At 44.4% G+C, this 72,089-nt stretch overlaps 1 protein-coding gene and 1 non-coding gene across 7 annotated transcripts; both read right to left on the bottom strand.

The window, feature by feature from the left end:
- Positions 1-12,373: 12,373 nt before the first annotated feature.
- On the bottom strand, positions 12,374-67,111 carry LOC121547456 (myocardin-related transcription factor A-like). 6 transcript variants are annotated; one of them, XM_041858762.2, is made up of 18 exons: positions 67,012-67,111; positions 65,110-65,177; positions 49,084-49,269; positions 28,295-28,360; positions 26,552-26,607; positions 26,241-26,316; positions 25,830-25,997; positions 24,801-24,958; positions 24,507-24,635; positions 24,093-24,340; positions 23,727-23,895; positions 20,693-22,084; positions 20,145-20,357; positions 14,889-15,005; positions 14,568-14,723; positions 14,317-14,406; positions 13,999-14,059; positions 12,374-13,856 (listed from the first exon to the last, which is right to left on the bottom strand). In XM_041858762.2, exons 3-18 carry the CDS (start codon positions 49,205-49,207, stop codon positions 13,336-13,338), a joined length of 3,744 nt encoding a protein of 1,247 aa, XP_041714696.2. In that variant the 5' UTR covers positions 49,208-49,269; positions 65,110-65,177; positions 67,012-67,111; the 3' UTR covers positions 12,374-13,335. The 6 variants fall into 6 exon arrangements, with proteins under 6 accessions (XP_041714696.2, XP_045065694.1, XP_045065697.1 ...); XM_045209759.1 differs by lacking the exon at positions 67,012-67,111 and adding an exon at positions 66,544-66,909; XM_045209762.1 differs by lacking the exons at positions 49,084-49,269; positions 65,110-65,177; positions 67,012-67,111 and adding an exon at positions 43,382-43,593.
- A 4,213-nt stretch (positions 67,112-71,324) lies between these two features.
- Positions 71,325-71,406, bottom strand: trnal-uag. The gene has a single exon. It is a non-coding gene; the product is annotated as a tRNA-Leu (tRNA).
- Between the last annotated feature and the right edge of the window lie 683 nt (positions 71,407-72,089).

Genomic DNA, 72,089 nt, shown 5'->3' with positions numbered 1-72,089 from the left:
GTACGAGTGCCGGAATGAGCACTGAGCATTTGAACTCTTTGGCCTTCTCTCTCTCTCTGAGGGAAAGTTAGTTTAATACTAGACAGCCACAGTGAGAGAGAAGGCGAATTCCACTGAGATGGGGATGAAGGGGTAGAGAGAGAGAGAGAAAGGGAGTGAGAGAGAGAGAGACAGACAGAATTAGAGGAGAGGTTGAACCCCTGCCGGAGCAGTAACGAAAGGTGAAACCAGCAGGAGGACCTGGAGAAGAACAGATCTATACTCATTTAAAGAGGAGGGGGAAGAGGAGTAGGAGGAGAAGAGCGAATAGGGGAGTCTGACTTCACTTTGCCCTGTAAGTACAACACAATAAGTGTGCTTTGGGAGTGGAGAGAGGAGCCAAGAAACATCCCAAAACAGTACCAAGAGCATCACCTCAAGCTTCTCCCATCCAACCACCAACCCCCCAACCCCTCAGCCCCCCAGCCCCACCAGAGCTTAACATGCTTTGATAATGAGGACATTAATAACTCTCTCATTAATGAACATTCGCAGCTTTGAAAAAAAAGTCAAAATTTTGGAGCAGTGCAGAGAAGAGACTCAGATTCTGTTTGTCTGTGCTGAAGTGGTGGTGATGGAGTTAGTAGTTGGTAGTGGGGTGTTGGGGATGGGAATTACTGTAACTATAGGGGAAAATACATTTGCACATTCAAGTGTTGGAGATCAATGAATATGACCAGCAAAATGTAAAGACTGCCTCCTGCAGTGTATACCACCATGTGTGGTTTATTGGCAACAGTTCAACCCTACACATTGTTTTACCACAGATTATTTATAATAATCATAATAATAATATGCCATTTAGCAGACGCTTTTATCCAAAGCGACTTACAGTCATGCGTGCATACATTTTTGTGTATGGGTGGTCCCGGGGATCGAACCCACTACCCTGGCGTTACAAGCGCCGTGCTCTACCAGCTGAGCAACAGAGGACCATTTCTCTCCTGGTTCAAGCCCATGGACATCGTTGTGATCCAAATCAATTAATTGTTAGTAATTCCCATAATTGGCTCACAAAATCTTCCCGATTACATCTCCACGTTGTCCCATTGTGTTAGGGTTGGAGTCCAGGACCGTTATGACAAAGACACGAGTCAATTAATTGATATTAAAATCATGACACCTCAACCCAACTCTCACCATGGTCATTCTAAATGAAGGTTCCAAATGATGCATTAATTCTAGGTTAATTACCATAAGAGTGAATTACAATAACGATAATTCACCATAAGGGTGATGCAACAATTTATATTGTCTGTATTGTAGGGATGTGTTTTGAATTGTGACTATGTAATTCGGTAATGAATGGGTAAGGCTTTTTAACCCTCGGCTTCCAGACTTTCTCGTTTGTTCGGAACCCTAACCCTAACTTCATGTCCACACCCCGGTTTAACCCTAACCCTAGTCATGACCCTAACTTTAACTCTAACCCTAGCTTCATGTCCCAGGTGACAGAGCAGCATAGAGATGTATACCAAAAATGTATGTGCAAACAGACAATTAACTGTGCCTGTCTACCCTCTTCATGTCTATACGGTATTGTAGACTACCTAGCTGTCAGTCTACCTGTCGGTCAGCTTACTATAGGTCTCCTATATGCTCATGGATATTCATTACATTTTAGTCATTTAGCAGACACTCTTATCCAGAGCGACTTACAGTTAGTGAGTGCATACATTTTTCATACTGGTCCCCCATGAGAATCGAACCCACAACCCTGGCGTTACAAGCGCTATGCTCTACCAACTGAGCTACAGGAGGGCTAATTCATAGATGTACAATTGTGACTCTACAGTAGCGTAGCTCTGCAGTCATTGTCAGCAGTATGCAACACACCACTCCCCTCTCATTCCATCACAGCAGCCCAGAATTACAATTTTCCTCTGTGCGTATGTATGCGCAAGTGCCTCCCCACCCCCCTCACTCCCTCCCTGCCCACACCCTCTTTTCTTTTCTCTCTCTCTCTCTCTCTCTCTCTCTCTCTCTCTCTCTCTCTCTCTCTCTCTCTCTCTCTCTCTCTCTCTCTCTCTCTCTCTCTCTCTCTCTCTCTCTCTCTCTCTCTCTCTCTCTCTCTCTCTCTCTCTCTCTCTCTCTCTCTCTCTCTCTCTCTCTCTCTCTCTCTCTCTCTCTCTCTCTCTCTCTCTCTCTCTCTCTCTCTCTCTCTCTCTCTCTCTCTCTCTCTCTCTCACACACACAGAGAACAAAATGAAACAAATCTAAAACTGGCTATCATTAGAGCATTGTGTAACTCATACAGTTTAGCTGTCCAGAGGTTACGTTAATAAAGACTTGCTTAAATTGTCAATTGTTGGCAGAGTCAACCCACTAAATCGACGACCGGGTTGGAGTACTTGTTGAACCTTTAGAAACTCTGTTTTTTTGCAACACCATCTAAAAGGCATATTGTTGATCCAAAACATCAGTAAACACACAGTGGAGGTGTTTGATTGATTTTTCCTTTGAGTAAATTGATAATATTTTTGGGGGGCATTACTAATCAATTCAATATGATGACTCTAAAAGTACACCAATGTAGAATGTCCAAAATCCATTGCATTAAATGAATTGTTGTGAATATGCAACTATCATATTGAATGAGATCATGAGCTAAATATCAGAATTGGGCTGCCTGTGGGATAGCCTCTGTCTATCTCCCTTTCTCCCTCACCTTATTGTCAATTTCCAGCACATCCCCAGGACTCAGGTGATTCAGACCAGACTCTGTGAGACTCTATGAGCTAAAAAGCCCCAGGATCAAAACACAGCATCCCCTCCCTCGCCCCCTCCCCTCCTCCCTGGCCCCAACACGCAAATGTCACTCTTCACAACCAGTGGTGTCAGAAGGCATGCCATCACAGCAGGGAAAGACTGGCCAAACCCAGCAGCTTTTGGGCTCAAATCTGGACATTTCGCCAAGAAATTAAGGAGTGCGTGTGTGTGAGTGAAAAGACAGGGGCGCTCATACACACAAACACACATGGACACACATACACAGGCATGCACACTCCCACAAGCCCTCAAACCTTTTCACATTCCACACTTGAACATACTAAATCCACACAATTAAACGTTTTGCCCCCTCCGGTTCACTCTGAGCTGTTTATCCACATGAGCCACAGTCCAAGAGGCAGTGCTGTGTGTGTGCTGTATGATGTCTGTGTTGTATGATCTAAGGCCCCCATACTCAACTGGTGGACCGCGATCCGGATCCCGACCCAGAACAGTCGAGTACCCCTGATCTAAGGCTTAGGACCCAGGCTGGCTGTATAAGAGCCTGTGGAGTGTAGCTGTTAATTATTGGCAGCCAGAACCTGACTTCCCTTCTCTCCAGTCCCTTTGTGTGGAGGGCAGACGCCATCTGCACTCAGGGAGCCGGCATCATGACACACAGTCGCACATGTCTGTATAGAACATGGACACACTTGGACTCATCTGTCTCTGTGAGACTGTGACAGGCTGTCAAGGAGGGAGGGATGGAGGGATTGGAGGGAGGAGGTGATATTAGGGTTGAATTCTCAGCGGGGGACATATAGAAAAGGCTGACGTTGATGTCCCTTTATAAGAACTGTTCAAATCCAGAGATCAGTAATTATTGCCTTTGTCCTGGGTGAGCTCAGAGGGAGAGGTGGTGTGTGTTTTCTGGACTCAAAGCTGTCCCCTGAAACAGGGTTTCCCCAAGAGAGCGGAGAGTGTAAGTATGTGCAGAGGGAGAAATTGGGAGAATGAATTCACTGATGTGGGTAATACAGTATCTGCATGGAGTAGAAGGAGGGTGGGGGAAAATGTGTGTGAGTGTGTTCGTGCGTGTTGGGGAGGTTCAGAAATTGCACAAACATTTCAGGCGCATTCCTATGCTTAGACGTTGCTGACACCTGACAGATCTTACAACGCCTGGATAGGCATTTTAAGTATCAGCTAACCATGTTATAGAAATGTGTCAGTCGATGACACACTACGCAACCATTGGTTGTTGTGACGCCTCGCCTTAGCTGTGGAACCCGCCCTTCATGTTTTAGCTACAGTACCAATTAGATCCAGACCTGCTGATTCTGTTGCAGAGTAAAAGGAGTCTCTGTCTCACATCCTTTAATATTTCTGGTAATTTGTCATGAAAAAATGCACGTACTGAAACAGAGGGGTGATGCAATTTATTAGCAATGTCTGCATCATGCCTGTGTGTGTAGAGAGAGAGGGTCTAGAATGCACACTGAAATCCCATGATAAGGAGAAGAAAAGGGTTAAATGACTAAATGGGATGAGGTGCACCCAAAATGTCTGAAGAGATTAGAGGGAGATGATTTCATTTGAAAAGACTGAAGGTAAGGACATTGGGTGAGACCTGGTTTGCATCTCAAAAGGTACTAGGGTTGAATAGTATCCCGGTATTTTACAAATCCTGAGAAAAAAATCACTTTTCTCCAGGGTAACCCAAAACCAGAAGTGTCATTCAAAAGCATTATAAAGTATATAAATAGGCCTATGTATGGATTTGATTAGAGCCTTGATAGAAAATTCAAACCTGATGCTACCTGAGCCTGATGAGCCATACATTAAATACATTTTGAGCCCTACATTAAAGACATTCATTGAGCCCAAGCCCAAATGATTGTGCCGTTATCTAATACATACAGTTGAAGTCGAAAGTCTATGTACATACACCTCAGCCAAATACACTGCTCAAAAAAATAAAGGGAACACTAAAATAACACATCCTAGATCTGAATGAATGAAATAATTGTATAAAATACTTTTTTCTTTACATAGTTGAATGTGCTGACAACAAAATCACACAAAAATGATCAATGGAAATCAAATGTATCAACCCATGGAGGTCTGGATTTGGAGTCACCCTCAAAATTAAAGTGGAAAACCAAACTACAGGCTGATCCAACTTTGATGTAATGTCCTTAACACAAGTCAAAATGAGGCTCAGTAGTGTGTGTGGCCTCCACGTACCTGTATGACCTCCCTACAACGCCTGGGCATGCTCCTGATGAGGTGGCGGATGGTCTCCTGAGGGATCTCCTCCCAGACCTGGACTAAAGCATCCACCAACTCCTGGACAGTCTGTGGTGCAACGTGGCGTTGGTGGATGGAGCGAGACATGATGTCCCAGATGTGCTCAATTGGATTCAGGTCTGGGGAACAGGCGGGCCAGTCCATAGCATCAATGCCTTCCTCTTGCAGGAACTGCTGACACACTCCAGCCACATGAGGTCTAGCATTGTCTTGCATTAGGAGGAACACAGGGCCAACCGCACCATCATATGGTCTCACAAGGGGTCTGAGGATCTCATCTCGGTACCTAATGGCAGTCAGGCTACCTCTGGCGAGCACATGGAGGGCTGTGCGGCCCCCCAAAGAAATGGCACCCCACACCATGACTGACCCACCACCAAACCAGTCATGCTGGATGATGTTGCAGGCAGCAGAACGTTCTCCACGGCGTCTCCAGACTCTGTCACGTCTGTCACATGTGCTCAGTGTGAACCTGCTTTCATCTGTGAAGAGCACAGGGCGCCAGTGGCGAATTTGCCAAACTTGGTGTTCTCTGGCAAATGCCAAGCGACCTGCACGGTGTTGGGCTGTAAGCACAACCCCCACCTGTGGACGTCGGGCCCTCATACCACCCTCATGGAGTCTGTTTCTGACCGTTTGAGCAGACACATGCACATTTGTGGCCTGCTGGAGGTCATTTTGCAGGGCTCTGGCAGTGCTCCTCCTGCTCCTCCTTGCACAAAGGCGGAGGTAGCAGTCCTGCTGCTGGATTGTTGCCCTCCTACGGCCTCCTCCACGTCTCCTGATGTACTGGCCTGTCTCCTGGTAGCGCCTCCATGCTATGGACACTACGCTGACAGACACAGCAAACCTTCTTGCCACAGCTCGCATTGATGTGCCATCCTGGATGAGCTGCACTACCTGAGACACTTGTGAGGGTTGTAGACTCCGTTTCATGCTACCACTAGAGTGAAAGCACCGCCAGCATTCAAAAGTGACCAAAACATCAGCCAGGAAGCATAGGAACTGAGAAGTGGTCTGTGATCACCACCTGCAAAACAGTCCTTTATTGGGGGTGTCTTGCTAATTGCCTATAATTTCCACCTGTTGTCTATTCCATTTGCACAACAGCATGTGACATTTATTGTCAATCAGTGTTGCTTCCTAAGTGGACAGTTTGATTTCACAGAAGTGTGATTGACTTGGAGTTACATTGTGTTGTTTAAGTGTTCCCTTTATTTTTTGAGCAGTGTACATTTAAACTCAGTTTTTCACAATTCCTGACATTTAATCCTTGTAAGAATTCCCTGTTTTAGGTCAGTTAGGATCACCACTTTATTTTAAGAATGTGAAATGTCTGAATAATGGTAGAGAGAATGATTTATTTCAGAATTAATTTATTTCATCACATTCCCAGTGGGTCAGAAGTTTACATACACTCAATTAGTATTTGGTAGCATTGCCTTTAAAATGTTTAACTTGGGTCAAACGTTTTGGGTAGCCTTCCACAAGCTTCCCACAATAAGTTGGGTGAATTTTGGCCTATTCCTCCTGACAGAGATGGTGTAACTGAGTCAGGTTTGTAGGCCTCCTTGCTCACACACACTTTTTCAGTTCTGCCCACAAATTTTCTATAGGATTGAGGTCAGGGCTTTGTGATGGCCACTCCAATACCTTGACTTGGTTGTCCTTAACATTTTTTTACATTTACATTTTTAGTCATTTAGCAGACGCTCTTATCCAGAGCGACTTACAGTTAGTGAATAATTTTTTTTATATTTTTTATTTTTATACTGGCCCCCCGTGGGAAACGAACCCACAACCCTGGCGTTGCAAACGCCATGCTCTATCAACTAAGCTACATCCCTGCCGGCCATTCCCTCCCCTACCCTGGACGACGCTGGGCCAATTGTGCGCCGCCCATAAGTCTCCCGGTCGCGGACGGCTGCGACAGAGCCTGGATTCGAACCAGGATCTCTAGTGGCACAGTTAGCACTGTGTTGCAGTGCCTTAGACCACTGCGCCACTTAAGCCATTTTGCCACAACTTTGGAAGTATGCTTGGGTTTATTGTCCATTTGGAAGATCCATTTGCGACCAAGCTTTAACTTCCTGACTGATGTCTTGAGATGTTGCTTCAATATATCCACAACATTTTCCTTCCTCATGATGCCATCTATTTTGTGAAGTGCACCAGTCCCTCCTGCAGCAAAGCACCCCCACAGCATGATGCTGCCACCCCTGTGCTTCACGGTTGGGATGGTGTTCTTCGGCTTGCAAGCCTTCCCCCTTTTTCCTCCAAACATAACGATGGTCATTATGGCCAAAGAGTTATATTTCTGTTTCATCAGACCAGAGGACATTTCTCCAAAAAGTACGATCTTCGTCCCCATGTGCAGTTGCAAATCGTAGTCTGGCTTTTTTATGGCGGTTTTGGAGCAGTGGCTTCTTCCTTGCTGAGCGGCCTTTCAGGTTATGTCGATATAGGACTCGTTTTACTGTGGATATAGATACTTTTGTACCTGTTTCCTCCAGCATCTTCACAAGGTCCTTTGCTGTTGTTCTGGGATTGATTTGCACTTTTCGCAGCAAAGTACGTTCATCTCTAGGAGACAGAACGCGTCTCCTTCCTGAGCGGTATGATGGCTGCATGGTCCCATGGTGTTTATACTTGCATACTATTGTTTGTACAGATGAACGTGGTACCTTCAGGCGTTTGGAAATTGCTCCCAAGGATGAACCAGACTTGTGGAGGACTACAATTTTGTTTCTGAGGTCTTTCTTTTGATTTTCCCATGATGTCAAGCAAAGAGGCACTGAGTTTGAAGGTAGGCCTTGAAATACATCCACAGGTACACCTCCAATTGACTCAAATGATGTCAATTAGCCTATCAGAAGCTTCTAAAGCCATGACATCACTTTCTGGAATTTTCCAAGCTGTTTAAAGGCACAGTCAACTTAGTGTATGTCAACTTCTGACCCACTGGAATTGTTGGAAAGATTACTTGTGTCATGCACAAAGTAGATGTCCTAACCGACTTTCCAAAACTATAGTTTGTTAACAAGAAATTTGTGGAGTGGTTGAAAAACTAGTTTTAATGACTCCAACCTCAGTGTATGTAAACTTCTGACTTAAACTGTATACAGTGCAATAGGAAAGTATTCAGACCCCTTCCCTTTTTCCACATTTTGTTACATTACAGCTTTATTCTAAAATGGATTAAATAAATAAAAATCCTCATCAATCTACACACAATATCCCATAATGACAAAGCAAAAACAGGTTTAGAAATATCATATTTACATAATTCAGACCATTTACTCAGTACTTTGTTGAAGCACCTTTGGCAGCATGGTGCCAGGTTTCCTCCAGATGTGACGCTTGGCATTCAGGCCAAAGAGTTCAATCAAACCAAGGCCTTTCTCCCTCGATTGCTCAGTTTGGCCCGACGATCAGCTCTAGGAAGAGTCTTGGTGGTTCCAAACTTCTTCCATTTAAGAATGATGGAGGCCACTGTGTTCTTGGGGACCTTCAATGCTGCAGAAATGTTTTGGTACCCTTTTCCAGATCTGTGCCTCGACACAATCCTGTCTCGGCGCTCTACGGACAATTCCTTCGACCTCATGGGTTAGTTTTTGCTCTGACATGCACTGTCAACTGTGGGACCTTATATAGACAGTTGTGTGCCTTTCCAAATCATGTCCAAATCAATTGAATTTACCACAGGTGGACTCCAGTCAAGTTGTACAACCATCTCCAGGATGATCAATGGAAACAGGATGCACCTGAGCTCAATTTCGAGTCTCATAGCAAATGGTCTGAAAAATAAGGTATGTTTTTAATTTTTAATACATTTGCAAACATTTCTAAAAACCTGTTTGCTCGGTCATTATGGAGTATTGTGTGTAGATTGATGAGGATTTGTATTTATTTAATCCATTTTAGAATTACGCTGTAACGTAACAAAATGTGGAAAAAGGGAAGAAGTCTGAATACTTTCTAAATGCACTGTATAGGGCTATATATCAAACTAGAACAGTATTATCTATTTTTTATGCAATTTTAATGAAGTTGATGGAGAGAGAGAGAAAGGCTGCGAGTGTGCTCGCGTGTTCACTGCTGTAAAGCAACGATATTCGAGTGATAGGCTGTTTTAAAACGTGCAGCTGCAATATACAGTGGGGAGAACAAGTATTTGATACACTGCCGATTTTGCAGGTTTTCCTACTTACAAAGCATGTAGAGGTCTGTAATTGTTATCATAGGTACACTTCAACTGTGAGAGACGGAATCTAAAACAAAAATCCAGAAAATCACATTGTATGATTTTTAAGTAATTAATTTGCATTTTATTGTATGACATAAGTATTTGATACATCAGAAAAGCAGAACTTAATATTTGGTACAGAAACCTTTGTTTGCAATTACAGAGATCATACGTTTCCCTGTAGGTCTTGACCAGGTTTGCACACACTGCAGCAGGGATTTTGGCCCACTCCTCCATACAGACCTTCTCCAGATCCTTCAGGTTTCGGGGCTGTCGCTGGGCAATACGGACTTTCAGCTCCCTCCAAAGATTTTCTATTGGGTTCAGGTCTGGAGACTGGCTAGGCCACTCCAGGACATTGAGATGCTTCTTACGTAGCCACTCCTTAGTTGCCCTGGCTGTGTGTTTCGGGTCGTTGTCATGCTGGAAGACCCAGCCACGACCCATCTTCAATGCTCTTACTGAGGGAAGGAGGTTGTTGGCCAAGATCTCGCGATACATGGCCCCATCCATCCTCCCCTCAAAACGGTGCAGTCGTCCTGTCCCTTTTGCAGAAAAGCATCCCTCAAGACTGATGTTTCTACCTCCATTCTTCATGGTTGGGATGGTGTTCTTGGGGTTGTACTCATCCTTCTTCTTCCTCCAAACACAGCGAGTGGAGTTTAGACCAAAAAGCTCTATTTTTGTCTCATCAGACCACATGACCTTCTCCCATTCCTCCTCTGGATCATCCAGATGGTCATTGGCAAACTTCAGACGGGCCTGGACATGTGCTGGCTTGAGCAGGGGGACCTTGCGTGCGCTGCAGGATTTTAATCCATGATGGCGTAGTGTGTTACTAATGGTTTTCTTTGAGACTGTGGTCCCAGCTCTCTTCAGGTCATTGACCAGGTCCTGCCGTGTAGTTCTGGGCTGATCCCTCACCTTCCTCATGATCATTGATGCCCCCACGAGGTGAGATCTTGCATGGAGCCCCAGACCAAGGGGGATTGACCGTCATCTTGAACTTCTTCCATTTTCTAATAATTGCGCCAACAGTTGTTGCCTTCTCACCAAGCTGCTTGCCTATTGTCCTGTAGCCCATCCCAGCCTTGTGCAGGTCTACAATTTTATCCCTGATGTCCTTACTCAGCTCTCTGGTCTTGGCCATTGTGGAGAGGTTGGAGTCTGTTTGATTGAGTGTGTGGACAGGTGTCTTTTATACAGGTAACGAGTTCAAACAGGTGCAGTTAATACAGGTAATGAGTGGAGAACAGGAGGGCTTCTTAAAGAAAAACTAACAGGTCTGTGAGAGCCGGAATTCTTACTGGTTGGTAGGTGATCAAATACTTATGTCATGCAATAAAATGCAAATTAATTACTTAAAAAATCATACAATGTGATTTTCAGGATTTTTGTTTTAGATTCCGTCTCTCACAGTTGAAGTGTACCTATGATAACAATTACAGACCTCTACATGCTTTGTAAGTAGGAAAACCTGCAAAATCGGCAGTGTATCAAATACTTGTTCTCCCCACTGTATATATTTTTAAAATGTACAATCAAAAGATAAGGTGACCCCCGAAAGCCAGATGGAGATGTGTAAATTAGACGCGCATTCGGTCTTTATATTACTGTAGCATTGGCTATGCTGCAGCAAATGCAGGCCTACCTCTACATGCATTGTGAACTGCGCTCCATACTGAGATGGTCTGTCCCTACCCTGAGCGTTAATGATTAATCATGCAGAGGCCGTAGAGAAGCCAGATTTAGACATTGCATATAATTTAAGTTCCATTTCATGCCATGCTGTTCTTATAATTTATTATAATTTACAGGTTTCTCTCATTTTTTTTTTATCCAGGGAAAAGGGAGTGGTTTTGGGCGGTAAATCCCGGTAACCAGGTTCCCGCCATTCAACGATAAAAGGCACTCTATTCCCTATATAGTGCACTACTTCTGACCTGGGTCTATTGGGCTCTGGACAAAAGTAATGCACTGTATAGTGTTATGGAATAGGTTAGACAGCACACTACCACTTCCACTCAATTCCCCCAGTGGGCAGCAACAACCTTGTCCAAGTGCTGAGCCTGATTGATAAGCACATAAGTGCTGCCAATTAAGGTGATGGTCAGTCAGTGTCCCAGCTGGTAAGCTGTGAGGCTGCTGGGTTTGTTTGGTGGCCATGATTTGCATGCCTGTTGTAGTTTTCCTTTTTGTATATATTTCTTTCTGTCACCATCTGAACATAATAATTAGCTTGGGCTTGCCGACCCAAAGTAATCAAGACAATGCTGGCCCTAAGGTAAGGTTGCCATATCTCTGGGCACATGTGCATCCAAATCAGTCCTCAAACGCTTATTTCTCACAAATGCACACATTAATTTAGGTTAAAAAACAGTTAACTAGGCCCAAGACTTAGCGAGCGCAGCAATATTACATTTTAGTCATTTAGTAGACGCTCTTATCCAGAGCGACTTACAGTTAGTGAGTGCATACATTTTTCATACTGGCCCCCCGTGGGAATCGAACCCACAACCCTGGCATTGCAAGCGCCATGCTCTACCAACTGAGCTACAGGAGTCCTATTAGTAGGCTAGTTAATCGATTTTGTAACAATAGGCAATAGGATGCGATTTGGGATGCAGCCCTGGTCTCCCATCAGACCAGACTGATTTAGGAGCCCTCCACCCCACTCCTGTTCCCCATCGCTACCCTGAACCCATGACTACATTTCTAATGAACCTATTTTAGGATAGAATGAATGTGTCATGAACTGGAACATAGAGCATGGATTTGTGGGGGGGGAGAGAGGGGGATGGAAAGGAGTTAGAGGGTGACTGAATGACTGACATAGCAAAATATAGATGAGTGTGTGAGTGTGAGTGTAAAGTTTCGATAGAATAAAGGGAAAAAAACGAACAAGTGCAGTTGATCTGTTAAGGGAACTCTCAAGCAGTATTTTTTCAATGATAATGTTGCCCTCCAGTGGCTATATCCAGTAATACAAAGACTGTATCAAGGTATAGACGTCACCAAATCAGTGTGCATTTACAAAAGGTTATGGTATAATACAAAAATACAAAGACATTTTCAGGTTTTCATTGACTTTTTATTTTTATATATATTTTTCATATAAAATGACAAGGTCCAAGTTGTTTGGAAACCAAGCCGTGACCCCTTTATTCCCCACCTGCTATTCTAAGCAACCGGGAAGAAAAATATGAACAATCAATAATACACACCCCATATACAGAAATGCATAGTGATCTAGCAAACACCTCTAGTAACTGCCTCCTCCAATGAGATTCATTTCATCAACTGGAGTGCGTTCAATTCAATGCAACGATTGCTACGTTGCGTGGCGGTTTGTAGTGAACGACACGCTTCCCCAAAACAGTGTGTACTGTTCTTCAACAGCCTTTGAGGTACGTTTGCTCCTGTTTGGTGGATGTGGCGAGGTTGATCAATATGGATGTGACCATTTAAAATCTTAAAACTCGTGCAGCACACACCATACACAATCTCCGTCTGGGCCACCATAATCACACCGTTCTTCCACTGGTCGTTCAGTACAGTGCAGTTTCCGTTGAGTTAAACACAATTGTAAACGCTCCCCTGGTTTGCACCAATGAGGTTCGATTCATTAGGTTCCCACCAATGAGGTTTGTTCATTACAGCTTTCCACCAATCAACAGTCTCAGCATAAGTGCAGGCACCACTGACACATCGGGGCTGCCCTCCACGTGTATTACCCTTTGTCACCATAAGGGTGTGTCAGAGCATGACCAAGCTCCACTAATGCAGTATTCTCCTTCACCCACTGCCTCTGATCTAAAGTCAGTTTTGTTCTCTAGCCTGTCCAAACATGAGGCCAGAGTGAACACAGGGCAAGGCACCCCGTCTCAGTGTATGATGCTGGGCCAGTGAACCTCCAGAGTGGTGGACCTGCTTAGCGAGTAAGAGTATGTGCGTGAGAGATAGAGCCTGTACGCAGTATGCGTGAGCGTGTGTCTTTGTGTATGTCTTTACCACTGCTCACTCCGTAGGAGCTACAAACAGGAGTCCCAGTGCAGAGTGAGGTCCGAGCTGTCCAGAAAGTCTGCTGAGAACACACTGGGGGGCGTGTGGGGGCCCAGAGGGGCGAGACTCATCCCCCCTCCACCTCCCATGGAGATGTCCAGCCAGTCCATGCTGTCCAGGGCTGGGTCCTCAAAGTCAAGCCCTGCTGGGTGGGGGGAGAAGCCCAGGTCACTGGTGTCCATGTCCATCGGGGAGGGGGGATGGTCCAGGATGCTGGAGGTGCTCAGCATTTGGCTGTGGAGGTCGTCAATTAAAGTCAGGCCACCGTCAGGCTCCACCCCCAAGAGGGGCGTGCCTGTGGTGCTCTCCAGGAAATCCTCCAGACGACCACTTCCTATGCAGGGCGATGGCGAGGGCTGCTGGGAGGGCAGGGAGTGCTCCGGAGGGGGGGTGGGGGGCGACAGGTGGAGAGGGGACAAGGGAGGGGTGGGGGGGTTGGAGTGGAGGTGGGACAGGGAAGGGTCTGGGTTTGCTCGTAATCCAGAGATTTCTGGATGGGGAAGAGAAAGAAAAAGCATGAATATTAACAATGCTCAAACAAATGGGTTTACGCTCATGTATTGGTAGTAAGACATTATGAAGATATTTATGTGTGAGTGTTATGTTGTGTGTGTACTGCTCTGTTCTCTTACCTCCACTCTTCAAGAGGATGTCAAACAGGTCGTCCATCTGTTGACTGCTCAGGCCGTTCTCCTTGGGGCAGAGAAGACATTTAGTACAGTTTACAGTACTCATGGCTGCTTAACAAAACCGGCAAACATGTTCAGTACTATAAAATCACTACGATACTTTGAGCAAATTTCAGATGAGACAGATGCTAACAGATGGACTGGGAGAAAATGCGAGAAAAGAAAAGATGGAACAGAAAAATTATGGACAGAAGAGAGAGAAGAAAAGAGAAAAGACATGGATGGACATGCAGAGGGACATGGCAGGAGTGAAGGGCATACTCTGAGGCGTTGAGTGGAGGAGAAACAGGTCTGTTTAGGAGAGCGAGGGGTGAACAAAGTGTGCCGGTCAAAAGTCGGACACACTTCTTTCTGAAAGGATGGAAGGAGAGAATAAAGAAAGGATGAAGGGAAAGAAATAGGCTACAAAGAAAGAATGAATGAAAGTAAAAAATGTAGACGCAGATTATTGAAAAGCCAAATATGAGATGATGTTGACATCCAATGAATGATCATTGCAGAATTGGTCTTACCTTGAGGAAGGGGGGAGCGGTGCTTTGGCTTTCAGACGAGTTGGACGCCTCGTCAAAGAAAGGATGGAGATTGGGCGGAGCAGAGACGGACTGACTCGGCTCTGGCACTCCATTGGTCATGCCATTGGTCTCCAGATGTAGACCCGCCTTCTGTTCCTGAACGAGACGGGGGAGAGGAAGAGGAAAAAGGACAGTAATGATTTTAAGAGTATTGCCAGACAGTGACAGCTAAAATTGTGTGTGTGTGTGTGTGTGTGTGTGTGTGTGTGTGTGTGTGAGAGCAGACCTTGTTTTTGTCTTGATTTGTAGTAATTCTCATACCTTTTTGATAGGCTGGTTGACAGGGCCTGGTTGTAACTGTTGTTTTGATTGGGTGTCGGGGCTGAATATCTCAGCTGGCGATTGGCTGGGGAGTTTGCTTGGAGTTGACTGCAATCGCTAGAGGAATAAATGGGAGATTGAATTCACCATTAACCATTGATGGGATTCAATTAAGCTGGCCCGGGTGCACAGAGTTTGCACCGGGTGAAAAGTGAATGCATTTGTTTTGGATCGGGTTGCATCCCTTGCGTGAGCTGGGTGCCCCGCTCTGGCCGACGTTGAAATCGTCTCAAAACAAAAGTGACATAGGTTAAGCATGTGGAGTAATGAAAATTCTAACATATATTTTATGGAAAAGGGATGTTGTATGTTTTTGAACAATGCAGTCATATTGTCTGTCTTGTTGACAATATGACTGGGCGAGTCAAAATCACTTTGAGTCAAAATGCAAGCCGAGATCTACTACTCAGATAAAAATAAATAAAAAATAAATAAAAAATCTGTAACAATGAGGTTTGTGCAGTAGGCTATAGGCCCAATACATTATCACTGCATATTGGCTACGCTTGACCTGCCAATGTCGTTCTTCTCAGACCATATAGAAAATATATAAAAAAATAAAAAAAAAGGTATATGATCACACTGGTAATACAGTTGTGGACAAAAATATTGGCACCCTTGCAATTTTTTCAAATAATGCACAATTTCTTCCAGAAAACGGTAGAAATTAAAAAATATTTAGGAATCCACATATGTATGTCTTTTGGTTTGCAGTTGAACAAAACAAACAAATCAGAATAATTTACTAAGAAATCCTAAAATGGCCTGGATAATATTATTGGCACCTTCTAGAAGTCGTTAGAAATAATTTGATTTCAAGCAGGTGATTCTCCTTTACTTTGGACTTGAACTCACCTCTGGTGAGTTGCAGGTGCCTGCAATATAAAATCCCTAATTCAACCAGTTTGAATAGAGAAAAGGACTCATTCTCCTGTTTTGTGTCACTGTGTGTACCGCAATGAGCATGCAGAAAATAAAGAAAACCAGAGAATTATCTATGGAGGTCAGACACAAGATTGTAGCCAAGCATGGACAATCTCAAGGCTACAAGTCTATCACCAGAGACCTTGATGTTCCTGTTTCCACCGTACGTCATGTTATCAAGAAGAAGGCCCATGCCACTGTAGCCAACCTCCCTGGATATGGCCGCAAGAGAAAACTTCATGGAAAATTGCAGCGAAGGATTGTTCGAATTGTGGAGAAAGCACCTCGATCAACTGCCACACAGATTCAAGCTGACCTTCAGACACAAGGTACGACAGTTTCAACTCGCACCATCCGTTGCCAACTCAATGAAAGGGGGTTATATGGTAGGAGACCCAGCAGGACCCCACTGCTGAGAGAGAGACATAAGAAAGCGTGACTGCAATTTGTCAAAACACATCTGAACATGCCAAAATGCTTCTGGGAGAATGTATTGTGGACCGATGACACCAAATTAGAGCTTTTTGGTAAAGCACACCATCTCTATGTTTACAGAAAACAAAATTAAGCCTTCAAAGAAAATAACACCTTCCCTACAGTCAAACATGGAGGAGGTTCAGTGATGTTTTGGAGTTCCCAGCCTCTGGCACTGGGTGCCTTGAATGTGTGCATGGCATCACAAAATCAGGAGAATACCAAGGCATTTTGGAGCGCAATGTCGGACCCAGTGTCAGAATGCTGGGTCTCCGTCAAAGGTCATGGGTCTTCCAGCAGGACAATGACCCCAACACACTTCAAAAAGCACCCAGGAATGGTTCAAGACAAAACGCTGGACTGTTCCGAGTCCAGATCTAAATGCCATTGAACATTTGTGGAGAGATCTGAAAAAAGCAGTAGGGAGAAAGCAACCTTCAAAACTGGGAGAACTGGAACAGTTTGCACAAGAGAGGGAGAAACTGCCAATACAGAGGTGCAGGAAGCTCTTTGATGGCTATAGGAAGCACTTGATTGCAGTTATTTTGACCAAAGGCTGTGGTACCAAATATTAAGTCTAGTGTGTCAATAATTTTGGCAATACCATTTGTTTATTTTCTGATTTAAATGTATATATTAAGTTCTGAATCAAAAACAAAGGTTCTGTAATATTAACAGTGAAATAAAGAATTGTGGAGACCAAATACCTTGGTCAATTTCAACTTATTTTGGGGGAAAATTGTGAGTTACTTGAAGAAAGTGCAAGGGTGCCAATATTTTTGTATATTATTTACATTTTAGTCATTTAGCAGACGCTCTTATCCAGAGCGACTTACAGTTAGTGAGTGCATACATTTTCATACTGCCCCCCCGTGGGAAACGAACCCACAACCCTGGCGTTGCAAGCGCCATGCTCTACCAACTGAGCTGTTGGCCTGCATCTGATGGTCAGTCTGAGGGGAGGGAGGGAGCAGTGGTGAGGCTGCCTCTCTCCCTCCCTCCGCTGAGAAAAGGGGACACGGTCTTCCAGCTGATGGCGAAACTTAAGTTGCACTGCATTACTTCTGCCTCACGCACCAATTCATGATGTTACTCCTATGACCAGAGAAAGTGAAATGTACCTCTATATATAAAAAAAAAGCCGCAAATAATAACAACGCAAGCTTATCTAAACGCGCGCATTTTATGGCTTACAAAACTGTTGAACAAAGTGTTTACAGTGATGAATAACAACTTAAACATGAACTTACTCAACAAATACAGCAAAGAGCTGCTGTTTATGAGTCTCTCTCTAGTCATTGTTTTAAAAGTTTTGAAATCTCACATTATCAACTTTGCTCTGCGTACACGGCTTCTTTTTCCAGTTTACATTGGCTTCGGAAAGTATTCAGACCCTTAGACTTTTTCCACATTTTGTTACGTTACAGCCTTATTCTAAAATTGATTAAATCGTTTTGTTCCCTCATCAATCTACACACAACACCCTATAATGACAAAGCAAAAACAGGTTTTTAGAAATTCTTGCTAATTAATAATAAATAAATAAAAAGTATTTTAGACCCTTTACTCACTACTTTGTTGAAGCACCTTTGGCATCGACTACAGCCTCGAGTCTTCTTGAGTATGACGCTACAAGCTTGGCACACCTCTATTTGGGGAGTTTGTCCCATTCTTCTCTGCAGATCCTCTCAAGCTCTGTCAGGTTGGATGGGGAGCATTGCTGCGCAGCTATTTTCAGGTCTCTCCAGAGATGTTCGATCGGGTTCAAGCCTGGGCTCTGGCTGGACATCTCAAGGACATTCAGAGACTTGTCCGGAAGCCACTCCTGCGTTGTCTTGGCTGTGTGCTTAGGGTCGTTGTCCTGTTGGAAGGTGAACCTTTGCCCCAGTCTGAGGTCCTGAGCTCTCTGGAGCAGGTTTTCATCAAGGATCTCTCTGTACTTTGCTCCGTTCATCTTTGCCTCAATCCTGACTAGTCTCCCAGTCCCTGCCGCTGAAAAACCTCCCCACAGCATGATGCTGCCACCACCATGCTTTACCGTAGGGATGGTGCCAGGTTTCCTCCAGAAGTGACGCTTGGCATTCAGGCCAAAGAGTTCAATCTTGATTTCATCAGACCAGAGAATCTTGTTTCTCATGGTCTGAGAGTCCTTTAGGTGCTTTTTGGCAAACTCCGAGCGGGCTGTCATGTGCCTTTTACTGAGGAGTGGCTTCTGTTTGGCCACTCTACCATAAAGGCCTGACTGGTGGAGTGCTGCAGAGATTGTTGTCCTTCTGGAAAGTTCTCCCATCTCCACAGAGGAGCTCTAGAGCTCTGTCAGCGTGACCATCGGGTTCTTGGTCACCTCCCTGACCAAGGCCCTTCTCCCCCGATTGTTAAGTTTGTCCAGGCAGCCAGCTCTAGGAACAGTCTTGGTGGTTCCAAACTTCTTCCATTTAAGAATGATGGAGGCCACTGTGTTCTTGGGGACCTTCAATACTGCATAAATGTTTTGATACCTTTCACCAGATCTGTGCCTCGACACAATCCTGTCTCGGAGCTCTACGGACAAATCCCTCGACCTCATGGCTTGGTTTTTGCTGTGACATGCACTGTCAACTGTGGGACCTTTTATAGACAGTTGTGTGCCTTTCCAAATCACATCCAACCAATTGAATTTACCACAGGTGGACTCCAATCAAGTAGAAACATCTCAAGGATGATCAATGGAAACAGGATGCACCTGAGCACAATTTTGAGTCTCATAGCAAAGGGTCTGAATACTTACGTAAATAACGTATTTCTGTTTTCAAATTGTAATATATTTGGTAAAATTTCTAAAAACCTGTTTTCACTTTGTCATTATGGGGTATTGTGTGTAGATTGCTGAGGATTTTAAAAAAATGTAATCCATTTTAGAATAAGGCTCTAACGTAACAAAATTTGAAAAAAGTCAAGGGGTCTGAATACTTTCCGAAGGCACTATATGTCGTGAGGAAACTGCAGACACTGATCTGAGCTATCTGATTTGACAGCACTAGGCCTATATGTGCACTTGATTTGCTCTCTGGGCCTGCAGGGTAGGCTGAGTTCTACCTTCAGACATATGAAATGGTTCAAAATTGGAACACTTTGCCTTCCCGGCGCTAGGGCTGTTGAATCAAGTGCACCTGCCTTCAACAGCGCAAAACACATTTTAAAAAAGAGTAACGCAAGGCTTTATCGTTGTTTTTTTTACAGAAATGTTTGGTGATCGACTAGGAATGTCTAAGAGATCGACCAGTCGATCGGTTGGTGACCACTGTACTAAGCTATATGGAATTGTTTTAAGGTCATACCAAGGATCATTTAGCTATTTGATTTACTGCTATTAGCCCATTCAAACACATTGAATAACAGATTCACTACATGGAACAGGAAGTTTGTTCTGAAGCGTCTGTCCTATATCCGAGAGATACACTATACATACAAAAGTATGTGGACACCCCTTCAAATTAGCGGATTTGTTATTTTAGCCACACTTGGTTGCTGACAGGTGTATAAAATCGATGCGAAAGTGCGATTGGCGGATGCAGGGGATTGAGACACATCCGATGCAAAAAAAACATGTCTCTAGCTTAAACTAACAGATTTTTATGGGGATATTTTTATTATGCTAATTCGATTTCCAAGGGGACGCGGAAATCCACTCGAGGAGGTTAAAATGACAAAACAGCTCAGAGCAAATTTACTGCACTGTCCTACCATCTTACACAATAATTTCACCTCTTAACATAGAGACCTGTAACACTTATTAGCAGATTTCCAGCGTAACTGCACCTGCAGTGTGATGCGTTGTGATACACTGGTTTTGCCCAATGAGGTCACGCCATTCTGGCCCTCTGCATTGTGATTGGTCAGTGCTATCAGGTAGTGGTTGCCGTTGCCGTCGGTGACAAGTGTGGGCGTGGTGCCCGACTTGAGGAGGTCCAATGAAAAGGTCTGGGCGGGGACCTGGGTGCCATTCTGTTGGCCGATGAAGACTGGAGTAACCTGGAGAGAACAGGAGTAGAGCAGAGACATATTCAAACCATCAGCCCAACAGAGAAGGGGAAGAGACAGACTTGGTTCCAAACACGGGTCTCCCGCGTGCCAGACAGTTTGCCCGCTGAGGTAAAGAATCTGTCTTCAGGTTTCAGACAAGTTTATTCCGTTAAATATGTATGTATGGTTTCAGACAAGGTTATTCCGTTAAATATGTATGTATGGTTTCAGACAAGGTTATTCCATATGAAATATGCACCTGATGTGCGGTGACTGTCTGTGGTGTGTATACCTATTCTGTTGATCTATAGACTGTACGATATAGAGCTGTAATGACAATGTACCTGTTGTGTGGTGACAGTCTGACTCAGTTGTTTGTTCTGCTGCTGTCTCTGGGCCTGTCTCTGCTGCTTCCTCTGCTGGGCCTGCAGCTGTTTGTGTTGCAGCTGGAGCTGTTTCTGCTGGGTCTGCTGGATGATCATCTGCTGCAACTGCTGCTGTTGCTGGATTAACAACTGGGCTGATGTCTTCTGCTGCTGCATCTGCTGTGTCTGTTGTTGCTGTTTTTGTTGCTGGAGCTGTTGGGACTGCTGTTGTGTCGGTTGTTGTTGTTGTTGTTGTTGTTGTTGTTGTGTCTGTAGTAGTTGCTGCTGTTTTTGTTGCTGGAGCAGTTGGGACTGCTGTTGTTGTTTCTGCTGTTGTTGTTGTGTCTGAAATAGTTGTTGTGTCTGTTGTTGAACCTGTATCCGGTGGATCTGCTGCAGTTTGAGAAGAGTCTGCTGAGAGCACTGTGTCGGCTGAGGCTGTCCCTTAGGCTGAGTTTCGTCCACTCCTTCCATCTCTTCTTGCGTCTCTACCTCCTTCTTGACCCTCACCATCTCTCCGTGGGTGAGAGAGGGATGGAGGATGGTTGAGGCTTTGATGGGGGTGGTTTTGGTTTGGGCCTCCTGGGCATAACCATTCACCACCACACCCTGTACTCCCTCTATCTCTCCTCTCTCCATCTCTCTCAATCCTGTCTGTTTCCCCTGCTCCAGTTGGGAGCGCAGGGTCTCCACCAGCCTCTGTTTCTGCCTCAGCATGCGTGTCAGCTCCTCGATCTGCTTGTCCTTCTCCTGGAGCAACTGGTTCTTGTCCAAGGGGGAGGCCTCCATGGCTGCCACAGCCAGGGGCTCCTGAGGTGGGGTGGCAGGCTGAGGCGCGGTGGGCGAAAGCCGGGACTGGGAGAGGCTGCAGGTGGGTAAGTGATCCTGGTTCTCCTCTTTGATGGAGGCTGGGGAGTGGTGCAGGCTGAGCTGGGTCAGGGGAGAACTCACCATCTCCCCGAATAAGTCTCCATTACAGCTGGTCTCGTCGGGGCTCATTACCGCCAGTGACCGTTCTGACGGGGTGGGAGACACAGGAGGGGAGGAGTTCGTACTGCCAAACCTCATAACATGGGCCGGAGCAGCACTCTGAGCCAATGAGAAAGTGGGTATCTTCCCGCCTGCCTCTCCTGATTGGTGGGTGAGGGTATTGGTCCCGGTCTGGGGGGGGGCAGGGATGGTGAACCCAGCAGGTTGGGTTGAGGCATGCTGTGGGGTTGGTAGGCTGGGTTTAGAGGTTACAGTCGCAATAACACCAGCTCCACCTCCAACATTCTGTTCCTGGTAGTTCCTCAGCCTCTCGATCAGGTCCATCTTGGTTCCAGACACAGTCAGACCCCGCAGTTTCAGCTCCTGTTTCAGCTCAGCAACCTGGAGGGGAGAAGAAGAGGTAAAAACATAGTTATGATTCTGATCCTTACTCCCTTATGTACACTATACTATATATACAAAGGTATGTGGACACCCATTCAAATTAGTGGATTCGGCTATTTCAGCAACACCCGTTACTGACAGTTGTATAAAATCGAGCACACAGCCATGCAATCTCCATAGACAAACATTGGCAGTAGAATGGCCTTACTGAAGAGCTCAGTGACTTTCAACGTGGCACCGTCATAGGATGCCACCTTTCCAACAAGTCAGTTCGTCAGATTTCTGCCCTGCTAGAGCTGCCCCGGTCAACTGTAAGTGCTGTTATTGTGAAGTGGAAACATCTAGGAGCAACAATGGCTCAGCCGCGAAGTGGTAAGCCACACAAGCTCACAGAACGGGACCACCGAGTGCTGTCCTTGGTTGCAACACTCACTACCGAGTTCCAAACTGCCTTTGGAAGCAACGTCAGCACAAGAACTGTTGGTCGGGAGCTTCATGAAATGGGTTTCCATGGCCGAGCAGCCGCACACAAGCCTAAGATCACCATGTGCAATGCCAAGCGTCCATTGGAGTGGTGTAAAGCTCGCCACCATTGGACTCTGGAGCAGTGGAAACGCGTTCTCTGGAGTGAGGAATCACACTTCACCATCTGGCATCTACTCACTTTGAAGTCATCCAGGTTGGCTGGTAACGTCAAAGGTTTGGCCCCTCCCACAAGGGTTTGACTGACGACTTGGCCCATGCTGACGAATCTGAGTTTGGTGGATGCCAGGAGAACGCTACCTGCCCCAATGCATTATGCCAACTGTACAGTTTGGTGGAGGAGGAATAATGGTCTAGGGCTATTTTTCATGGTTTGGGCTAGGCCCCTTAGTTCCAGTGAAGGGAAATCTTAACGCTACAGCATACAATGACATTCTAACGAATCTGTACTTCCAACTTTGTGGCAACAGTTTGGGGAAGGCCCTTTCCTGTTTCATCATGACAATGCCCCCGTGCACAAAGCGAGGTCCATACAGAAATGGTTTGTCGAGATTGGTGTGGAAGAACTTGACTGGCTTGCACAGCGTCCTGACCTCAACCCCATCGAACACCTTTGGGATGAATTGGAATGCCGACTGCGAGCCAGGCCTAATAGCCTAACATCAGTGCCCGACCTCACTAATGCTCATGGCTGAATGGAAGCAAGTCCCCGCAGCAATGTTCCAACATCTAGTTGAAAGCCTTCCCAGAAGAGTGGATGCTGTTATAGCAGCAAAGGGGGGACCAACTCCATATTAATGCCCATGATTTTGGAATGAGATGTTGGACGAGCAGGTGGCCACATACACTACATGACCAAAAGTATGTTTATCTGTCTATGGGTGCATATCAATAGTCTAACGGGACTCTCTTCTAATCTCCTTTCCTTTATCAGCACTGATCTGAAAGAAATGGACAGGTGAAAGTATCCACCATGTTGATTTCACCCAACTTGCGTTTCAGATGAGTGCAGATTTTTTTTAAAGGGACTCTTACAACGCCTGGATAGGTATTTTTGTATCAGCTAACCTCAGTCGATGACGTGGCATTGGTTGATGCATGCAACGTCTGAGCAAGGGAACGCGACCTAAGTGTATTTCTATAAACATCTACTCACTTTGAAGTCATCCAGGTTGGCTGGTAGCGTCAAAGGTTTGGCCCCTCCCACAGGGGTTTGGCTCTGACGATTTGGCCCATGCTGATTGGAAGGGGCCGGGGTCGTCAGGGGAACACTGCGCGAAGGGGAGGGCCCGGGGTTGGTTGAAGGTGGCTGCTCTGCAGGTGGTCTGAGGAGAGACAAGAAACAACAGAGATGAGTCAGTCGACACGCACACAACCACACACAGGGTGGCGCAGTCGCCCTTACACACAAAACCACATGCCATTAGACGGCATGGAGTGAATTATGTGATGCCTCTTATTTTCAAAAACACACACCGCCAATTCCAATCCCCACACACATCTCTTTCCCTCACACACTCACTTGGGTGGTGCAGGAAGGATGGTGTGGTAGTTGTAGTGCTGCTGTTGTTGGTTGAGGATCTGCAGCTGGAGGAAGAGCTGCTGCTGGTGGAGGATCTTGGCGTAGGTGGAGTCCAGCTGAGGGGGAGGCTCCCGGTCAGCCTTCTGGTCCGGAGGGATGTACTGGTGGTACTTCAGCTTCTTCACCTTGGGCTTCATGTCTTTGGCCTTCTTAGGCCTCTGGGGGAGGCGCTCCAAGCTGGGCTTGGACTGGAAAATATGGGAGAGAGAGGGAGGGATCAATAGAGTAAGCGAGCGAGATCGACAGAGGGAGGGAGGGAGAGAAAGAGTAAGTAAGATATGATTGCTTGTATATAGAAGTATTATATTCCAACCTTCATAGCAAGATATCCTAACGACAGGGGATGTCTCTCACCTTGATTTGACCACTGGCAGGGCGGGAAGCAACTGGCGTCGCTGTCCCATTGGTCAGCTTCTGTGCTTGCAAGGAGTCATGGCCATTCAGCAACAGTGGAGGAGGGGGAGGAGGGACCTGGGTAAAGAACTAAGAAAACATCTGATTGGTCAGTTGAAGCATCAATAATGGGACAACTCATGTGATTACTTGTCTATGTAAGCATGCATGAATACCAGTGGCTACATGGATATCTCCATTCTGTGGCTATAAGTACCGTACAAAAATAAAAAACATTTTTAGAATGGTCTGTACCTGTGAGGGGGACATGTCCCCATTCTGAGTGAGCATGTCAGAGGGGGACAGCTGGGAGACAGGACCCAGTGGAGAGTCGTGATTGGCTAGAGTGTCCGGAGAAAACGCATCACTACTGTCCTCGTCCAATGAGGATTCTCCTGCACCCTTTGGAGAATCTGTGCGTGGTAGAGAGATACATTTATTAAACCTCTATTTCACCATTCTTCTCACCAAACAAATTATCTTCTACAATAACAAGTTGATAAGTTGTGAGGTTCAGTATCACTACAACAAACATCTATTTCAAACTAAGAGATTAGTAATTGGCAATAGAAAAAGAGGCGATTGCCAAACCAGAATGACTAATGATGGAATTGGTCACACACAGTCTCTCCAGTCTCCACCATGAGGATTTAGCAATAACAGTTTCACGACACCAGTTCAGTATTGTGACATCGCAATGATAACATTTTGAGGAACATTTGAACGTGAACCATGACCAGTGATTAATTGAAGAATTGAAAAAAATGAGTTTCTCATACACAGTGAGAGAGCGTGTATGAAGCTAGTAGGAGAGTCTGGGAGTATTTGGGTACATGTGTTAGTGAGGGACTAATTTATCTAGCCAGTAGAGGTGTTGCAGGGGCTGTGCACAGGCAGGACGCTCCTAGCCAGTAGAACATGTTCCTACCCAGTTGCAGGATGCTCCTACCCAGTTGACCAAGGTGTTGTTGTGCACATTCACAATAGGAAAGTTCCAGTATGTACCCAGTAGAGTGTGTGGCAATGAGCAGTAGGACTTGCCTAGACCTGCCTAGTAATGTATGTTCCAGTGGATAATAAGAATGGGTAAATACCTAGAACAGAAGTGAGTGTTTCAGTGTGTGTACGCTTCATTTTTTATTTAACCTTTATTTTAGCAGGAAGTCCCATTGAGACCACTGCCACTTTTTCAAGGGAGCCTTCTTTTTCACAACCCAGTAGTGTGTGTTGCAAAGGCAAGTGTGTGTGTGTGTATATATTGCGGTAGACAGTGTGTGTCCATACCCAGTAGTGAGTGTTGCAGAGGACAGTCCAGGTCTACAGGCAGGATGTTCTTGTGGAGGAGCTCTATAGGACCAGGTCTGTGGGAGATCTTATCATTGAGGTCATCAGCCAGCCTGGCCCTCTTCAGCTGCAGCTGCTTGGCCTGCAGAGACGGCTCTGCTGACGTCTCTGTGTGAAGAGAGAAGGGGAAAAACACACAGTTTCACAAGGATGTACAGACACCACTCACACAAGACTCACTATTAGGTACACAAAGTCCTCAAAGACCATTAAAGAAGTGCATAACTAAACATACTTATGTATATAGATCTGCACAAACAGACGTGGTATACTTGGCTCACTGCCTCTAGAGAAGTAGCATGTGTGAGGGTGTAGTTCTGTGGTGATCAGAGAGGGGGCGCTCTGACTCACCCTCCAGTATGTGCATCCTGACCAGCTCTGAGCGCTCAGGACGACTCCTGATCTTCCTCTTCAGATAGTCCTCAGTCTGGAAGGGAGGAGAGGAGAGATGGATGAGAGGAGAGGGAGAGATTAAAGAGAAGAGACAAGTTGTATGGGAGAGGGGAAGGGTAGAAAAGATGAACAGAAAAAGGAACAGGAGATGGAGATGGAGAAAGAAGCGAGAGAGAGAGCGATGAGTGTTGTCTCAGAGAGAGAATGCAGTTCAACAAAGACTGCACATCTTGAACTACAGAGAGAAAGACAGACATGGAGAGACTCACCCTGGCTCTCTCCAGACTCCTCCGCTGCTCGTGGAAGGCTGCCGGACTCTTCAGTGCTGTGGACAGCGAGGGAAAGAGGGAGAAACGAAGAAAGAAGTGAGAATGACTGTGAATGCGAACTCCAACAAAGGAGTACAGACTATGCTGTGAGCTCTTCACCACCACTGGAGACTGACAGTGTGAGAACACACGCTCAAACCAGAACTCTATATGTGAAAAGGTCAAAGGAGCTATATCCACCAAACAGTAAGAAGAGAAAATAGAACATTGTGTTTTTGTATTGACTGGTGCATGACCTGTTTCAGCAGAACAGTGAAAGAGGAACAGCCTGCTATAGCATGAGAGAGGTGTACGCCTGAGAACCCATAGAACAATCAATAAAGATCTGATTTACAGACCAGACAGGATCTTTGAAGAACGAATTTCTGAGAGACGGACTTTCTAAATCCATCACTCTACTCAACTGTATTGGTCCTCAGCATGTCCCTGTCCGTATGTGTATATTTAGTCTATGTGTGTGTGTGTTTGCGCCTGTGTGAGTGTCTGGAGGATGTGTGTGTGTGTGTGTGTGTGTGTGTGTGTGTCGCGTGTGTCACTAAGCATCTCTGCATCTCACCCCAGCAGCCCCCATCATTCAGAAGTGGGAAAACACAAACGTGGACATTCATGTAAGCTCACAAACATACACACCAAAACAAGACTAGCAGGCCTAAATATTGGCCAGGGATTCCTGTGATGTAACCACTCACATCAAGTCAACATTTGTCTCCAAATACATGCAAATGGATCATGGAGGATCCTGTCTACTATGTAATTCACTCTTATTTATATATCCAACTGTACTGTGACTGTAAATCCATGGCATGAGCACTACTGTCTACTAACTCTACAGGACCTTGACAGTAAAACAGTTTTGGGCCATAGTCATAACAAGTCACTTTTAAAGGTTGGGTTGTAATACCTCCTCCACAGGAAGACAACCTGATCCTCAGTAATCTGGACTAATCTGTAATAAAGTCCTGTATGTATGTTTGTCTGTGTAGGGCTACAGTGGAGAAACACAGTTAGTTCCCCTGGCCTGTTGTTGTTGTGTAGTAAGAGTGGGAGCACAGGGGAGAGGCCCATCTTAGGGCCAGGTTAGCCACTTTACACCTGAGTTGTGACCCATCATAACTAGCCTCATACAACCATCCGGAGTTCTCGCAAGCTTACATTCTGTTGAAGTGAAGCGAAACAAGAGTGAAGCGGTCAGGATGGTCTTGGATCAGGCTACGTCATAACAGAAGCAATTCCTGAATTGAAATTCGAACAGACCCCAACCCTGGTGCAGATTGAGTGCATTTGTCAAGGAGAGTCAGTGACAGTGATAACACCCTCTGAAGGGTGCAGGTTAGGCTGCAAGTTAGGAAGTGAGTCAGCTTCTCTCTCTCCTGTAAGAACGAGAGCTAGCCCATGCACTTCCTCCTTCCCACAGCTGAACACTGAGTCTATTCAGCTACTTAACAGAACACAAACAGGAAGTGGACACAGAAGAGGAAGCTGGCTGGCCCACTTCATAACACAACAACGCAAACACAAGACAACACAATGCAAATTACAACGCTAACACAACACAACAGGCCTGTCAGTCCAAGGGGACCGGGAACAAAAACTGTGCTGGTCAAGCATGCAGGGGGTGATATTATATTATATTTTCTGGTCTAGACTACAGAGATATGGATAAAGAGTTTGGGCACTACTTACGTGGCATGATCCCTTGGCTGACCAGTTCCTCCCGGGTGCGTCTCTGCTGAAGTTTGAGCTGGAGGACTGCATGAGGACAGTGAGAGAGAAGTAGAGGAGAGTAAGCAACTGTCAGCATGGAAACAACAACAACCTCTTCAAAAAAAGAGTTTCAGGTCCAGGCTGCCATCCTACACTGAAGAATCCGTCTGCAGGGTAGAGAGGGTATCCTTATGTCAACAAACACAGGAGCAGAGGGATAGGGCAGGACTCAATGGACAGGACCCGTGCTCTCTTTCACTTCCTCCCTCGCTCTTTTTTTTTTTTTTTAGCTGTTGCAAAGGAGGGCGGAGTACAGTGACATTATTACACATTTCCTGTATCTAAAGAATGTGTGTATGAGACAGACTCCTTGTTGCATGTATGCCCGACACATCATTATTTCAGAATAGGAAACATGTCTTACATAATGACTCAGAGATACAGGCGGTAATACAATCACACAGTCAGCCTTGTCTGTCAGCAGACTGTGTTCTCACTGTTTAACCACTGCCATTCTTAGGATGACCTATTAATTCATTCCTCACAGTAGCCTGTATTATCAAGCCAGCTATGGTATGCAATGCATCAATGTGGAGAATGCAGAAAGGTGCAAGCACAGAATAGTTTGTACTGCAAATCTTGCAACAATTAAAGTAAGTAAGTAGACCCTTCTCGGTCTTCCAATCAGAACAACTGACAACTAACCACCTAAATGACTGTGTTTATGAGTCACACTGGTGGCAGGTAGCTTAACGGTTAGAGCGTTGGGCCAGTAACCGAAAGGTTTGAATCCCTGAGCCGACAAGGTAAAAAATCTGTCAATGTGCCCTTGAGCAAGGCACTTAACCCTTTTCTCCTGGGTCACCGTTGATAATGGCTGACCCTGGCCGTGACCCCACTCTCTGAGGGTGTCTCAGGGGGAATAGGGATATGCAAAAAACACATTTCCAATTCACACGTGTATAATACACACTTGTGCATGTGTGAAATAGGACAAATATAAGCACCCACCAAATACTTATTATTATTATTATTGATACTCTGTCCTGCTACTGTGTCAGTAACTTGTTTGTGACCTTTTTGTTAATGCTTTCTGGGAAACTCACCCCTGGTTTAATTATTGTATGCATTCAGGAGAGTCCCAAGCCACTGCTGCATTTCTAGGAGTGGACTATTTGTTTATCATCAGTTGCCGTCTCTATGTAGTAGGCTAGTCTCTGTGGAGCGGCCATATGCAGCGTGTATGTGTGTGTGTGTGTGTGTGTCTTTCTCTCTTGCCTGACACTTTAAGGGCAGGGAGCACCTGTTAGGGAGGGCTGATACCATGACATCATCAGAAGTGCCAGGGAGTCTGAGTATAGTCAGCTGTTCTGAGTCTGACCTTCAATCTCACAGCATCTCAGGGATTACGCCGTCCCTTCTGTAAGCAACGATATTCATTTCTCTCTCAGCTCTCGCTGACACACACACAAAACACACTGGAGACTCACGTGTATGTAACATAAACATAAACACACTGTTACACACATACACTAGACTCACGTGACTACGCAGGCAGACAAGCACACACACAATAACACAAACGTGGAACGTGCCAGCCCAGGGCATGCCACATGATAGATGCCACACCACTTGGCAACCACAGGAAGTAGAGAAGAGAAGGATCTATTCTGGGAGAGAGAATCACTATCACTCCCCCACATCTCTCCCCCTTTACCCTCTCTCCTAACCTTGCTTCTTTCTTTCACAGGCTCCCTGAGGCAGGTCATTCTGAATTCTTTCTCTCTTCCTCTTTCTCTGGGGAACTTCACATTTAGTATCTCACTATACCCTTAACTCATTCTCTCTCTCTTTCTCACTCTCTCGTCATTGCCTTGCCACCCACTCCAAGCCTCCCCCTGCACTATTTCTATCCACAGAACGAGAGAGCAGAAACACTATCTGACTGATACCTAACACATCTGATACTCACTGGCAGTATTAGTGTTAATAAGATGACACTGTAAAACAACCCATTAAGTCCACTTCCATCTTGATTCAAATAAAAAATCAAATAAACATTTTCTGCTGTTTAATGTTTCAACCAGTTCATTCTAAGCCAATCAAATGTTTTATTATTAAAGTTATTGACAGTTGTGTAAGTTCCCACTAGTGGCCAATTTCAAAGCAGCAAAAAAACATTGGGGTTGAGGCGACCCTCAGATAAACACATTTTCGATATTTTTTGTGCCTTCTCAGATAAGTGATCATACTTTATGTGAAATTAAGAGACTAATGTGCTGATATATGCACATTATAGCATATTTCATGGGCATTAATTACTATTTCTTGCCATTTTAAAAGATGGGTTTTTCATGCTAGCGGTCATGCCTGCATGTCACAATCAAACAGTAGCAACATAACTTGGTGAACTACAAGAAGATAATAGATTTCAGGCATTCATATCTGAATTTTTTTTAAATGAATTTTTTATTATTTTACTGTTAAATTAACCTTGCATTTTTATAGATAAATGTCAAATTTACAAAAATGGCATCTATCTCAGGTGGGCTTATATGGCGTACTAACACAAAAAGGACTCTACAGAATGTAAATGGCAATAAATAAATATTGGTCAATATGATCAATACTAACTTCGCATTATAATGGAGTCTATAGTGAATATTTCTACCCCAAAACCATTGGTTTCCAAATATTTTATGAGTATTTTTCACCATAAATCACCGTTGTTCCAATTCAGCCCAGTATGCATTGAAACACATACAATAGTGTTGATATCCCTAATAGTCAATGAACATGAGCATAAATGTTGTTTTTTTTGTTCAGATTTAAGTTGGTTAAAACACACAAACTACAGGTATGCATATTATGCATCTAGCCATGATGCCTTTACCAAGATTAGAAACCTCTGTACTCTCCAAGACGTTTGGAGTGGACAGGTAGTCGTTGATGCAGAGAGAGTAGAATAAGATCAGGCTTGAGGGATATCAGGGACAGAAGAACTTTAAGTGATGGACAGAAATGCAAAAAACAATGAGGGACAAGAAGATGACTTGGGCGACTACTCATGCACTTTTGGGTGAGGGCATTGTCATACGGTTGTCTTTCATTCATCCAGGTGATTTCGTTTTTTGGTCCATCACCTGTACCTTTGTAATACAACAATAGAGAGGGATATTTGAAACTGTCTTCAGATAGGCTTTAGGAAGACAAGTTGAACTAATTAACAAGAATAGCAGTACATCAAATGTGAATCAGCTTTCAGATAATTTGTTCAAAGTTGTGTTATGGTCTTTGTGCAAGGCTTCTTATCAACAGAGGGCCAGAGTGGGTGCAGTTTTTTTTGTTCTAACCAAGCAACAACACACCTGATTCAACTAATCATGTCTTGATTTAAGTCTATTATTAGTTGAATCAGGTGTGTACTGGTTGGCAAGAACAAAAGCCTAAGTCCACATTGATCTCTGTGGATAGGATTGTTATGAGTGCTACTTTCATGATGAATTTTAATGATCAGATTATATTCATAACTTTAGGGGACATTAATATAATATAATTTACATAATAAATGTTAGTTTGTAAATTTTGAACATTTGGAAATTCATTCAAATTGATTATTTAAAAGGTGGGCTTATTTGGAACACCCATGGGCTTAAAGGGTACATTTGATACCCATCAAGCCCAGTCCCGACATATTTTATCAAATATTGTTATGTCTTATTAAAAAATGTTGTAAGTAAAGTCATAAAACTTCACAAGATTAAACTTTCATTTTATCTCCAATTTTCTTATAAGAATTAGGTCAGTATATGTTAGAAATGTCTAAACCTAGATTTTGGTGGGCTTAATAGGTACACTTACCCCTACATCTATATTTGATTAATTTTTATAGCCTGAACTATGTGACAAACTGGCAAAGACATAAGAGTTCCCTTCAGTCCAGACCTACATTCATCCAAATGCTAGCCCACATCTTTCCATGTCTTCATTCCTTCATGACCACTGAAAGCAAGGGACACAGTTCCAACTTCCACCATATAACCTTCACCAACGAGATGAGATCCCTCTGGATCTGCAGATGTCATATAGGAAGTAGGGATATTTATTAGAATATTAGGACAAAGCCAAACTCTGGCCCCAGGCCTCCAGAGTTAGAGTTAGAGTTAGAGAGAGAGAGACAGAGAGAGAGAGACAGAGAGAGAGAGAGAGAGACAGAGAGAGAGAGAGAGAGAGAGAGAGAGAGAGAGAGAGAGAGAGCAGAGAGAGAGAGAGAGAGAGACAGAGAGAGAGAGAGAGAGACAGAGAGAGAGAGACAGAGAGAGAGAGACAGAGAGAGAGAGACAGAGAGAGAGAGACAGAGAGAGAGACAGAGAGAGAGAGAGAGAGAGACAGAGAGAGAGAGAGAGAGAGAGAGAGGAGGGCTAATCCCAGTGTGCTCATGTGTCATTGGGTCTAATAAATATGTCTGCCACTGTCCCCAAAGGGCCCCAGACCTGGCACAGCACCGCCCACACCTGCTGAGCACACACAAGGCACACACACATCAACCTAGAAGTCTCCCTTATAAACTCGCAGGCGCACACACAGCAGCCGAAAAGTTGGCATGGCCTTTGGAACACTTCTATTTGCAAAGCGCGCGGTAATGATCCAGTGACCTCACCATTTGGATGTTAGATTGACCATTACACAATACAACCAGGGAGTTACATACAAACAGACATGAGGAATGACCAAAATGAATGTCTTATTATGGTTCATGGCATGCATCAATAAGCAAGGAGCAAGAAGAGGACGCATCAAAAGCTTGAAAGAAATCTGGTCGCCATACAGAATCAAACCCAAAGCTTGCGCTAGACCATAAACTAGTGAATGATCAAATCTAGGGCTAGGCTACATCTAAAACACAAATCAGATCAGATTTCCCCTCTCCACTGGGTGTCTTCTAACCCCACCCACCTTCTTTTAGGCTGTGATAGGCATGTCTCTCGTAATCCATCAAGTCCTGCTTGTCCAGCTCTTCCCCCATTGGAGGAGAGTCCAAGGGGGCGAGCTCAAAGGACAGGAAGTGGTTGGTGTCCAGCATGATCATTTAGACAAAACAAATAAAAAAGTCATAAAGAGTTGTCGTCGTTCAAGTCTTGAATGGATCCTGATATAGCGGTGGCCAAAGATATGTAGCGAGAGGCAGGTGATGGGTCTCTAAAAAGAGGTCTCGTCTGCAATAGACCACATCCAAGATCTAATTGGTTTTCCTCTCACTAAGGTCGAGGCAGGGAGAAGACGTTAGTCTTATTCATTGCTTGTCCGGATGACTTTTGACTGTGCTTGTCAAAGGTTAAGAAAAAGTAGCTTGAATATTCTATCAAAAAAGGGGATGTGATTTGATTCAAGAAAACTTGCCGTCTTCATGGGTCAGAACATCGATTTTCTTCTTTCTCTCTGCCCTTCCCTTGTTTTCTTTTGTCGTGACAGTCAGCTAGGAACGATGGAGCTGCTCTACTAAGGTGTCCAATGAGACGGTGGAAATCCACAGGGTAAAGCCAAAAGATGAAAAAGAGAGAGAACAAGGGAGGAGAGAAAAAGAGGGCAGCAGCAGAGGGGAGAGACCAGAGAGACAGAGAGAGAGAGAGACAGAGAGAGAGAGAGAGAGAGAGAGCCCAGAGAGACAGAGAGCCCAGAGAGAGAGAGAGACAGAGCCCAGAGAGAGAGAGAGACTGAGAGCCCAGAGAGACAGAGAGCCCAGAGAGAGAGAGAGAGAGAGACTGACAGAGCCCAGAGAGACAGAGCGACCAGAGAGAGTGAGAGAGACAGAGAGCCCAGAGAGACTGAGAGACAGACAGAGAGCCCAGAGAGAGTGAGAGAGACAGAGAGCCTGAGAGAGAGAGAGACTGCTCTGGTTGCAGCTCCTCACTCATGACAGTAAGGAACACACACACACGGTGGTGTCGGTGATAGAGTTATCCTGCTCAGCTGTTGCCATTCATTCATGTCTCTGCCCACATACCTTCCCCCTCCCCTCCACAGCTCAACCTACAGAACCAGCCTCCCCCCAGAGAAAACTGATTTGTTGATAAACAACAAAAAACACTAAACTCCACACATGTTATCCTGATGACATACTTGAGACATTTAAAGCAACACTTGGTAATTGTGTTAATGGTTTTGAGAAGTCATCATTAATAGTTAAATGCAGGAGAATTTATCAATCAGTGACAACAATAACCTAGAAGTACAACCGGTTTTATACTTCTCTCAGTACTGTACTTTTTATTCTTTGATGGAACATATTGATACATTGAGTATCTATGGCTCTTCAGGAGGTGTGCAACCTTTCTCTAGTAGAGGAAACAACTGCAATGGAATACCTCATGCAACTCCTCTACTGAGCTGCGGCAGGCAACTCCTACATCACATGCTAGAATACAGTGACAGAGATGATCGCAGAATCTACCATTCAACCATGACAATGCAGGTTACAGTCAAAGCTATTGCATTTGGGCGACACGTCCTGTCGACAACCTGAATGCATGCAAAGCCTTTCTGTCCTGTCTGTGGCTGCTCCAGAATGCTGCTGAGGTCCCCCCAACAAACCCCAACCCCCCCCTCTCCCCCGCTCTCTGTGTTTTAAATAGTAGGGACAGCTGGCCATAGGGGGCTATATTCAGCTCAGTATCACCTGTGCGGCTGCTGGGTAGGGTTACTTACAGATACCCACACACTAACATCGTGACACACACATTGGCACAACCGGCGTACACGCTCATGCACACACACAATTTCAACTTTCACCGCTGGTGCATTTTTCCAGCGTGTACCCATAGGTTCGCCCCTCGCTGACTAACAGTTATCATTGAAATACATGGACAGAATTTGATTCATTTCTGGCCTGCTGACGTCTTTGTGTGTAGGTAGTTGCACTCTTATGATCAGGCCATGGTGGACAGACTGTCCATAGAGAACAGAGCACCACCTTGACCAAACACACTTCACAGGCAGCAGTGTGAAAAACAGGACCAAAGTCCACCTAGCTTTAGCGTACAACTTCCCAGTCTGGGAGAGATAGGACTGTCAGACCACTCCAAAGACACTGAGTAATACATGATCTGTCCTGACTGTCGTTATCATTATCACTGTACTGTGATGATCACAGCTATCTCCTCAGAGGAGAAAGGTAGTATTGTAGAAAAGGTTTCTGGTTTTAGGAGCAGCCCAACCTAATGTGTGGGTGGTTACAGCAGGGCTGTTTCCCATGGTTTTATTGTACCTGGGTTTGAGGGTTAGGGTTAGATTTTTAGGGTTAGATTGTCTGAGGCGTTCACAGTCATTCTGTCATCAACTATCAATCAGCTCATTAGACGACAACTCAGGCAGTCTCGCAAGTCGTAGTTTGAAGCCTCACACCAGGGCTGATTGAAGAGACTCCCTAAGGCCTAGTGTTTCCCACCTTCCCCTACCATTGTATTTAGGCCCCTGCTAAGCCAATCTTTATTATTATTTTTTTTCATCTTATCCAGAGGGCAATCAGCTAAGGAAGGCTAAAAAAAAAACTCTTCCACGTTGTTACAGCAGGATACAGTATTCTTATGGAGTTGTGACTAATTCAATGCTCAGAGACATCCAGGGTAAGGCGGTAGGGCACTGACTCCCCCACACAAAGGTCATCTTGCTGGGTCGCCCTGCCCCAGTCCTGGGGAGAAGGCTGTAACGCCTGGAGACACACAGCCAGACCGATAACCTCCCACAACCCAGCCTCCTTTCCCTCCTTACACGTGTGTGTGTGTGTGTGTGTGTGTGTGTGTGTGTGTGTGTGTGTGTGTGTGTGTGTGTGTGTGTGTGTGTGTGTGCGCGCGCACGCTTGCCAGCTCTAGTATGGGTAGGACTGCTAAAAACATTTCAAGTGATACGGGCTGTAGGGCAAGTTTGCTCAAAACAAACTATAGGCCTAGTACCTCTCTGTTCACTCTGTCAGTCAGTCTCTTTATCCTTTGCTAAACGGACTGGATCTCAATAACACCACCCTGTGGCTGCAGTACTGGAGACGATATCTACCAGGTGTATAGTAAAAATCCAGTCACATAATGTGAGCAGTGTTGGGACAAATAAACACCAACATCTTAAATAGGGTAGTAGACTAACCACAGAATGGCCAAAGCACAGAGGCACGCCCAGTCCCATTGATCTCAGTCTTAACAGAGGGGGAATGTATGTGGTTAGGCAGGCCTGACAGACTCCAACAAAGACCCTGGCTGTGGGTTCATTCCCTGTTAGGTGGGGTAAGGTGGTATTATATCTGAGGAAGTCTGTTCACCGGAGTAGTAACAGAACCGTGTGTTGTTTCACAAGGTAGGCAAAGTATGTAAATAGAAGGGTTTGATTGTGTGATAGTAAGCAGACATTAACAGTGTCACCACTGTTTACTCCACAACACGCCTCACTATTCAGCAAACAGAGTGGGTAAGAGGAAAGAACACAGACACTCAGGCAGCGGGGTAGACAGACACACTGACACTCAGGCAGCGGGGTAGACAGACACACAGACACTCAGGCAGCGGGGTAGACAGACACACAGACACTCAGGCAGCGGGGTAGACAGACACACAGACACTCAGGCAGCGGGGTAGACAGACACACAGACACTCAGGCAGCGGGGTAGACAGACACACAGACAAACACTGTGGGGTAGACAGACACACAGACAAACACTGTGGGGTAGACAGACACACAGACAAACACTGTGGGGTAGACAGACACACAGACAAACACTGTGGGGTAGACAGACACACAGACAAACACTGTGGGGTAGACAGACACACAGACAAACACTGTGGGGTAGACAGACACACAGACAAACACTGTGGGGTAGACAGACACACAGACACTCAGGCAGCGGGGTAGACAGACACACTGACACTCAGGCAGCGGGGTAGACAGACACACAGACACTCAGGCAGCGGGGTAGACAGACACACTGACAAACACTGTGGGGTAGACACACTGTGGGGTAGACAGACACACAGACAAACACTGTGGGGTAGACAGACACACAGACAAACACTGTGGGGTAGACACACTGTGGGGTAGACAGACACACAGACAAACACTGTGGGGTAGACAGACACACAGACAAACACTGTGGGGTAGACAGACACGCAGACAAACACTGTGGGGTAGACAGACACGCAGACAAACACTGTGGGGTAGACAGACACACAGACAAACACTGTGGGGTAGACAGACACACAGACAAACACTGTGGGGTAGACACACTGTGGGGTAGACAGACACAGACAAACACTGTGGGGTAGACAGACACAGACAAACACTGTGGGGTAGACAAAGACAAAGAGTCAACAGAAAAAAAGAGCGAGAGGGGGAAGGAGGGAGAGGGAAGGAAAGAGCTATAGGAGGTAGGGTTTCCAAATTCAGGGCTGCAGTTAGCATTTGTTAATATGGTGCAGCAGAGCACGAGGGAGGGAGGGAGGTGAGGCTGAGTTCAGCGAATGAGGTTTTGGGCAGCAAGAGAGAAAGAAAGGGAGAGGAGAGGGAGTGAGGGGGTTCCTCTTCCAGCCAATCCATTTTTGGACGGACATCTGAGATCACTTTATTCTGCACCCCAAAACCCACTAGCTTACTTCACAGAAAACAGATTCCATATCCTTCCTCTTACGGTAACAGTCAACCCCCTAAAGCACCAGCAGGCATGCAGTCTGGAACGTGGAACAACGTGGAACTCGTTACATGTGGCGAAGAAGAGACAAGAACAGTTTCATTCATTCAGAAAGAAAAGGAGGATTCATGTGAAAAGAAAACCGCAGAGAACAGCAAAGTCAGATTCATTTTGTGATGGTTACTTCTCAAATTTGGATCAAATTACTCAACCGCAAGAGCTTTTTATGTCTCTTTTAAGTAATGTGTTTCTCTGTCAGTGTTTTCCTCAAAATATACCCATCACCTCTGTGGTTAGACGGATTGATTGTTCCTCTCCTCCTTTCCTCTCCTTGTAGCAGAGACCCCTCTGTGTTGGTCCAGCAACAATGGGAAGACTTTACACACTGACAGAGAAACACATTACTCATAATAATGTCTGAAACGGAGCGAATGGAATGGCATCAAACACCTGGAAACCATGGAAACCATGTATTTGATACCATTCCAACGATTCCGCTCCAGCCATTACCACAAGCCTGTTCTCCCCAATTAAGGTGCCACCAACTTCCTGTGTGTGATATAAAGTATACTGATATACTGTATGTTTCCTAATGTACTTATTGTAGACCAGTGTGCTGAAACTTTATAAATCTACCCGCCTTGACAGATTTTTTATCTAGTCAGCGACATTTCAGTTACTGGCCCAACGCTCTTAACCGCTAGGCTACCTGCCGCCCTCATCTCTAGAAGAGTGTCTGTAGAAGAGCAGCGATCCCCATCTCTGATCACTATCGCTGCAGTACCACTATCACTCCTCTAGTTTTCACCTGGAGTCTAATGTAACACTAGTACGGTAAAGGACAGCAGTTCAATGGGAGGTCAGGGTAGAAGCTTCCTGTAGGAACAGATCTAGGACAATAGATCCCACTAACTGTATATCAAGCTAACTAGAAAACACAACACATAATTTAGGAGCCTACAATAATAAACCAGTTAATTAGACTTATCATAAAACATAAAGGCCTACATCCGGTTACATCATCAGCACCAACCTGAAGTTATGGTTTTTCAACTGAAGTGCAAACAGGCGTGTCAGTGAGTTTTTATGGTGAGAGATTGTGCACATTGATAATGTGAAGGCAGTGGTAGACTAACTGATAAGATACAATTGCTTTTTAGTAGAATGAAAGTCTAGTGAGGAGAGGCCCTAGCCTAGTATGGTTTACATCTCTCGGTTATCAACACAACTCATCTCCTTCAGGATGACTCATAATAACAAACCAAAGTCCACAGAGATTAATAAAGCATAATGTTTAGGACAGTGTTTACTATGAATCACTAGGTAAAGTCTATTCTATACAGACAGACATCATTTGTGGAAGGATAATATGTGTGTGAGAAATCAAGGAGTTTCGTTTCCAAGTGAAAATGGACACTGCAATGTATGTGTGATACGTTTATAAATGTGTGAATACTTTTGAATGTGTATGTTGAAAGATGATCTACGTATGTGTACATTGTGTATGTGTGTGTTTGTGTAGGTGTACGTGTGGACGTACATCTTTCCACTGTGTACATAGCAGCCGTTGCAAAGAGCAATAGGCTCTGGTTGGCTGATTAAGCAGTTTCTATAGCTTCAGGGTACAACCTATCCCAGGAGATTGTTCCGTTGTGCTCAGAGTTTTTATTACTGATTGACTATTGGATAACAAATCAAAGCTGTACTGATGTAACTGCACTGTGTGTTGGTGATGGCACTGTGATATGTGCTGTGCTCTGTCAGTGCCTGTGGGTTCCTGTCTATTTCTCAACAGTAACAAGCCTTGTGTTGGCTTGCTGTGTGTGCGTGCGTGTGTATATTTTGCAAGAGTACATGTACAGTGCATTAGGAAATTATTCAGACCCCTTGACTTTTTCCACATTTTGTTACATTAGAGCCGTATTCTTAAGTGGATTAAATTGTTTGTTTTTCCCTCAATCTACACACAATACCCCATAATGACAAAGCAAAAACTGGTTTTTAGATTTTTTTTGCAAATGTATAAAAAATATAAAAACTGAAATTTGACATTTACATAAGTATTCAGACCCTTTACTCAGTACTTTGTTGAAGCACATTTGGCAGAGATTACAGCCTCGAGTCTTCTTGGGTATGACACTACAAGCTCGGCACACCTGTATTTGGGGAGTTTCTCCCATTCTTCTCTGCAGATCCTCTCAAGCTCTGTCAGGTTGGATGGGGAGCGTCGCTGCACAGCTATTTTCAGGTCTCTTCAGAGTAGTTAGATCGGGTTCAAGTCCGGGCTCTGGTTGGGCCACTCAAGGACATTCAGAGACTTGTCCCGAAGCCACTCCTGCGTTGTCTTGTTGTGTGCTTACGGTCGTTTACGTGTTGGAAGGTGAACCTTCACCCCAGTCTGAGGTCCTGAGCAGGTTTTCATCAAGGATCTCTCTGTACTTTGCTCAGTTCATCTTTCCCTCGATCCTGACTAGTCTCCCAGTCCCTGCCACTGAAAAACATCCCCACAGCATGATGCTGCCACCAACATGCTTCACCGTAAGGATGGTGCTAGGTTTCCTTTAGGTGCCTTTTGGCAAACTCCAAGCGGGCTGTCATGTGCCTTTTATTGAGGAGTGGCTTCGTCTGGCCACTCTACTATAAAGGCCTGATTGGTGGAGTGCTGCAGAGATGGATGTCCTTCTGGAAGGTTCTCCCATCGCCACAGAGGAACTCTGGATCTCTGTCAGAGTGACCATCAGGTTCTTGGTCACCTCCCTGAACAAGGCCCTTCTCCCCCGATTGGTCAGTTTGGCCGGGCGGCCAGCTCTAGGAAGAGTCTTGGTGGTTCCAAACTTCTTCCATTTAAGAATGATGGAGGCCACTGTGTTCTTGGGGACCTTCAATGCTGCAGACATTTTTTGGTACACTTCCCCAGAACTGTTTTGGCTTTGTCATTATGGGATTTTGTTTTGGGATTCCATTTTAGAATAAGGCTGTAATGTAAAATTTTTTGGAAAAAGTGAAGGGGTCTGAATACTTTCCGAATGCACTGTGTTTGACTGCATTGCATTTTTGTACATGAGCCAGTAACAGAGATGGACAAAAATACAATCGCTACAAGGACAGAGAGATCGAGACAAACAGAGGGAAAAGGGGAAGGGAAGAGGGAAAAGAGGGGGCGAAAAGTGTGTGTGCTGCTGTAACTGAGTAGATGACACAGAGACAGCTGTGTGTCACGCCCGCATTATCTAAGCAGGGACAGGGAGGCCCCTCTAGCTCCTTTTTCCTCTCCCTCCATCCTCAACCTTTTCCTGCTCTCCTGTCCCCGTTTCGTCCCTCTCCTCGTCCCTTATCCCTCCCTGTCCATATCTCTCCCTCTCCTCCTTTCCCCTCTCCCTCCACCCATCTCTCCCTCTCTGCTCTCTGTTCAGGGCCAGTGAGAGTGTGCTGGAGCCTCTGCAGTATGCTGGGATGGCTGGCTGGAACTCTTCCCTCCCTGTTCCATAAACTCAAACCACACAGCTCCTCCACAGCCTACCACTGCTGCTAGAAAGCTCCACAGCTTACAGGCTGCCTCCGCTCACACTGTACCCACACTAAGAGTAACGGGAGAGGGGGACAGAATGTGGGAGTGGGACATCCAGGGTATTTTCCAAGTTTCCATACAATGTGTGGTTTTGTGTACATTTACGTAATTATTTATGTAGCCGGAATCCTACTAATGAAAACGTAACTTTTTCCATGTAATGGAATATTCTATCTGCAGGCAGGCGCTAAGAATCTATATTCTTCAAATAAATGTTGTGCCTCTAACCATGAAAAATCACTAGGCTTGCACTGCACGGGGAGAATAGGTGTTGATTGGACAGAATGTATTCCGAAAGAACCGATGACTATTTCCCCCATTCGCTCTAGTTTAGACAAATCAGAGCCACACACCTTTAGCCATGCATTAACATACCCCACCTTACTCTGTTGCAAGGTGTGGGAAGTATCATCAGAGGTGAACAGTCTCTAGTCTCTCCTATTCATTATTGACAGACAGATAGACATGACTGATGACCAGCCCTGCCAACCCTGGAGCCAGCCTGTTTAACATGACAAGCCCTCAGCGGGGCTGGGCTCCACAACACAACACCCAGGATAATCACAGCGAGTCAATCAGTCAATCAACCTCTCTGGGGGTTACAGGTCTAGCTCTGTGCTTTGCTACTAACAACTTATCTGAGAGCAACTCTTCCAATCCCAAACCAAACTTTATAAGAGCCAGAAAAGCTGAGAAAACGGGACAGTGTCCCAAATCTCTCCTGATGGAGTGGGCAGTCATAACAGCCAAGCCAGCTGCTTTCAATGAGGGGCTGTCATCTCAAAAAGAACAGTCAAATTCATCACCCCCACCAACCTTCCACCCACCAGCCCAGCTCTGCTCCCCCCACCCCAGCCTCCCCTGTTAGCGGGAACCTACTCCAGGGCACCTCGGCCCCCGGGCTCCCCTGACTGCCCATATCTGCCACTGAGCCAGGAATAAAAAAATAACCACATCTGGGCTACTTTTACAGCGCAATCTTTCTTCTTTCAACGGCGTGAGACAGTTGTTAGGTAACTTTATTACAGTAAGCACCGAAACTTGCAGACACGCATGACAGTTTCATTCATTTATTCACAGCCCATTCATTCAGATGGATTTTATAATAGCTTCAAAAATATGTTTTAAGACCATGCTAATGCTGGCTGGGAATGACACGATGATTACAGTTAATTTTCTTTGTTCAATTGTCCTTGAGATTAAAGAAACTTTAACACAGAGCAATAAGTACTTCACACAGCTGAGGGCCTGGCCATTGAACAATAACACTCAGTTAAAGTTACACTGCTGCTATGACATTACGCACAAACACACCCTTGACCTACTGGTAACAGGTATACTGACACCTGAGAGTGACAACACCCACAAGCCACAGCTGATATTAACAAATACTCAGCAAAAATACACTTTACCTGAGTGTATGGCCATATCCCTCTTCACTATAAGGATAAAGTACAACCTCCCTCCAAGTTTAGCAATCCATACTCCTCAGAAAACAGCAGGAAAGAGAGGCTACAGGCAGAGTTGCGTTTCCAAGAACAAAAAAGTGTTCCACGGCAGTCCCGGCACCCCCCTCTGTAGCAGTAATTGTCCACAAGATCTACAAACACGGCGTGTTTGTGAGTGTGTGTGTAGCCCACGTCTTCTAACACTGGCTGCACTCAATCCCTGCCTGCTGTACCTGTCTGTGAGTGTGTGCACACCCTGACAGAAAGGGTGTGTGTAGGTCTGTGTGTGTTTGAGGCAGTGAGTTTTTCCTTCTTCCTCATTGCTCCTTGGATTCCATCCAAGTCCAGGCCCGAGTTCCTAACCTCTCTGGGGCGATACCTACTTTTTCCCGCTCAGTGACATTTTTTTCTTTAGAAAGGCAGGCAGGCTGCAGGCAGAATGTCACTGCTGTTGTTGCTCAGGCAGAATAATTAAAAGTCCAGGAGAAAACACGGGGAAAAAACACTGGTGCCTGCCGATCTGCATTCCAGATCATCTTTTTGCCTCAAATATTATCACTACTCCCCTCCATTCTCTCGCTCTTCCTGTTTTCCTGTCTGCCTCTTTCCTTCCTATATTCTACAGCGTTATGCAATTCCGTCTTTTGGACGACTCCCCCCTTTTCATCCCCCAGTCTCCTCCTCCTACAATATTTCTACACTCCCCCTCTTTCAAACCCCCTTACGCCTCCAAGTTCTAAATTATCTCAAAAGGCATTATTACACCATGTTCTCATACTCTCTCCACAAAGTTCTAGTGGATTAGAAAACGTCGCTATTGGCCTTCTCACTCAGGGCCATGTTATCATAAAGAAAAGTGCTAACGTAAATCAACATTTGCCCTTTTTTTCTGTCTTTCCTCATTTCTTTCTCTGACAAATAGGCCTGTCTGCCTACACACACACCCACCCACCCACGTGCTGAATGCTGACACCCGACTCAACCTCGACATGAAAGCCTGTAAATATTCACTTGAAAAAAAGTCCCAACCTATTTCCTATTTAGTGCACTGCTTGGGCTACCTATAGGTCCTGGTCAAAAGTAGTGCACTATGAATATTGTGCCATTTGGGACACAGCCCATAGCTACCATGCAGAGGCCATTAAGATGGTTGTAGACTAGATAGATGTAATGGACTGATAGCCTTGCTAACATTCCTCTGTCTCTCTTCCACCATGTTGTGTCAGATAAGAGACTGGGAAGGTCCTGCTACAACATGTCTGCTACTAGCAGCCAGCCTGTATGAAGCGTTAGTAGCCCGGGTTGGCGGTGTTTAAAATGGGGAGTGGTGCCCTAGGGCTGGGGGAGTGAGTGGGGAGTGGGGGTTAAACACTAAACCTCAACCTTTTATCATTGTAATTCACTTTGCAGGGAGGGTCTATCCATCCTGGCCTTGACTGAGACTGCAACTTTAGTTTCACTCCCCTTACATTTAGCTGATCATATTTTACATATTTTAGTCATTTAGCAGACGCTCTTGTCCAGAGCGACTTACAGTTAGTGAGTGCATACATTTTCATGCTTTTTCATACTGGCCCCCCGTGGGAAACAAACCCACAACCCTGGCATTGCAAGCGTCATGCTCTACCAACTGAGCTACAATCTAGGCATATTTTACAAGAGGGACCTGTTCAAGATAACCGCAGTAGCACATAAATACATATCAATACATCAACTCCATCATCATGAACAGTATTACAGTCTCAGTATCAGCAACGATCCTTCACTCCCTCCACCTCTATGGCATAATACATACCCTCCATCTCCGTCACCCTCATCTGACCACCTAATCTCTCTCTCTCTCTAAACCCTCTCCTGTGGAGACGTAAACTGTCCACTGTATATGGCTGGGAGAGCTGTACAGGCACGCCTCATACTGAACTCCTGCTTTTCATCCTCCAACCTAACACTTAGAGATGGCCATTTATTTATTTTTTACTATTCGAATAATATCATGACATTTCTTTGGAAATTAGGATAGTCAAAACACGTGTTTTTTTGTAATTTTGTTTAAACTTGGACACTTGCTTGCTACGCAGCTTGAGCGACTCGGGAGAGCGCTTTAGCAGGGTGGGGGATGGGCAGGGGCCGGTGTGTGACATGGGAGACAGAAAAAAAGTAGCCACTGACTCTCGCTAGTTAGACAAACTTGTAAATACCATAGGTTATCTATCTCCCGGGTGGCGCAGCTGTCTAAGGCATTGCATCTCAGTGCTTGAGGCGTCACTACAGACCCCCTGGTTCGATTCCTGGCTGTATCACAACCGGCCGTGATTGGGAGTCCCATAGGGCAGCGCACAATTGGCCCAGCGTCGTCTGGGTTTGGCCGGTGTAGGCCATCGTTGTAAATAAGAATTCGTTCTTAACTGACTTGCCTAGTTAAATAAAGGTTAAATAAAATAAAACATCTAATCGATGTAAAGAAGCTAGCTAGGCTAGATGAGGCTATTTTGCTGCACTCCCGATTATTTTCTACAACAACTAAACAGATTAAACAGCAGCCCACCTGTCGGTTGCTTGTTGTTGCCTACTGCTTCTCATTTTGCTAACTTAATTCCGTAATTTTTAGATTAGAGATCTTCCCCTTCATGTTGCTACACATGGAGCCTCTGACTGTAATGTGCATAGCTGCGGGAAGTAGGGGTGCTGAGCGTGCTGCAGCACCCCCTGAAAAATTAAAATAATTAAAATTATTATTACTCCTGTATGAGCGGACAAAAATGGTAGTCAGCAGCACGGGGAGAAAATTCTCTCAGCACCACTTTGGTCAACAAAAAATGTAATGGCTTATTTGCTACGTGAGGTTTATTTGAGTTTAGTTTTCGTAATGCTTAAGGTGTTACGAGTGTAATGATATAAGTAGAACATGTGACACCACGGCAACTGAGAAAAAACACTTTATATCAGAGTTGTCTTGAGATGGCTATGCATATTTATGGCATGAGGCTAGTAGCATAGCATCTCTCTCCACTGATTACAGGTGGTTGATGTTAACAACCCTCATTGAATATTCAAAAAATAATTACAATAATGAGATGTATCCACCTGTCCAAAGAAAGGATAGGTGGGAGCGAGACAGCCCGCTGTGCCGCTTTGTGGACAACGACTCCCCTCCTGTACTCCCCGTTCACTCATGACTGCATGGCCAGGCACGACTCCAACACCATCATTAAGTTTGCCGATGACACAACAGTGGTAGGCCTGATCACCGACAACGATGAGACAGCCTATAGGGAGGAGGTCAGAGACCTGGCAGTGTGGTGCCAGGACAACAACCTTTCCTCAACGTGATCAAGACAAAGGAGATGATTGTGGACTACAGGAAAAAGAAGAGGACCGAGCACGCCCCCATTTTCTTCGACGGGGCTGTAGTGGAGCAGGTTCAGAGCTTCAAGTTCCTTGGTGTCCACATCACCAACAAACTAACATGGTCCAAGCACACCAAGACAGTCGTGAAGAGGGCACGACAAAACCTATTCCCCCTAAGGAGACTGAAAAGATTTGGCATGGGTCCTCAGATCCTCAAAAGGTTCTACAGCTGCACCATCGAGAGCATCCTGACTGGTTGCATCACTGCCTGGTATGGCAACTGCTCGGCCTTCGACCGCAAGGCACTACGGAGGGTAGTGCGTACGGCCCAGTACATCACTGGGGCCAAACTTCCTGCCATCCAGGACCTCTATACCAGGCGGTGTCAGAGGAAGGCCCTAACAATTGTCAAAGACTCCAGCCACCCTAGTCATAGACTGTTCTCTCTGCTACCGCACGGCAAGCGGTACCGGAGCGCCAAGTCTAGGTCCAAGAGGCTTCTAAACAGCTTCTACCCCCAAGCCATAAGACTCCTGAACATCTAATCAAATGGCTACCCAGACTATTTGCATTGCCCCCCACCCCTCTTTTACGCTGCTGCTACTCTGTTTATTATCTATGCATAGTCACTTTAATAACTCTACCTACATGTACATATTACCCCAATTACCTTGACTAACCGGTGCCCCCGCACATTGACTCGGTACCGGTACTCCCTGTATATAGCCTCGCTATTGTTATTTTTACTGCTGCTCTTTAATTATTAGTTACTTTTATTAGTACTTAGGACAACGACCCTAAGTACACAGCCAAAACAACGCAGGAGTGGCTTCGGGACAAGTCTCTGAATGTACTTGAGTGGCCCAGCCAGAGTCCGGACATGAACCCAATCAAACATCTCTGGAGAGACCTGAAAATAGCTGTGCAGCGACGCTCCCCATCCAACCTGACAGAGGCTTGAGATTATCTGCAGGGAAGAATGGGAGAAACTCCCCAAATATAGGTGTGCCAAGCTTGTAGTGTCATACCCAAGAAGACTCAAGGCTGTAATCGCTGCCAAAGGTGCTTCAACAAAGTACTGAGTAAAGGGTCTGAATACTTATGTAAATGTAATTTCATATTAATTTTTTTGATTTATTTTTGCTTTGTCATTATGGGGTATTGTTGATGAGGGGGAAAAAACAATTTAATCCATTTTAGAATAGGGGTGTAACGTAACAAAATGTGGAAAAAGTCAAGGGGTCTGAATACTTTCCGAATGCACTGTAGGTAAAGTATTCTACTATGGGGTTGTCTGATATTGCTTTAATAACAACATTACATGGCAAAAATAGTAGCACTGGAAAGTTATCACATCCTGAGTGATAAAGTACAGTGAGGGAAAAAAGTATTTGATCCCCTGCTGATTTTGTATGTTTGCCCACTGACAAAGGCATGATCAGTCTATAATTTTAATGGTAGGTTTATTTGAACAGTGAGAGACAGAATAACAACAACAAAAATCCAGAAAAACGCATGTCAAAAATGTTACAAATTTATTTGCATTTTAATGAGGGAAATAAGTATTTGACCCCTCTGCAAAACATGACGTAGTACTTGGTGGCAAAACCCTTGTTGGCAATCACAGAGGTCAGACGTTTCTTGTAGTTGGCCACCAGGTTTGCACACATCTCAGGAGGGATTTTGTTCCACTCCTCTTAGCAGATCTTCTCCAAGTCATTAAGGTTTCGAGGCTGACGTTTGGCAACTCAAACTTTCAGCTCCCTCCACAGATTTTCTATGGGATTAAGGTCTGGAGACTGGCTAGGCCACTCCAGGACCTTAATGTGCTTCTTCTTGAGCCACTCCTTTGTTACCTTGGCCGTGTGTTTTGGGTCATTGTCATGCTGGAATAACCATCCACGACCCATTTTCAATGCCCTGGCTGAGGGAAGGAGGTTCTCACCCAAGATTTGACGGTACATGGCCCCGTCCATCGTCCCTTTGATGTGGTGAAGTTGAAGCCCATTCCAGCCTTGTGTAGGTCTACAATCTTCTCCTTGACATCCTTGGACAGCTCTTTGGTCTTGGCCATGGTGGAGAGTTTGGAATCTGATTGATTGATTGCTTCTGTGGACAGGTGTCTTTTATACAGGTAACAAACTGTGATTAGGAGCACTCCCTTTAAGAGTGTGCTCCTAATCTCAGCTCGTTACCTGTATAAAAGACACCTGGGAGCCAGAAATCTTTCTGATTGAGAGGGGGTCAAATACTTATTTCCCTCATTGAAATGCAAATCAATTTATAAAAATTTTTACATGCGTTTTTCAGGATTTTTGTTGTTGTTATTCTGTCTCTCACTGTTCAAATAAACCTACCATTAAAATTATAGACTGATAATTTATTTGTCAGTGGGCAAACGTACAAAATCAGCAGGGGATCAAATACTTTTTTCCCTCACTGTATAGGCTTTGAATGACTTTACTAGCAGCTACAGTAGGCTACACACACAGCTGCACACACAGAGTTGAGCGACACGGTGGTGTGCATTATAGACTGTTAAATTCCTCTCATCTGAACATCGGAATATTAGCAACAATCATGCATGTCAGTTCAGTGCACACAGCATAACAGAGAACATACAATATTTGAGGTTACATTTATTTGACCTTGATACGGTATGGTATGTCTGATAGTTGATGAAAGAGGAGGATCGTATGGGGGAATAGGGAATGTTTTGCGTGCGACACAAACTCACCGTTCTTCCTGTCTCGCACAGGCATGTCGTTGGAGGCGGGCTGCAGAGTTAACTCCTGAAGCTCATTGGTCACTGCTTCGCTCTGCGGGCTGGGGGCGGAGCCAGGTGCCATGGCAACTATCATGATGCCAGGACTTAGCTCCTCCCCACCCCGTGGCTCCAGCGTCGCCAGGGTGACAGAAAGACCTGTGAGGTATAAAATACAATTGGTCAGTTAGGTTTGCAAATGGTCGCATGCAGAAAATATAGTTTCAACAAAGGGTGGGGAACTCCGGTCCAAGAGAAATGGTACGCAGGCTTTTGTTCCACACAGGCATTAACACACTTGATTCTAGGCTTGGGCGGTATACCGGGGTATTTGGAAATAGCCATGGGATGGCTTTTCAATATAGTCAATACCATTGAAACTATTTCTTTGAAGTTTTTTAATACATTTTTATATTTGTAGCTACTTTTTAAATAAATACCTACAATCAACTTGTGCAATAAGTTAGTAGGTAAAGAAGAACGCGTTCTTCATTTCACCTGTCACATAATTTTCATTATGAAGTTTACCGGTAGTCCCCAGTCACGTAGTGTTTGTTTACAAGCACACAACGATGAGACCGGTGCCTTGTGAGTCACTCACTGTTGTGCAACACGCGCCAGGTTATCTACTTACATTATGGAATTCACAACTAAATGTTTGCCAGCTATGCATCTTATAACTATTAAGTTAACTGTGCATTTGGTTTGCTAATTTAGTGGCTAGCGCCCCCTATCTAGCTAAGTGGTTAGCTTCTTCCAAAATCAAGCTTTGATTGGTAAAAGCAGAGAATCACCTCCTGAATCAAGAGCCTTGCTGTCTAATATCTGTTTTGTGCCTGCAGCAAACTGTGAGTAGCATTTTTGAGTTAATTGGATAACTTTATGAACTGGGATATCCTTCTTGCAGATAGTTTAGGTCAGAGATTGTATAAAATGTTCGCAACGTGCTCATTAGCATTTAGTTAGCATTCTCTATGGGATTTCACATGTACTTGTTAACATTGCTAACTTTTGGATTACAAAGGCTGGGTGGGGTTTGAAATAGCGCCCCTTGTGTTCAGTGCCAGTATTACGAATATCCCGGTATTGCACAAGGTCGGTATGAAGGTATGACAGTCTGGATACCGCCCAAGCCTACTTGATTCAGCTTATCAGCTAATAATGGATTTCAATATAAACCACCATTAGAATAATAAGGTGTGTATTACAGCTGGGCTAGGACAAAACTCAGTGGCTGTCCAAGACAAATGTTGCACATACTCCTTTATCGTGACCCGATCTATAGAAACTTGCAACCAGAATCGTGAGTCACAGTGGCAAAGGGTTAGGGTAGATAGATGTAGCCTACTCTCCCTCTCTGTTGCTCAGGGCTGGGAGGTAGAACCTGGAACAGGCTGGAACAAGCTATTGGAACACTGAGCATCTCTTGTGCAACTATGGAACTCAGACGCCGAAAGAACACTCAATTTAGGAATGCATATCTGCAGGCTAAGGATTATAAAGTCAACTATCTGGAGGAATAGGCATTTAGTGTTTTCCTTCACCGGAATCTTCAGTAATTTTGGTAATTAACAGAAAATCTATGGCAATGGATCTTAACTTTGGTAATTTATACCTGAATAACTTTTTATTTATTTTTATTGACATATAGTATTCATTTTTTTATATCGGTGTCCATGAGTTTCTAGTATATCGACCATATGGTTGAAGAGAAAATAGCCTAATTAACTCAACAACCCTATCCAACTACTGATTTCTGTCACAACTGCCACCAGTTTGACGTCAAAACATTGACAACAAATAAATATTGACATAGTAAAATAAAAGTGTGTAAAAATCTTAAATGATATTGCAGAAACCCTCATATTAAACCACCAATGGTATTCACCAAGTTGATGGTTTGTATTTAAGATAATGTTTTACAGCGTTGTCATTTTATTTTCTATTTTAAAATCATCTTATTGAACTATTTCATATATTTAACATGTGATAAGGCCACACAGAGGGACAGAGATAATTAGACAAAATTAGACAAAAGCTTCCAAAAAGGGCAACTAGACCTTGAGAGATTACATAAAATCCTTGAAAGATACCAACATTCAGATAATTTATTGATAAACTTTGAAAGTTTCCAGGAATATACCCTCCTATTGCAACCCTACCTCTGACACTTGTTGAAGTTATGGTTTTTCCCAGACTGACAACAACTTCATCCCAGTGCTTGACAGAAGTTTTATGTATCACCTCTGAATGGTTTACATGAGTAAAGAAAGACATGCAATGTCAACACTGCAGGGTTAATTAGGGGTTCAGAGGTGCAAAGCTGCTGAAGCCCTACTGTATTTGTTCCAGATCATTAGTTATTATTATGTTTATTTTTCTGCCGTTTTGGTGAAAAAAATGCAAATTCCCCTGAGATTATAAGACCCAGGACTGTGCAATTTAGCATGGTAAAGGCCCAAGGGCCACACCCTCTCATGCAATACCATGCCAATTGGCCACATGGTGGCACTATAACAAGCGATTGAAAACGCTAACTTTGAAAGGTCAGCCCCGGCACCCCATGTGACCTAGAGTCATGAACCCCGGCAATGCTGCTTGCAGCTTTAATTCTGTTTGTTTTCATGAGTGTGTTTTCTACCCATGGAGTGCAGCAGGAAATACCATTACAACAGAGCAGGCCTAGCCTGTCAACAATAAGGTTGTGTTGTCTGAGGATCTCTCCCTCTCTCATTCTTGCTCTAACTCTTCTTTTCACTATCAATCTCTCCATTTCTGTGTTCAGCTCAGGTTATTGCTGATATGTTTTTTGGTTTGTCTCACTCTACCTAGCCTACATCTCAACCTACTATCTGTCTGTCTCCCATACCTATCAGTCTCCATCTATCAGTCTCTCTCCATGACTGTCTAGGTGTGGCAGCATACAGTACCCTCTGGTTCTCAGATAATATGTGACCGTAAGGAGCGGTTCCCTGGCACTGGCTCTGGAAAAACCATGTTCCAATAGCCAGAGGAAGTCCAGTCTCCTCTCGGACGACACACCCAACTGAAAAACATCTTCTGATCAATCTCAACAGGTTTTCTACAGCGAAACACTCAGTTTCATCCTCCAAATCTGTCACACCAGCAGCCATTTCCACCCACTTTACCACAACAAAATGTAACTGACCTTTATTATCTCTCTGGGAAGCAGAAGGGTGGAGGTGTGTGTTTCATGATTAACAACTCATGGTGTAATTGTAGTAACATACAGGAACTCAAGTCCTTTTGTTCACCCGACCTAGAATACCTCACAATCAAATGTATTATCTCCCAAGATAATTATCTTTGGTTATAGCCACGGCCGTGTATATCCCCCCTCAAGCCGATACCACGACGGCCCTCCCCAAACCAGGACGACGCTAGGCCAATTGTGCGCCGCCTCATGGGTCTCCAGGTCACGGCCGGCTGCGTAGTGACGCCTCTAGCACTGCAGTGCCTTAGACCGCTACGCCACTCTGGAGGCCCCTAGTGTTTTTAATGGAGTTCTTCATTTTTTATCATCAGCTGTTTTGTTTTTGATAACATTGAGTTTTATTGCATTGACACTATAGCTTTTTTGTTTCACCTGGCTGCTGGTTCCTGATCTTTTGAAAACATCAATTGAAGAGTCACCTGAAGCTTGAGAGGAATGGAGTGAAGGAATGCAGTGCTGAGGCAGAGGACTTGTAGTGGTGAGCTTTCTGGTGCCCAGTGCTGCTGAGGCATCAACCAAGTGGGTGCCATACATTGTGAAGAAGGAGAAGTCCTGTAGCTACATGACTCACGCTGGTTCCCAGAGTAGCCCTCTACATGATTGTCACCAGACTCATCAACCATCTCCCTGATCAACCTTCCTCTGATCAAGCCATGAACTGTCCATCTCCATCTTTGGAGGATGCATGCACTCAAAGACTTGGCCTCTATTGGTTGACCTAACTATAGCTAGGCTACTCATGATGATGTATTGTTTGTTAGTTTTTTGCTTCTGAAGAGCTTTGAGGTTGTTCTGAAAAGAGCTATAGAAATTGTATACATTATTATTCATGTTGTCATCCAAAGTCATATTTAAATTTTCCAAGCTATAGCACACAATATATTACATACATCAGGTTATTAAAGGACAAAGAGTTTGGTCTGCTTCGTGTTTTCATTTTTGCAATGGAAAAAATATTGCGATGCCGGTATTGTCCTTGCCCTACAATTCAATGAAAGTCAAGAACTCAACATTTTTGAGTGTGGATGATGTCATAATGCAGCAATAGAACTCAGGGTCGTTCTTTTTCTGACTGCATCCGTTTTGATTTGAACGAAACCTTCCATAAATGTTTGCCCATGGAAGAAGTGTTCTGTAGTGCTGAGCAATTCACCAAACATTTTCTGTGAGTTCAATGTACATTTTCTCACTGCAGTTTCTCTAGAGATCAAATCAAGCAAATCAAATCAAGCCCGAACTGTGCGATGTAGTAAGGCGTTGTAGTTTCCAACAGGCCAATATTCTACATAGTTTAGCGATGAAAACGTGGTAATTAACTACAATGACCATAATTTACAATGAAGAACACCTGGCGCCGACGAAGATGGCGGCCTCGCGACTAGCTCTTAGGAAACTTTGCGGTATTTTGTTGTTTTATGTATTATTTTTTACATTATTCGCTCAGAAAGTGTTTTGTATCATTACATACAGCCGGGAAAAACTATTGGATATCAGAGCGGCAGTAACTCACCAGCATTACAACCAGGAATATGACTTTCCCGAAGCAGATCCTTTCTTTGCTCTCCCCAGGGCAATTGAACTGATTCCAGCAGCTGACCCAAAACATCGCCGGCGGAGGACAGGCACTCGGAGCGGCCTGCTTGTTCGAGAGACATCAAGGCCTGTAACATACTTTGTTTCACGGAAACATGGCTCTCTGGGGATATTCTGTCGAAATAGATCCAGCCAGATGGGTTCTCAGTTCATCGCGCAGACAGAAATAAATATCTCTCTGAGAAGCAGAAGGGCGGAGGTGTGTGTTTCATGATTAACGACTCATGGTGTAATTGTAGTAACATCCAGGAACTCAAGTCCTTTTGTTCACCCGACCTAGAATACCTCAATCAAATGCCGACCGTATTATCTCCCAAGATAATTTTCTTCGGTTATAGTCACGGCCGTGTATATCCCCCCTCAAGCCGATACCACGACGGCCCTCAAAGAACTTCACTGGACTTCATGCAAACTGGAAACCACATATCCTGAGGCTGCATTTATTGTAGCCGGGGATTTTAACAAAGCAAATTTGAGGACTAGGCTGCCAAATTTCTATCAACATATCGACTGTTGTACTCGGGCTGCTAAAATCCTCAACCATTCGAACTTCCTTGGTGGCTACAAGGCCCTCCCCCGCCCTCCTTTCGGCAAATCTGACCACGACTCCATTTTGCTCCTCCCTTCCTATAGGCAGAAACTCAAACAGGAAGTACCCGTGCTAAGGACTATTCAACGCTGGTCTGACCAATCGGAATCCACGCTTCAAGATTGTTTTGATCACACGGACTGGGATATGTTCTGGGTAGCTTGCGAAAAAAAATTAGACGAATACACTGAAACGGTGACCGAGTTTATCAGGAAGTGTATAGGAGATGTTGTGCCCACTGTGACTATTAAAACCTACCTTAACCAGAAATCGTGGATAGATGGCAGCATTCGTGCAAAACTGAAAGCGTGAACCACCGCATTTAACCATGACAAGGTGACTGAGAATATGGCAGAATACAAACAGTGTAGCTACTCACTCCGCAAGGCAATTAAACTGGCAAAACATCAGTATAGAGACAAAGTGGAGTCGCAATTTAACGGCTCAGACACGAGACGTATGTGGCAGGGCCTAGACAATCACGGACTACAAAAGGAAAACCAGTCACGTCGCCGACACCGACGTCTCGCTTCCAGACAAACTAAACACCTTCTTTGCCCGCTTTGAGGATAACACAGTGCCACCGACGCTGCCCACTACCAAGGACTGTGGGCTCTCCTTCTCTGTAGCCGACATGAGTAAGACATTTAAGCATGTTAACCCCCGCAAGGCTGCCGGCCCAGACGGCATCCCTTGCCGCGTCTTCAGAGCACGCGCAGACCAGCTGGCTGGTGTGTTTACGGACATATTCAATCTCTCCCTATCCCAGTCTGCTGTCCCCACATGCTTCAAGATGGCCACCATTGTTCCTGTACCCAAGAAAGCAAAGGTAACTGAACTAAATTACTATCGCCCCGTAGCACTCACTTCTGTCATCATGAAGTGCTTTGAGAGACTAGTCAAGGATCATATCACCTCTACCTTACCTGTCACCCTAGACCCACTTCAATTTGCTTACCGCTCCAATAGATCCACAGATGCAATCGCCAACACACTGCACACTGCCCTATCCCATCTGGACAAGAGGAATACCTATCTAAGAATGCTGTTCATTGACTATAGCTCAGCATTCAACACCATAGTACCCTCCAAGCTCATCATTAAGCTCGAGGCCCTGGGTGTGAACTCCGCCCTGTCCAACTTGGTCCTGGAATTCCTGACTGGCCACCCCCAGGTGGTGAAGGTAGGAAACAACATCTCCACTTTGCTGATCCTCAACACTGGGGCCCCACAAGGGTGGTTGCTCAGCCCCCTCCTGTACTCCCTGTTCACCCATGACTGCGTGGCCAAGCACGCCTCCAACTCAATCATCAAGTTTGCAGACGACACAACAGTAGTAGGCTTGATTACCAACAATGACGAGACAGCCTACAGGGAGAAGGTGAGGATTCTGGGAGTGTGGTGGCAAGAAAATAACCTCTCACTCAACGTCAACAAAACAAAGGAGATGATCGTGGACTTCAGGAAACAGCAGAGGGTGCACCCCCCTATCCACACTGAAGGGACCGCAGTAGAGAAGGTGGAAAGCTTCAAGTTCCTTGGCATACACATCTAACAAACTTCAAATGGTCCACTCACATTGTATGCATTTTAAGTAATTAATTTGCATTTTATTGCATGACATAAGTATTTGATACATCAGAAAAGCAGAACTTAATATTTGGTACAGAAACCTTTGTTTGCAATTACAGAGATCATACGTTTCCTGTAGGTCTTGACCAGGTTTGCACACACTGCAGCAGGGATTTTGGCCCACTCCTCCATACAGACCTTCTCCAGATCCTTCAGGTTTCGGGGCTGTCGCTGGGCAATACGGACTTTCAGCTCCCTCCAAAGATGTTCTATTGGGTTCAGGTCTGGAGACTGGCTAGGCCACTCCAGGACCTTGAGATGCTTCTTACGGAGCCACTCCTTAGTTGCCCTGGCTGTGTGTTTCGGGTCGTTGTCATGCTGGAAGACCCAGCCACGACCCATCTTCAACGCTCTTACTGAGGGAAGGAGGTTGTTGGCCAAGATCTCGCGATACATGGCCCCATCCATCCTCCCCTCAATACGGTGCAGTCGTCCTGTCCCCTTTGCAGAAAGGATCCCCAAAGACTGATATTTCCACCTCCATGCTTCACGGTTGGGATGGTGTTCTTGGGGTTGTACTCATCCTTCTTCTTCCTCCAAACTTCTTCCATTTTCTAATAATTGCGCCAACAGTTGTTGCCTTCTCACCAAGCTGCTTGCCTATTGTCCTGTAGCCCATCCCAGCCCCATCACAGCTCTCTGGTCTTGGCCATTGTGGAGAGGTTGGAGTCTGTTTGATTGAGTGTGTGGACAGGTGTCTTTTATACAGGTAACAAGTTCAAACAGGTGCAGTTAATACAGGTAATGAGTGGAGAACAGGAGGGCTCTTAAAGAAAAACTAACAGGTCTGTGAGAGCCAGAATTCTTACTGGTTGGTAGGTGATCAAATACTTATGTCATGCAATAAAATGCAAATTAATTACTTAAAAATCATACAATGTGATTTTCTGGATTTTTGTTTTAGATTCCGTCTCTCACAGTTGAAGTGTACCTATGATAAAAATTACAGACCTCTACATGCTTTGTAAGTAGGAAAACCTGCAAAATCGGCAGTGTATCAAATACTTGTTCTCCCCACTGTGTGTGTGTGTGTGTGTGTGTGTATATCTATCTATCTATCTATCTCACACACACACACAAGGACCAGTCAAAGTTTGGACACACCTACTCATTCAAGGGTTTTTCTTTATTTTTACAATTTTCTACATTGTAGAATAATAGTGAAGACATCAAAACTATGAAATAACACACATGGAATCATGTAAATTAGTAACCAAAAAAAGTGTTAAAACAATTATACAAATTAGCCACCGTTTGCCTTGATGACAGCTTTGCACACTCATGGCATTCGCTCAACCAGCTTCACCTGGAATGCTTTTCCAACAGTCTTGAAGGAGTTCAAACATATGCTGAGCACTTGTTGGCTGCTTTTCCTTCACTCTGCGGTCCAGCTCATCCCAAACCATCCCAATTGGGTTGAGGTCGGGGGAATGTGGAGGCCAGGTCATCTGATGCAGCACTCCATCACTCTCCTTCTTGGTAAAAGAGCCCTTACACAGCCTGGAGGTGTGTTGGGTCATTGTCCTGTTGAAAACCAAATCCCAAACCAGATGGGATGGCGTATCGCTGCAGAATGCTGTGGTAGCCATGCTGGTTAAGTGTGCCTTGAATTCTAAATAAATCACAGAGTGTCTCCAGCAAAGCACCCCCACACCATAACTCCTCCTCCTCCATGCTTTATGGTGGGAACTACATATGTGGAGATCATCCGTTCACCCACACCGCGTCTCACAAAGACACGGCGGTTGGACCCAAATATCTCAAATTTGGACTCCAGACCAAAGGACACATTTCCACCGGTCTAATGTCCATTGCTCGTGTTTCTTGGCCCAAGCAGGTCTCTTCTTATTGGTGTCCTTTAGTAGTGGTTTCTTTGCAGCAATTCAACCATGAAGGCCTGATTCACACGGTCCCCTCTGAACAGTTGATGTTGAGATGTGTCTGTGACTTGAACTCTGTGAAGCATTTATTTGGGCTGCAATTTCTGAGGCTGGTAACTCTAATGAACTTATCCTCTGCAGCAGAGGTAACTCTGGGTCTTCCATTCCTGTTGCGGTCCTCATGAGAGCCAGTTTCATCATAGCGCTTGATGGTTTTTGTGAATGCACTTGAAGAAACTTTCAAAGTTCTTGAAATGATCCGGATTGACTGACCTTCATGTCTTAAAGTAATGATGGACTGTCGTTTCTCTTTGCTTATTTGAGCTGTTCTTGCCATAATATGGACTTCGTCTTTTACCAAGTAGGGCTATCTTCTGTATACCCCCCTACCTTTTCACAACACAACTGATTGGCTCAAACACATTAAGAAGGAAATAAATTCCACAAATTAACTTTTAAGAAGGCACACCTGTTCATTTAAATGCATTCCAGGTGACTACCTCATGAAGCTGGTTGAGAGAATGCCAAGAGTGTACAAAGCTGTTATCAAGGCAAAGGGTGGCTATTTGGTTACTACATTATTCCATGTGTTATTTCATAGTTTTGATGTCTTCAATGTAAAAAATTGTTTAAAAAAAAAAGAAAAACCCTTGAATGAGTAGGTGTGTCCAAACTTTTAACTGGTCCTTGTGTGTGTGTGTGTGTGTGTGTGTGTGTGTGTGTATATATATATACACACACACAGTGAGGGAAAAAAGTATTTGATCCCCTGCTGATTTTGTACGTTTGCCCACTGACAAAGACATGATCAGTCTATAATTTTAATGGTAGGTTTATTTGAACAGTGAGAGACAGAATAACAACAACAAAATCCAGAAAAACGCATGTCAAAAATGTAATGAATTGATTTACATTTTAATGAGGAAAATAAGTATTTGACCCCTCTGCAAAACATGACTTAGTACTTGGTGGCAAAACCCTTGTTGGCAATCACACGTTTCTTATAGTTGGCCACCAGGTTTGCACACATCTCAGGAGGGATTTTGTCCCACTCCAAGTCATTAAGATTTCGAGCCTGACGTTTGGCAACACGAACCTTCAGCTCCCTCCACAGATTTTCTATGGGATTAAGGTCTGGAGACTGGCTAGGCCACTCCAGGACCTTAATGTGCTTCTTCTTGAGCCACTCCTTTGTTGCCTTGGCCGTGTGTTTTGGGTCATTGTCATGCTGGAATAACCATCCATGACCCATTTTCAATGCCCTGGCTGAGGGAAGGAGGTTCTCACCAAAGATTTGATGGTACATGGCCCCGTCCATCGTTCCTTTGATGCGGTGAAGTTGTCCTGTTCCCTTAGCAGAAAAACACCCCCAAAGCATAATGTTTCCACCTCCATGTTTGATGGTGGGGATGTGGTTCTTGGGGTCATAGGCAGCATTCCTCCTCCTCCAAACACGGCGAGTTGAGTTGATGCCAAAGAGCTCGATTTGGTCTCATCTGACCACAACACTTTCACCCAGTTCTCCTCTGAATCATTCACATGTTCATTGGCAAACTTCAGACGGCCCTGTATATGTGCTTTCTTGAGCAGGGGGACCTTGCGGGCGCTGCAGGATTTCAGTCCTTCACGGCGTAGTGTGTTACCAATTGTTTTCTTGGTGACTATGGTCCCAGCTGCCTTGAGATCATTGACAAGATCCTCCCGTGTAGTTCTGGGCTGATTCCTCACCGTTCTCATGATCATTGCAACTCCACGAGGTGAGATCTTGCATGGAGCCCCAGGCCGAGGGAGATTGACAGTTATTTTGTGTTTCTTCCATTTGCGAATAATCGCACCAACTGTTGTCACCTTCTCACCAAGCTGCTTGGCGATGGTCTTGTAGCCCATTCCAGCCTTGTGTAGGTCTACAATCTTGTCCCTGACATCCTTGGAGAGCTCTTTGTTCTTGGCCATGGTGGAGAGTTTGGAATCTGATTGATTGATTGCTTCTGTGGACAGGTGTCTTTTATACAAGTAACAAGCTGATATTAGGAGCACTCCCTTTAAGAGTGTGCTCCTAATCTCAGCTCGTTACCTGTATAAAAGACATCTGGGAGCCAGAAATCTTTCTGATTGAGAGGAGGTCAAATAGTTATTTCCCTCATTAAAATGCAAATCAATTTATAACATTTTTGACATGCGTTTTTCTGGATTTTGTTGTTGTTATTCTGTCTCTCACTGTTAAAATAAACCTACCATTAAAACTATAGACTGATCATTTCTTTGTCAGTGGGCAAACGTACAAAATCAGCAGGGGATCAAATACTTTTTTCCCTCACTGTATATATATATATATACAGTGGGGAAAAAAAGTATTTAGTCAGCCACCAATTGTGCAAGTTCTCCCACTTAAAAAGATGAGAGAGGCCTGTAATTTTTATCATAGGTACACGTCAACTATGACAGACAAATTGAGATTTTTTTTTCAAGAAAATCACATTGTAGGATTTTTAATGAATTTATTTGCAAATTATGGTGAAAAATAAGTATTTGGTCACCTACAAACAAGCAAGATTTCTGGCTCTCACAGACCTGTAACTTCTTCTTTAAGAGGCTCCTCTGTCCTCCACTCGGTTACCTGTATTAATGGCACCTGTTTGAACTTGTTATCAGTATAAAAGACACCTGTCCACAACCTCAAACAGTCACACTCCAAACTCCACTATGGCCAAGACCAAAGAGCTGTCAAAGGACACCAGAAACAAAATTGTAGACCTGCACCAGGCTGGGAAGACTGAATCTACAATAGGTAAGCAGCTTGGTTTGAAGAAATCAACTGTGGGAGCAATTATTAGGAAATGGAAGACATACAAGACCACTGATAATCTCCCTCGATCTGGGGCTCCACGCAAGAACTCACCCCGTGGGGTCAAAATGATCACAAAAATGGTGAGCAAAAATCCCAGAACCACACGGGGGACCTAGTGAATGACCTGCAGAGAGCTGGGACCAAAGTAACAAAGCCTACCATCAGTAACACACTACGCCGCCAGGGACTCAAATCCTGCAGTGCCAGACGTGTCCCCTTGCTTAAGCCAGTACATGTCCAGGCCCGTCTGAAGTTTGCTAGAGTGCATTTGGATGATCCAGAAGAGGATTGGGAGAATGTCATATGGTCAGATGAAACCAAAATATAACTTTTTGGTAAAAACTCAACTCGTCGTGTTTGGAGGACAAAGAATGTTGAGTTGCATTCAAAGAACACCATACCTACTGTGAAGCATGGGCGTGGAAACATCATGCTTTGGGGCTGTTTTTCTGCAAAGGGACCAGGACGACTGATCCGTGTAAAGGAAAGAATGAATGGGGCCATGTATCGTGAGATTTTGAGTGAAAATCTCCTTCCATCAGCAAGGGCATTGAAGATGAAACGTGGCTGGGTCTTTCAGCATGACAATGATCCCAAACACACCGCCCGGGCAACGAAGGAGTGGCTTCGTAAGAAGCATTTCAAGGTCCTGGAGTGGCCTAGCCAGTCTCCAGATCTCAACCCCATAGAAAATCTTTGGAGGGAGTTGAAAGTCTGTGTTGCCCAGCGACAGCCCCAAAACATCACTGCTCTAGAGGAGATCTGCATGGAGGAATGTGCCAAAATACCAGCAACAGTGTGTAAAAACCTTGTGAAGACTTACAGAAAACGTTTGACCTGTGTCATTGCCAACAAAGGGTATATAACAAAGTATTGAGAAACTTTTGTTATTGACCAAATACTTATTTTCCACCATAGTTAGCAAATAAATTCATAAAAAATCCTACAATGTGATTTTCTGGATTTTTTTCTTCTCATTTTGTCTGTCATAGGTGACGTGTACCTATGATGAAAATTACAGGCCTCTCTCATCTTTTTAAGTGGGAGAACTTGCACAGTTGGTGGCTGACTAAATACTTTTTTCCCCCACTGTACATACATACATACATACATACATACAGTTGAAGTCGGAAGTTTACATACACCTTAGCCAAATACATTTAAACTCAGTTTCACAATTCCTGACATTTAATCCTAGTAGAAGGTCCCTGTCTTAGGTAGAGTTAGGATCAATACTTTATTTTAAGGATGTGAAATGTCAGAATAATAGGAGAGAGAATGATTTATTTCAGCTTTTATTTCTTTCATCACATTCCCAGTGGGTCAGAAGTTTACATACACTCAATTAGTATTTGGTAGCATTGCCTTCCACAAGCTTCCCACAATAAGTTGGGTGAATTTTGGCCCATTCCTCCTTACAGAGCTGGTATAACTGAGTCAGGTTAGTAGGCCTCCTTGCTCGCACACGCTTTTTCAGTTCTGCCCACAAAATGTCTATAGGATTGAGGTCAGGGCTTTGGGATGGCCGCTCCAATACCTTGATTTTGTTGTCCTTAAGACATTTTGCCACAACCTTGGAAGCATGCTTTGGGTCATTGTCCATTTGGAAGACCCATTTGCAACCAAGCTTGAACTTCCTGACTGATGTCTTGAGATGTTGCTTCAATATATCCACATAATTTTCCTTCCTCATGATGCCATCTATTTGGTGAATTGCACCAGTCCCTCCTGCCAGCAATGCACCCCCACAACATGATGCTGCCACCCCCGTGCTTCACGGTTGGGATGGTGTTCTCCGGCTTGCAAGCCACCCCCTTTTTCCTCCAAACATAACGATGGTCATTATGGCCAAACAGTTCTATTTTTGTTTCATCAGACCACAGGACATTTCTCCAAAAAGTACGATCTTTGTCCCCATGTGCAGTTGCAAATCGTAGTCTGGCTTTTTTATGGCGGTTTTGGAACAGTGGCTTCTTCCTTGCTGAGCGGCCTTTCAGGTTATGTTGATATAGGACTCGTTTCACTGTGGATATATAGATACTTTTGTACCCGTTTCCTCCAGCATCTTCACAAGGTCCTTTGCTGTTGTTCTGGGATTGATTTGCACTTTTCGCAGCAAAGTACGCTCATCTCTAGGAGACAGAACGCGTCTCCTTCCTGAGCGGTATGACGGCTGCGTGGTCCCATGGAGTTTATACTTGAGTACTATTGTTTGTACAGATGAACGTGGTACCTTCAGGCATTTGGAAATTACTCCCAAGGATGAACCAGACTTGGAAGTCTACACATTTTTTTCTGAGGTCTTGGCTGATTTCTTTTCATTTTCCCATGATGTCAAGCAAAGATGCGCTGAGTTTGAAGGTAGGCCTTGAAATACATCCACAGGTATACCTCCAATTGACTCAAATGATGTCAATTAGACCATCAGAAGCTTCTAAAGCCATGACATCATTTTCTGGAATTTTCCAAGCTGTTTAAAGGCACAGTCAACTTAGTGTATGCAAACTTCTAACCCACTGGAATTGTGAAGCAGTGAATTATAAGTGAAATAATCTGTCTGTAAACAATTGTTGGAAAAATTACTTGTGTCATGCACAAAGTAGATGTCCTAACCGACTTGCCAAAACGATAGTTTGTTAACAATACATTTGTGAAGTGGTTGAAAAACGAGTTTTAATGACTCCAACCTAAGTGTATGTAAACTTCTGACTTCAACTGTACCTCCAGGCTATGTCAGAACTACCTTAGAAGGAAATAACAAGATGGTAGGCTTCAAATCATGGAATGTCCAGCAGTCTCCAGACTTAAACCCCATCGAGCTTGTTTGGGATGAACTGGGCAGAAGGGTGAAAGCAAAGCAACCTACAAGTTCAACACATTTGTGGGAACTTCTGCAACAGTGTTGGGAAGAACTTTCCGAACAATATCTGATTTCTATTGTACTAAGAATGCCACAAGTGTGTTTGGCTGTTATGTCTGCAAAAGGTGGCTACTTTGATGAGTCAAAATGTAGATTACATTTTGTTAAACAAAACGATTCCATGATTCATTTTTTGTCGCCAATTGTTTATTTGTTCTATGCTTTAATTTCAGAGTACATTAAGACATGAAACTGTGTACATTTAAATAAAAACTGGACAAATGGAGGTGTTCTAAAACTTTTGACCAGTAGTGTATATGAACATTAATCTTATTTTTTTTTTACAAGTTTTTTGATAATTGACTTTTAAGCTTAAAAAAGTACAATATTAAAAAAAATATATATATATATATATATATATATATATATATATATATATATATATAGTTTTACAACCCTGTTTGTAAGCTTTCAAATGATATCAAACTCAACCGTTTATCTTTTTCAGTGATGAAGACTATGTATCATGGTATGGTGGGATATGCAAATTTTGGCATTCAGGTCCAAAAAGTCCCCTTCTGACCACTTCTACCATGGGCAAACAGGTATGGAAGGTTTCATTCAAATCAGAAGGGAACCCCTCAAATGTCACAATGCAATGCAAGATATGGTATGGTCATGATAGAATAGCCTACATCATAATCATTGCAGTAGGTGGAGTTATGTGATATTAACAATGTATTATTAGAACATAGTCACATTTTGGAGGTGAAGGCAATGTCACAATGTAGTTGATCACAATCCTTGAGCAACCAAGTTGTCACAGGAGCAGAAATATCTTATATTAGATACCACCCAAACAACAATATCAGGTTTTCATATTATACATTATCACAAAAACAATTATGATCTTGATAATCTGCAGATTGCAGGCATGCCAACATCCACCCGAAGGTTGTTTTTTATTCCTTCCCAGCACCTCTCCTGTATGAGGGTGTTGAAACATGTAGTGCATTGTGCTAACATAATAGCATGGGGAGGGACAGTGAGTTCTCTGCACGCCTACACTAGTCTGTGCAGATCTGCTCTGAACATGTTTGCAAAGCAACACAGCAGGCAACCTCCCACCTGGCTGGAATGTGGGTTTTGCATCTTAGAAGTGAAAAACAGCTACACTGACTGTTAGCAACCCCACTCATCAGCTTGTCTCAGAGGAGAAATGCACAGTGATGATGTATGAGATGATATATCTATAAGTTACAGTCATCAATGGAAGGTAAATGGAGATCTAGCTAAGCTATATTATGACAACAATAAGAAATTAGTGATGGACTGGATGTTGAACAGGAAATGTGAACTTACCTGTTCCGCTAAATCCTTGAAAACAAATGGGATGGTGTTTCCATTTCAGCACACAGCTAGGAGGAGTGCTGAAGGAGAGGAAGGAAAAGAGAATGTCATTAGTCCAAGCACATTGTTACAAATAGGCCTAGCAACTATTCATCAATCATTTTATCCAACCTCATGACATGAATACAAATTAGCTAGCTATCTAGGTAGCTATATATGTAGCTGTATGGTGCAACATGATGAAGAGATACTCTCGTTTGGCCTTTATCGATATCAAGGGCAATGTGTATGATTAGATAGCCAAATCCACAGTTAGCTATTGCGCTAACCACAGACATCACGACAGCTGTCATTGGTTCTTATGGCTGATAGCAAACAGCTAACGGTAGCTTATGTTACACAATACCCGTTGAGAACAATACAATAGCTACCCAGTACCCAGCAAACATGACCCCATGTGAGTATTTGGTGGGCAAGGTGGGCACAGGCTAGCCCACACCAGCCCAACACGAGCTAGCCCACAACAAGCCCGACTCAGCCCAACATGGGCTACCCTACATCAGCCCAACACGGGCTGATGTGGGCTTGTTGTGGGTTAGCCTAACACGGGCTAGCCCACACCAGCCCAACATGGGCTTTCCTCTCCAAGCCCACACCAGTCCAACACAGGTTTGCCAACACCAAGCCCAGCTACTTCATAATGTTGAGGTGGGGACTCATTAGAATATTTGGGGGAGTGGTTTGCAAATACCCCAATTCATGTTAAGTTCAAAAATAATACAATATATGAAAATTGTAGACACCATTCAAACCAATGAGTTTAGAACATTAAAGGCAATTATCTCCGAGTCATCTTTTTTCAGATAGAACCTTATAGTTCTAATGTCACAAGTTATTTTTGTGCAATCTTACTAGTGTTTATATATATATATATGTCACACCTTGCCAGTTTGACGAAGTCTGTAAAAAAAAAAAAACTGAAATAAGTGCATGTGACATATGACAACTAAGTTTCTCTGGTAATAATATATATCTGATAACAACAACATTGTTGTCTTTCTGATACAATGATACACGCAGCCTATCCAAAAGGGTGGGCTCATTTCAGGAAAAGTGAGGGCTGCCCTTGGAGCCTATGAGCAAAGCCGCATCGGCCCAATCTGGGCAGCCTACATGGGTTTAACCCGCATTGGGCCCACATCATGCCAATGTGGGTACGTTTTCTGGGAAAAGACAGGCAACGTTAGGGATACCCTCACCCCCACACTGAGCCAATGCCTTGTGTGCAAATGTGGAGCCGATGAGAAAAGGCGCATCGGCCCAATGTGGGAAGCCTACATGTGGCCAATATTTTCGCCCGGCCGCATTGGGCCCACATTGTCATTGTGCCAATCTGGACATGTTTGCTCGGTATCTAGGCTAGTTAGCTACGCAGTGGGAGCTCACCTGAAAATTGTCCAACGTAGAACTATTGAATAACGAAATCCAATACTTCCACAACAGCAAAGAGAAAAGGGGTTTAAGCGAATATATCGACAGTAAAGCTAGACAAGTCCACCTTCCCGGCTTCAGACAGCTAAAGTTAGCTACAATAAATAGCTAGCTTAGCATCTGATGCTAGCAGCTACCTGTCAGTCTAGTCACACGGTGGAGCATGCAGTTGTAAAACCTAATAGCGAGGTATCTTGCTCTGTGTCGTGGTTTCAAAGATTGAATTCATGCGTGTTCTCATTAGCTACGTATCATTGTCGCTGTTATTGTTGTTAACTAGGGTAAACGCCTTTGGCTTTAGTGGTACACCCCTTCCGACTCACAAAGGAAACTTTGACCGGAAAACCCTCCTCTCAGCTAGAAAGGCAAATCGTTACTTCCTTATGGCAACAACTTGATGACCAGTATCAAAGATATACTCACATCTAACCACACGACTGGATGAGATGTCAACTACTTGGGGAATAATATAGCTTAATGTAGCTATGGCATATACGTATTTGCTGTCTTGCCTTGCATTGAAGAGAAGTTGAATCATGGCAATAAACTCTTTCTGTGTTGTGGGCTTGTGGAATTAAATGCATGGTCTGTGGCGCCACCTACTGGTTATTATTTCTGATCCTTTTCCATTATTATTGTCGAATCGAATACAATGATCTAAAGTTCCCAAGTTCACAACCAAAACGTCAAAACGACGAATGAACGGTTTTTCTGTTCAAATCGACAGAAAATATGTTTTTGAAAACGTTAACGGTTCCTGCCCGCACCTTGTTGCAGTTTGTAAACCGGGGTGTCATCTCACAGTGTGCCCTTTGGGACTTGGAGGAGGACCCTCTCGACTCTACTATGAGACCGCTAAACCAGTGGACCCTTCCATGGCCGGGGCAGCCCCTGTCCGGACATGCGTCAGGCAAAAGCAGAGGCCGAGGTTGGGGGCGATGTATTCGGGGAGGACCAGACAGTAAACGGTCAGCGAAATTAGATGATGGGTGAGTTTTAGCAAGCATATGAAGTTGCGTAACAATCACTTATTAAGATCTGACTTTTAAGAAAGTGCTCATCATTATGATCAGATTATTTTACATATCTTATCTGATCTTTCACTCATCAAAGTTCTGTCGAACAATAATAAAAGTCTGTAAAACAGTGTAATAAACATTCTGCAGTGAAGTGCATGGGGCGCACACACTGCATAATTCATTAGTGTGAAACAGATTAAACGCGAAGACAAATTTCAGTTGAATGCATTCAGTTGTACAACTGACTAGGTATCCCCCTTTCCCCTCTGGAACCATTGCAAACCTTATAGCCAGCGCCCCACTTGTGACTGGTAAAAAAATGTTTTTTTAATGGAAATATATATATACACCGAGTATACAAAACATTAAGAACACCGGCTCTTTCCATGACATAGCCAAGAGACAGAGGTGCACCATATGCAGGCCGGGTCCCCACAGCACGCAGAGCCTCGGTCCTGATGGGACCGACTCTCTAGCACAGTCTTCACCAACCTTTTCTTGTCAAGTTCACTTTCTGAGTCAAAATGTAAGCCGAGATCTACCGCTTGGATAAAAAGAAAAACATGACTTAAGAAATGTAAGCCTATGCAACATTAACCTATTAAAAACAGTTCTGTAGCAATGAGGTTTGTGCAGTAGGCTATAGTCCCAATACATTATCACTGCATATTGGCTATGCTTGAATTGCACTGCCAATGTTGTTCTTCTCAGACCATCTTGAAATTATATTTCCAAATTTGAGGTACATGATCAAACTGGTAATAAATCATTTGCACAGCTGAGTCAGCATAATCATTTTACTGGACTGATGGCCTGCATCTAAATGCTCAGTCTAAGGGGAGAGAGGGAGAGAGCAGCGGTGAGGCTGCCTCTCACCCGACTCACCGTCCCTCCGCTCTCCCTCTCTGCCTCTTCCAGCTGATGGCGAAACTTAAGTCGCACTGTATTATTTCTGTCTCATGCATGAATTCATGTTGTTATTCCTATGACCAGAGAAAGTGAAATATTCCTCGATATTAAAGCTAATAATAACAACACAAGCTTATCGAAACACTTTGCTACTCATTCATTGCAGCTGCAGTGCTGGTTGTAGCTTCAGTGGAAGTAGGGAGAACGCACATTTTATGGCTTATAAAAGTGTTGAACAAAGTGTTGATAGTGCTGAATAACAACTTAAAATGAACTTACTCATATAAACAGCAGCTCTTTGCTGTATTCATTGAGTCTCTAGTCATGGTTTTAAACATTTTGAAATCTCACAGTATCAACTTTGCTGTGCACTCGAGGTTTCTTTTTACAGTCTATGGCTCAAGGAAACTGCAGTGATCTGAGCTATCTGATTGGCCAGCAGTATGCCTATAGGTGCACTTGATTTGCCCTCTGGGCCTGCCGGGTAGGAGTTCTACGTTCAGGCACATGAAGTGGTTCAAAATGGGAACATTTGCCTTCCCGGCGCTAGGGCTGCTGAATCAAGTGCACATACCGCCAACAGTACGAAACGAATGCATTTTTTTAAAAACTCAAGGCTTTATCGACCGGTTGGTGACCACTGCTCTAGCGCAACACTGTTTCCTCGAGCACCACCAGCTGGAAAAGGTCAATGGCCAAAAAAGTTACGCATTGTAACACAAGGCTACACACAACAATTCTGTCAGCAACCCCCACGCTTCAGGGGTGTCTTGAAAACAACAGCTCGCAACCCCACTAAAAAGCAAACACTCTGCTCAGAAATCTCCTTGCTCCTGGAAAAGCATTAAATCAAAGAGGTAGAACCAGCGTAACAAAACTGCGGGTTCTACTCAATCTATTTTCTGGTGCCAAAAAAGATCCTGGACCTAAGGTGCCTTAACCGTAATCTTTCAGCACTTCCCTTCAAAATCCTGACAATTAAAACCATCCTTCAGTCAGTACAACCAGGAAATTGTTTCACCACAGTGGACCTGAAAGACCCATACTTTCATATCCCCATTCTAATCAGCACTTTTGAAATGTACAGCGACAGAATTCAGAACATGGGCTGTTCTTACAGTATTCTCCCTGTACACCAAGTCAGAACCGTAGGATAAATAAAGGGGGCATATAAGCAGACAATGAAAACTCTTACAATATTTAAATGATTACATTTCTCTAAAACAGGCAAGATTATGAGGGGAAAAGGGGCCAAATTATTAGGGTGAGGCACAGAAAGTCGCCCCATCTACAATCCTACAAAACACACACACGTCAGCGTCTGTCTGTCCAAGGTGAGAACACACACACACCATCAGCTGGACTCATGTATTTGTGATACGGATACTGTGTGTGTGTGTGTGTTGCAGGGTCTGGGTGCTCCAGTTGGCACCATGCTGGCTGGCCCTCAGGACTTCATCTCCAGGGCGGTGCGTTGTCATACTGGCAGCCGCTGGCAAGCTGGCGTTGGGGGACATGGTCAACAGGCTGGAGGAAGACCACCGCCATGCCAGGACCTTCGCACAGGGTGGGCACACACAAGCACTCACAGGCAATGCGTACCTTCAGAAATGCAAATGTGACCTGCAAGACACACCCACTCATTTCATAATAGATTATTGACCAAGGCAAGTTATTACATTTACATTTACATTTTAGTCATTTAACAGATGCTCTTATCCAGAGCGACTTACAGTTAGTGAGTGCATACATTTTTCATACTGTCACATAACCTTGTTCGTGTGTGTGTGTGTGGCTCTTTTGGAATTCTGTGCCCTCATGGCCAGAGTGGGGGAAGGAGAGCAGGCTGCTCTGGTGCAGGGGATACGCATACTCATGTTACCCCACATGGGAGGCTCTGTCAGGGCCATGTGGCACCTGGGCATCTCCCTGGAGGACACCCAGCTGGCCATCCAAAAGCTGCAGCACTCTCAGCAGAGGCTCAGGGCCCAATAAAGCCTGGGGCTCACATATAGATGTGACCCAACCATGACGAGGTGCAGGTTGGGCCCCCATGATCATGGATCTCTCATTTAGAGGGATTCACTGGGAGCACTTTGTGACTAATTTAAATACCACCAACAAAAAAAATCTGATACAGACTTATTTCTTAGGGGTAAGCATTCTAACTAATAAATTATGGAATTGTCAACAAACAGCTGCCCTTGAGTAGACTCTCTTCATTGTAATGACTATGCAACGCCACAAGATGGCACGAAAGTAAAGGTCTTTGTCATGGCTATTGAGGTTTACTACTAGTCAACATTCTATGCAACAGACCAGACACTTGTCAAATGTTTTATAGTTCACCTGGATTACCAACGTTTTCTAACTCGTAATTAGGGCTGTCAGAGTACATCAGTAACTCGACGTTAACTGTTTGTAATTTTTGTGCACTCATTTGTTTTAATCGTGATTAATCGCATTGTTTGAAAGCGTTCAAAATACACTGAAAGCATCCAAAATACATAATCTATAAAAACAACAATGCGATGTCAAAACAAATTGATATTTGGATTAAAGACCGTGTGCTTTATCAATTTACCTTCAATTTAGAATTCAATATTGTTGTAATGCTTTCTGTATAAAACATCTAAATTTACAGCTCAATTTGAGAAAATGAATTGTGATTAATCATAGCAAATCCTGCGACTAACTCGATCACATTTTTTTACATAGTTTGTCAGCCCTACTTGTAATACATTGTTCAGTGTAGTGTAGAGATAACTTCTACCTGACTGAGATAGAAACATTTACGTCAAAACAATTTGGCAGCGGTGGGATTCGAACCCACGCCATCGAAATGACTGGAGCCTAAATCCAGCGCCTTAGACCACTCGGCCACGCTACCTTCACAAGTAACATTACATACAGAAACCTATTAGACTATATTACCGCTATTCGCAGGGTGTTCCAAAGCTCATAAGATCCTTGTTGTAATCTTACATTTACATTTTAGTCATTTAGCAGACGCTCTTATCCAGAGCGATTTACAGTTAGTGAATACATTTTTTAAATTTTTATACTGGCCCCCCATGGGAATCGAACCCACAACCCTGGCGTTGCAAACGCCATGCTCTATCAACTGAGCTACATCCGTGCCGGCCATTCCCTCCCCTACCCTGGACGACGCTGGGCCAATTGTGCGCCGCCCATGAGTCTCCCGGTCGCGCCGCGACCTTGCCAACACAACAGACGGAGACGTCCTTAACACCAGTGGGGTTAGGTTTACTTAGCTGGAGATGGCTAGCTAGTTGCATCCAGGGATCCACCCTTTCATGAGGCTAGCTACTGTAGCTAGCTTTGGCCTAGCAAGGTCTAGCTACAGAATCATGCATTGCAGTCTTTTGAAATGTAGGTAACCTTAGAGAAGAGAACTTCAGGCAAAGATTGTGATAACAACCCCTTTCATCTGTGATTCAGGTTTATCACTGCTAGCTACTTACTTGAGATCCACTTCTAACACTAACAGTTGTTTTTAATTTGGACTTTCACCACGTGCCCACTAATCTTCTGTATTTTCCATGCAAATTA

The sequence above is a fragment of the Coregonus clupeaformis genome, chromosome 31 (genome assembly GCF_020615455.1).
Source record: "Coregonus clupeaformis isolate EN_2021a chromosome 31, ASM2061545v1, whole genome shotgun sequence".
NCBI classification, from domain to species: Eukaryota; Metazoa; Chordata; class Actinopteri; order Salmoniformes; family Salmonidae; genus Coregonus; species Coregonus clupeaformis.
The sequence above is the reverse complement of the archived record's forward strand: the minus strand, read 5'-3'. Positions and strand labels throughout refer to the sequence as shown.

Bases quoted from the DNA above. Each gene is read 5' to 3' on its own strand.
- LOC121547456 (XM_045209758.1), bottom strand. From the start codon at position 33,404: ATGATCATGCTGGACACCAACCACTTCCTGTCCTTTGAGCTCGCCCCC. The intron at 26,608-28,294 runs GTAAGTAGTGCC...CGCTGTCCACAG, and splicing joins CAGCCAAGGGATCATGCCAC to CACTGAAGAGTCCGGCAGCC. The intron at 24,341-24,506 runs GTGAGAGACATC...CATATTTTCCAG, and splicing joins CTGCCAGTGGTCAAATCAAG to TCCAAGCCCAGCTTGGAGCG.